The sequence below is a fragment of the Spermophilus citellus genome (assembly GCF_964194105.1).
Source record: "Spermophilus citellus genome assembly, chromosome: 2".
NCBI classification, from domain to species: Eukaryota; Metazoa; Chordata; class Mammalia; order Rodentia; family Sciuridae; genus Spermophilus; species Spermophilus citellus.
Genome location: NC_138183.1, coordinates 196989187 through 197061275, shown reverse-complemented (window position 1 = coordinate 197061275; position 72089 = coordinate 196989187). Strand labels below are relative to the sequence as shown.

The 72089-nt window shown below is 35.9% G+C and overlaps 4 protein-coding genes across 4 annotated transcripts; all 4 read left to right on the top strand.

Annotated features, from left to right (window-relative positions):
• Positions 1-592: 592 nt before the first annotated feature.
• LOC308641724 (olfactory receptor 52P1-like) lies at positions 593-1537 on the top strand (the record flags this gene model as incomplete). The annotated part of the gene is made up of 1 exon (XM_081280338.1): positions 593-1537. One exon carries the CDS (start codon positions 593-595, stop codon positions 1535-1537), a length of 945 nt encoding a protein of 314 aa, XP_081136464.1.
• A 10057-nt stretch (positions 1538-11594) lies between these two features.
• On the top strand, positions 11595-12539 carry LOC308642101 (olfactory receptor 52K1-like; the record flags this gene model as incomplete). Its single annotated transcript, XM_081280700.1, has 1 exon — positions 11595-12539. The coding sequence occupies one exon, from the start codon at positions 11595-11597 to the stop codon at positions 12537-12539; it is 945 nt and encodes a 314-aa protein (XP_081136826.1).
• A 2488-nt stretch (positions 12540-15027) lies between these two features.
• On the top strand, positions 15028-26133 carry LOC308641723 (olfactory receptor 52M1-like; the record flags this gene model as incomplete). Its single annotated transcript, XM_081280337.1, has 2 exons — positions 15028-15109; positions 25166-26133. The coding sequence occupies 2 exons, from the start codon at positions 15028-15030 to the stop codon at positions 26131-26133; spliced, it is 1050 nt and encodes a 349-aa protein (XP_081136463.1).
• A 13466-nt stretch (positions 26134-39599) lies between these two features.
• On the top strand, positions 39600-70961 carry LOC308641722 (uncharacterized protein; the record flags this gene model as incomplete). Its single annotated transcript, XM_081280336.1, has 5 exons — positions 39600-40529; positions 43353-43399; positions 46727-46849; positions 47270-47444; positions 69990-70961. The coding sequence occupies 5 exons, from the start codon at positions 39600-39602 to the stop codon at positions 70959-70961; spliced, it is 2247 nt and encodes a 748-aa protein (XP_081136462.1).
• Positions 70962-72089: the final 1128 nt, after the last annotated feature.

Below are 72089 nucleotides of genomic sequence, written 5' to 3'. Positions count from 1 at the left end.
GAGTTGGGAAATTATTCATTTGAAAAAGTGAAAAATTGATAAAAATGTGATATATGTTAACATTCCAGAGCTCCAAGAGCTAAGGGGCCAATACCATCTCAAGTGTCCTGGGTATAGATTCTGGGAAGTACTAAGAAATAATAAAAGTGCAATGGACCCTCTACAAAATGCATACCCTTAGCAGAGAGTACTCAGATGTCAGCTAAAAAGTTGTCCTTCAGGTTGACATGAGAAGGAACTCAGGATAGATGAATTTGAAGATTTTCCACTTATAAAATTTAATCTTTCTAACAAAAGCTAATATAGCTTATCATTTAAAAATGTGAATTAATTTTTTATTTTATTGCTCACAGATAATTAGGTTTTAAAACAACTGAAGAAGCTCTTGACTTTGTGTCCGGTGCATAGTTTGTGTTCAGTGTCACTGTTTTTTTTTTTTTTTTCCACTCTAAATTCAGAAAGCTTTCTAATGTAATGCTTCTGATCTTCCAGATGCATTTTTCATTTTTCAGATTTGTTGTAATGACCCTGGCAGAATACTTTTGCTCTAACTGGAAAGACTCCTCCAGAGAAGACAGAGGGCAGCTGCACCATGGAACCAGCCAATAAATCCGAAATATCTCCAAGCAGCTTCTTGCTGATGGGCATCCCAGGGCTAGAGCACTTGCACGTCTGGATTGGGATTCCTTTCTGCTCCATGTATGTGGTGGCTGTGGTGGGGAACGTGACCATCCTGGCTGTGGTGAAGGCAGAGCGAAGTCTCCACGAGCCCATGTTCCTGTTCCTGTGCATGCTCTCAGTGACTGACCTGGTGCTGTCCACCTCCACGCTGCCGCGCATGCTCTGTCTCTTCTGGCTGGGAGCTCACCACATTGCCTTTGATGCTTGCCTGGCTCAAATGTTCTTCATCCACAGCTTTACTGCCATGGAATCAGGCTTCTTCTTGGCCATGGCCATTGACCGGTACGTGGCCATCTGTGAACCACTGCGCCATGCCACAATTCTCACCCACAATCGCATTGCCCAAATGGGAGCTGCTGTGCTGGTGAGGGGAGTAGCCTTCTTTTCCCCACACCCCATCCTGCTCAAGCAGCTCCCCTACTGCAGGACTCGAATCATCGCACACACCTACTGCGAGTTCATGGCTGTGGTGAAGCTGGCGTGTGTAGACACAGGAGCCACCAAGCGTTACAGCCTCAGTGTGGCTTCTGTGATCGGCTCCTGTGATGGCTTTTTCATTGTCTTCTCTTATGTTCTAATCCTCCGTGCAGTTTTTCGTCTTCCCTCCAGAGAAGCCCGTCTTAAAGCTCTGGGCACATGTGGCTCCCACGTCTGTGTCATCCTTGTTTTTTATTCCACGGCTGTTTTTACTTTTTTGACCCACCGCTTTGGACACAATGTGCCCCCCCAAGTTCACATCTTCATTGCAAATATGTATCTTCTCGTACCCCCCTTTCTGAACCCCATTGTTTATGGTGTTAGGACGAAGAAAATTCGGGAGCATGTTCTTAGTTCTCTAAGGGCAAAGGTTGTCTGATCATACTGTAATTGCAGTGGTAGTAACAGAATAGGGAGAGAAGAGGGTAAATAATTGATACCTTTCTCATACCTTACTGATGGGCATCCCAGTGCTAGAGCACATGAACGTCTGGATTGGAATTCCCCATATTTAAGGGTTTGTTTGTTTGTTTGTTTTTATTTTTCTTTTTTTCCTCCAAGGAAATTTATGATTTATTTATGCTATTTATCCTGGAAGAATAAGTACATAAGAAATTCCCCAATCCTAATGAAACAATGGGCATCATATTTTTTGTGTGCACCTGAGTTTTAGGAACCTAGTTGGAATTGGATGAGTAGTAGATGAGTCTTCATCTGTCCTTGTTGTTTCTAACCTGTAGTATAATTGGGATAATAGCCAACTTTCAAACAAGGAGGATTCAAAAAGGACAGAAAGTCATGAAAATGTCAAAAACTTCCCCATGAGGAATCAATTGAAAAACAGTTAACGATCACTGTCAATATTTTACAGAAGGGGCAACATAACTGTTTTTTAGTGTTCCTGAATGCATTAAACAATTTTGTACATATTCAAGGGATTGTTGGAAAGGACAAGCTTGGTTAACATGGAATGGTTCAGCATTACAATAATCAAGTCAGCAAACATTTAAAACCTCTTTTGCTTTCAGACTGCAAACATTCTTTCCACCAATAGCAACTTGTGCCTGGTGTTAGTTACGTGAGTTCACATGTAACCTCTTTAGACCTTTATTACAGAATCCCTTAAAAGAAAACCATCTTCATGCCTGACAATACCTATTTGTAACTATGCCCAGAGCTGACTTCAGGTCACTGAGTGTGATTCATGCGTGCAGCTCTTTAACTTTTACATGTTAATACCTTTTATTGAAGGAAATATCTATGATTTTAAATAACTGATTTTATATTTGGGGGTAACCATGCCACAAGAAATATTGAAATTATTAAAAAGAATATAAGTATTTTTACAAAATAATTTGAGCATTTACTCCCTAAGTGTGATTCCTTTCTTCATTCCTTGGCTCATTCCAGAGGCACTCAATAAATGCATGTTGAATTTCATTGAACTGATCTTATGTTCACAGTAGTTTGCTATTTGAAGAGTATTATTTGCATCTTTCTTTTCTCACCATTTGCTTTCTATTCAATCTAGGAGGTTCCTAAAGGTAGTGGTCTGGGCTTCTTTCTGTCTCCTTTTCCCTGAGGCTCTCTTATATACTATTGTTCCAGATTTTATTTCCTATGAGAATCACTTCAGCAATTTCCATTGAAGCTTTTACAGTATTAGATTTCACTTACTATGTCTATCTCATCCTCTATATTGGAATTACAGTTATATTCCCAATATATATAGAGAGAGCAGGAACCCTTGATTATGTCAGATTTATGCAAAATCCAGTATAACAAACCAGAATTTTAAGAAATCCTTTTTTAAAAAAAATGTCTCTCTTTCTGTTCTTGCATATACTTTTCACATTTCATCCTATCCATGAATACTCATACCTGTTTTCAAGCAACATATCTCTTCATATGTTTATGTCTATGCTAAAATTCTCCTCTCTGCCCTTCTTTTCTTTCCTGTGAAGAATTAATTGTTCTTCCAGATACAACTCCTGTTTAAACTCTTCCATTTTTACTGAAATATTAATGTCTTCAAGTTGTACTGACAAAAACTCTATCAGTATTGTAAAACAACAACAACGAAAAAAAATTGTTGTAATTAACTCTTCATATGCCTTTTTGTCAATTTGAGTTTTAGCACAGTTGAGAGGTTAAATTAAAGGTCTCTGAAGACAAAGTGCCGAAGTTCTTCATTCATCTATCTGTGTATACTCATACAAGTTGTTGAAATGTTCTAGGACATACCGTCACAATCAATAAAATTGGGGTCAAGGAATTTCATTCTCCATGGACTTTTAAGGATTAAATGAGTGAAAGCATATAAGACACAGATAATAGTAAGTGCTTGAAATTTTACTGAAAAACCTGAAATGATGGATTATTATTACAAATATACTTGTGTATACAAATTATATACCAAATGTTGACATAAGCTCTAAAGCATATATCACATTTATACATTTAATAATATATGATTTAGACTTAGTGTATATATATATGTATATATGATATACATAATATTTTAATTACATAATTATTACAGCAATCATCAAAGTAGAAACTATTCTGATTTCATAGATGAGGAATTAAGTTTTATAGAGATTAAATAGTTTGCCCAAGGTTGCACATAATTTAAGTTTTTTACTCTGGATTTGAGTCAACACAAAAATACTTAATCCCATGTTTAGGGACTATTCTTTTACCTTTTATACCTAACACTTTTCAGATTCTATGTAAGCATATGTTTAGTGAATGTGTAACTGAAAGCTCAAGCTCAGTCCCTGTCCTTGTCTCCAAAAGTGAATCAATGCCAATTTAATAATGAGGAGAGGGGGTGCTGGGATTGTGGCTTAGCAGTGGAGTGCTCCTCTAGCACATTCAAGGCCCTGGGTTTGATCCTCAGCACCACATAAAAATAAATAAATGAAATAAAAGTATTGTGTCCAACTACAACTAAAACATAAATAATAATAATAATAATAATAATAATAATAATAATAATAATAATAATAATAAACATGGTTTGAGAAAAAGGAAAAAGAAGGTTTATTGCTTTGCTAGCAAGTGAGAAAAACAGGGAACTCTGGTCCCAAAGTCTGTGATTCTGTTCATCAAGAGGGACTGGAGCCTTTTAAAGGAACTTCAAGTGTTACATTCCAGGTGTGTTCTGGTAGGGGACCCCAGGGCAACCATCCTGAAGGTATGTAAGGATTCAATTGTTAATTTGAGAGATATTCACTTCCCAGATCCTCAGCAGGCATCTCCTTCCTGTAGTGGGTAATTAATTGTTCAATGACAATTAACCAGGGGGTGGGGAAGCATTTTTTTTAAATAAAATAAATCTTAGAGCAATGGAGGTTATATTCTGAAGGTGAAGCTACCATTGTATTAATTTTAAGTGAATTAATAAAGCCAGAAGATATTTGGATATATTTATATTTTAGAACTCCTATTCAAGTGATAGTTATAATTTATCTTAATTAAAATTATAAAGGACCAGACACAGTGCTGCACACCTGTAATCCCAGTGTCTCCACAGATTGAGGCAGGAGGATTGCAAGTTCCCAGCCATCCTCAGTAATTTAGCAAGAATCTGTCTCAAAATTTTTAAAAATAAATAAAAAGGACTGGGGATGGAATTCAGTGGCACAGCTACTCTGAGTTCAATCTTCAGTATCAAAAGAAAAAAAAGAAAAAAAAGCATAAAGATATCTTTTAATGACATTTATTAAGATAGTGGAAAAAAATAATAAGAGAGTGAGGACAAATCTCTCCCAGGCAAAAAGAGGATTTCCTAGGGAAATATAGAACTAGGAACTATTGTATTTTGTTAACTGTTTCCTGATGATGATTGGACAATTCTCCAATCTTGTACTATATACTTGTACTACAATCTTGTACCTACCATTAATACTGAAGATTAATTTGGTTCTAATATATTTAGCTATAAATATAAGCTACAGTGTTAGCACTTACCAGTTATCTACCAACTACTGTAAATTGGAAATATTTAATGAAAGCAACAATAAAACCAAATCCTCAAAAAAAATCACCATTAAATTCTAGCTGACAGAGAAAATATGCAGACTCTTTATGTCATCATAAAACAAATATTTGTGTGTCATGTTGTGCTAGATTCTTACAAAAAGTGGATAAAATAAATGTGTATGCTTCAGGGAACACACATTCTGATGGAGGTGACATAACTTAATCAGATGATACTTTAATGCATGATTATAGTGGATCTTAAGTACTAGTAAGGGCAGATTAATAAGGAGTTTCTATGAGGACACACAACATGGAGTTTTGATCTAGTCTGGGGAATCAAGAAAAGATGTTTTTAAGTGATATTAATTGAGTGAAAATGGGAGTTAACTAGATGAAGAAAAATAGAGTGGCCATGGAAACAGGGTGGCAATGTTTAGGGGAGAGAAAGCAGTATGTTTGAACAAGTGTGGATCTTTGGATAGACTACCTACCTTCAAAGGACTGAAGTAGTCTGACTAGTATGTTAGAGTTAAAAAAGTGATGGGAAAGCCATTGAGAAAGACTGGGCAGTAGCATGCAGGGGTGGGCAGTGCATGCTGGATATACTCAGTTTCATTCCAAAAACAAGAGGAGGACAATGAAAGTTTGATTAGGTATTGGGAGCTGCCACATGAGAAGTAAGAGTGCCCCTTAGCTTTGAGCAATGATAGTGTGGAGATGTGGCAAGCCAGCCGTGTGCTATGTGTGTGTGAACTATGAGCATTCAGCGCACAGGGTGGACTGAACCCACATAGCCCCTCTGTTTGGGCCGGCAACTTCTGTGTCTTTTTGCTGGCTTTGTCTGTTTCCCATACAGCACAAGAGATGGGCATGGCCTTCCTAGATGTCAGTCAACCTGCTGACAGCAAGACTTCTGGAAGCTAGACTCAATCTCCTGAAACCTGACCCCTTTCTTCATTTGAATGGCTTCTCCCCAGTGAAAGGGTTCAGCACATGTTCTTTGCTCCCTTTCGTGCCTGCCTTGCTCCCCTTGTGGAGCTGTGGCTGAGGAGTGGTAACTGAACCCAAAGTAAAGGTACTTTCTGTGTCTGTGTTTTTATTTCTGTGTCCAAATTCACTTGGAGTGACCCTGACTGGTTTAGTTGTGTGATGCAACAATTAGGTTTGTGTTTTTAAAAGATTGCATTCAACCTTAAAATAAAGGATTCTGCCTTTGTAACAATAAGGACAGACTTGGAGAACATTATGCCAACTTGAATATGACAAACACAAAAAGTCGCATAATTGCATGACATTATATGTGAAATCAAGAGTGTGTGTGTGTGTGTATGCATGTGTGGTGCATGCATGTGTCTCAAACACAATAGAAATAGAGTAGAAAGGTAGTTATCAGGCATGGAAAGAGGGATGGACAGATATGAGTTAAACAGTGCATATTTGCAGTTATTTAGAAATGTCTGGAGATCTAATGCATAGAATGAGGAATATAGTTAATAATATGGTATCATATGTTGAAAAATTAAAATTTCTTAGTGAAGTTTAGGTACTCTTACCACCAAACAAGTTAACTATGTGGCATGATACTTATGCTATTTGCTTGCACATAGTAACCATTTCACTATGTGAATCAAAACATCATCTTGAATTGCTTAACCAAACAAAATAAAAATATGTGGTATATCCAAAAAGAAAGAGCATCATGGCTGCAAGGAGATAACTAGCACTGAGGAAAAGAATGCCGAAAATCTTTTAAAGAGATTTTTTACTAGACCACTATAATAAATTAATCCAGGTTGTCAGTAACTACTGTGGGAAAAGTTAGATTTATTTGAGTGTCCTGAATATACTGTAGGCTGTAGGATATGGTTTAATGAAGACTCTGATAAGCTCTGATAAGTCACTTATCCTTGGCAATATCATTCTCAGCCTACGGTCCAGGCCTATTCGTGATTGATGAAAAAGCATAGTGAGTGTGTAAACGCACAAAGATGTGTACATGCATATTTGCTCATAGAAAAATATTTGAAGATCTACAATCTACCAGGCACTGGGGACATAAAAATGAACATAGCTCTGGTGATTATCTTCAGTTTCTCTAGCAAAACAGTTGTCTGTACTTGCTCTCCCTCCTTTAAATCTATTCACAAGTTCAGCTTCTTATTTCTGCCAAGAGTCATTCCAAACTCATTTTCTCCTAAACTTAATTTTGCACAATATTTGTTGTCTAGAGTTCCTTTTTTCTCTTATTTCCACTCTCTTTATGTTTCTTTTTGCATATCTTCTTTACCCCCAAGTACTATATGATCTTTCCCCAACACTTTTGTGGGTTTTAATCCCATCTAAGAAACCAAGATTCTTGATTCCAGGTAAGGTTTTACTGATGAAATCCTCAAGATCATTAGAAATAAAAACATCTCAGTGATGCAAGCCTGTAATCCCAGCAGCTCAGGAGGCTGAGGCCAGAGGATCTTGAGTTCAAAGTCAGCCTCAGCAAAAGCAAGGCGCTAAGCAACTCAGTAAGACCCGGTCTCTAAAGAAAGTATAGAATAGGGATGGGAATGTGTCTCAGTGGTTGAGTGTCTCTTAGTTCAATCCTTGGTACAAAAAAAAAAAAAAGTCAACAAGTGATTTAGACAAATTGCTAGAGAAATTTGTATATAATTATAGCTGTGAGCAACACTGTCTTGACTATAATCTTTCTGTTGCTCCAGCATTCTGATTTCCATTCTAAATGATTCCCTACTCCCTCCTCTCTTGGGTCTGTAAGCCACACCACCCTGCTCCCACACCACACCAGCAATTAGCTTTGCATACTCCTGTCACATGTGGTATCCTTAGAATATCCAAACTAAGAACAGTATTCACTTGGGCAAAGAACTCTGCTTAAATCTCCCTCATACTCAGTCATTCCACCTTCTTCTGAAGATAAGCAGGTCTTCCGCATACCTCAAGTGCACTTTGCAGGTCTCAAGTTCACTGTGACCAGACTCACAACTCTCTGCAGGTACTACTCTAGGGAAAGGGGAAAAAGAGGGAAGGGAAAAGCCAGAAAATCCTGAGACACAAAAAATATGTAGGAAAAAAAATATTCTTGAATCTTCAATCAAATACCACTACCAATAACATTGGTAAGACCATGTCAGGTTCTGTAATTTTTAGTGTAACCAGTGACATTTTTAAGGAATAGGGGAAAGGGAATAGAGGATGGGAGGAAGGGAGAGACTTGGAAGTACTGGGGACTGAATTAGAACAAATTATATTCCATACCTTTATAAGCATATCAAAATGAATTCTATTCTCATGTATAATTAAAAAGAACCCATAAGAAAAGAGATAAGTAAATAATCTAATAACTCATAGCTATTGAGTGTTGTAGCAAAGTTTAGCATGATCTTGTGACTCAAAACATGATTCCATTATCTATAATGAAATTTTGCTTTCTAATGTAAATGGAGTTGGTCTTCTTTCCTGAAATGAACTACCAGTTACTTTTATTGTATTATAATCTTGCCATCAGTTTTCTAGGAAATCCTCATATTTTTGCTAATTCATTTCTCTACAAATCTTTATAAAACATATTTATAAAGAAAAAAACTATATAAATGATAAATATCCTTCAAATTTTTATGCCTGAATTGATGATGCCTTTACTTTTAGTTAATGTTGATGGAGTTGTTGATAGTAATGCTCCTGATAGATAAATTCTTGGTATATTGCTTGAAATTCTGATAATGTCCTAAGGCCATTACCACATGAAAAATTTTCAAAAACAGCATTCCCCAAAAGTGATTATTCAGTTTCTACTGAAAACAGATAGTGAGCTTCTGGAATCACAGTGTTGTCTTTTCTGTCCAGAAGCAACTCTTAGGATAGGATCCTTTCCTTGACTGAACCAAAATGCCCATTTTACTTTTTATCACACTTTATTTCCTCAGATATCTAATTATTATAACATGAAATATTTCTCCCTTAAGCATATAATGAATCTAAAAATATCAGAGAACAAAATCACTAGGATCATCAAATAGTTCTTCCCATGGCATCCTAGGTACCCTTCTTTTCAAGAAACAAATGAACAAAAACAAAGCTAACATTACTTTGCTCATGTCTCACTTAAACTTTGCATTTTATATAAAAGAAGAAAATTTGCATTTCTAGAGTACCAAAACTTTAAAGAATTATGTTAGTAACAAGAATGTATTGTATACTTGGGATTTAATGGACAATTTAATCCTTTCTACAAGCGTTGCAATGTATGCTTCATCTAATTTCTTGATGCTCAAAGTCTTAAATGACTTGGTCAAGTTATACAGAATAAGTAACAGGGCAGAGATTCAACCCTGGAAATGTAATATTCCAAAAGCCTTATTTTTACTACACCACGTTGACCTTCCAGGAGAGTTGCCTATCAGTAAACTGTGTTGTGCCTTTAGAAATGAAGTTGAAATATAAAATACTTATATCTGAGTAACACAGTTTTTGATATGTAAATTGTTACAGAAGATTTTAGCAGATATGCCTTCCAATTTTGAACTCTTAACATATTTAGAATGAATTAAATTAGCAAAAATGTCATTCACAGTTTATGTTGTTTAAACTTAACTTTGTTGTTGTTTTCTTAATTTTTGTCTTAAAGATTTGGCTAACAGCTAAAATAAAAACAATTATTTATAAGAAACTTAAAAATAATGCACTTCTATTGGAAACATACTAAATTAGAATGTGAATTAAATTGATGCAATATAAATAACAGACTAAGTTGATAAACAACTAAAGCAATATTAATATTGTAATATTTTTAACTTTGTGAGACTCTTTTACATTCTCCACTTTAAACTTATTAAAAGAGTAGAGGAAGAGGATTGAGAGAGATGGAGGAGGAGAGTGCATGGGAAATTAAAAATTTTTCTTTTTCTATGATAGTTGTACTGTTTTTAACCAATATAATCTCTAAGTCTTATTAGTTAAATGTAATTACAATCATAGAATTTTATAAAAGTCTTGCTTTCATATGCTTATTTTTACATATATCATATTTTATGGTTTATATTTTTAATGGATCAAATATATTTATGACTTGTATTATATAATTTTTAAATTTGTAAATACGTATTTCTATTCAAAATACTTAACATAAATTAAAATGTTTAATAAATATAATAATGCCTTATATCTATAGAAATATTTGTTACTATTAATCCCCAATTATGCTACCCATACAAAAACACACAAAAAAAAAATACACAAAACTATTAAGTTCTCTTTCCCTTTACCCACTCCCCAATTAGACTTTATCAAATATTCTGGAAATTCAATACTTAATTATTACTTATTGAGGTACTTTTGGATTTCACTTTTGTCATAAAATAATCCATTATTCCTCCATAGTACTGATACCACCAGTTAACAGTGATGAGTTCTGCTCCCTCACAGGTTGAATTATAATATTAGAGAAGCATGCCAAGGCAAGCATATAAAGCAGGGTTTATTTAAAAGGGGTAACATAGACTTCTCCCAGGAGGGAGAAATGAGCCATAGCTAGTATCCTGGTATCCCCAGAAGTGAGATGTTCCACCTTTTTTATATTGTCCTTCCTTTGTTCTCCTATTCTCTTTCCCTTATCTCTCTCCTTCCTGAGTAAGTGACTAGGCCCAGGAGATGCTCTAGTGGGATGGCCAAAAGGTGAGAAGCAGATGAGATGGAGGGCCTAAAACAGAGTGATTTGTGCAGGATGTGGGGCACTTTTATACCTTCCTTTAGGGAGGAGAAATTCCTGAGACAGGTTACCTTAGAAACAGGTTGGAGCAAGAGCAGGTAATCTTGATAGGATGGAGGAAGAGCTCTGAAGAATTTTAACATTTCAGTTCCTCCATTCTCTGGATTCTACCCTTGCCTATCTGCCAGTCTAATTCTGGCATCAGTACCATCATGCTTTCACATAAAATATCAACAGGGCTCCTAAGTCCTTTGTCAGAATCAACAATTTGCATCTAAACATTCTAAGGAAGAACCACAAAACAACAAGTCCAATCCCAGAAACCAAGGACCTGGGTATGGTTAAATTCAGCTTTCTTTTCTTAAGCAAAATCTCTGCTTTCTGGCTTGTTCATCCTCTCAACTCTGCCTACAATGTTGAAAATCTTATCCTGCTGGTCCTGCTATCTCAGAAATAATCCTACAGGATATCAAATGCTTTATATTAAATGAAATAGAAGACTCTGAACTCTTGATGTGGTTTGTTATTGAGAGTTTTCCCTGAGAATGCTTCTCCCTCTTCTACCCAAGTAGCTGAAGCATTCATTCAATCATTACTGTCCATAATATAATCATGATTATTACTATTAACTACTGCTAATGACCAGCATTCTGTAGGTATAAATGATGCAGTGAATTAAAAATGCTCATTTCTTTCTCCATAGGAATCGGACCTTGAGAAGTTCAGATTAGGGATGCCCTCTTGTAACAACTCTCTCCCCCAGCCCTTGATATTTATTCTGGCTGGAATTCCTGGCCTGGATTCTTCCCATGGTTTCTTCTCTGTACCTTTTTTCTTGATATTTGTTATTACAGTCGTGGGCAATGTCACCATCTTATGTATCATCCGAATGGAGAAGAGTCTTCATGAGCCCATGTTTCTTCTCTTAGCCATGCTCTCAGGTGTTGACCTATGCCTGGTCAGTGTCACTGTGCCCCGCATGCTGGGCATCTTCTGGATGGATGCCAAGGAAATCAGCTTTGATGCCTGCCTCACACAAATGTTTTTTATTCCTTCTTTTTATGTCATGGAGTCTGGGATCCTCCTGGCCATGGCTTTTGACAGATTCGTGGCTATCTGGTGCCCTCTGAGATATACAACCATCCTTGATGACAGCATGCTTGTGAAGATGGCACTAACTGTCCTAGCAAGGGCAGTGGCAGTGCTAACCCCAGCACCCATCCTGGCAAAAAGACTGGAAAGCTTCCAAACCCACATCATTGGTTACTCCTACTGTGCTTATATGGCTGTGGTGATGATAGCCTGTGGAGACATCTCTAACCACATTATCTATGGCCTCATGGTCATTGTGGCATCTGTGGGATTTGATTTGTTTTTCATCCTTCTGTCGTATGGACTTATCCTTCATGCTGTCTTTCAGATACCATCTTGGGAAGCAAGAGGCAAAGCTCTTAGTACATGTGGCTCTCATCTTTGTGTCATTGGTCTTTTTTATTCTCCTGTTGTTTTCTCTGTTCTGGCCCAGATTTTAGGCTACCATATGGCTCCTCATCTACAGATCATCATCGATAATCTCTACTTCCTGGTGCCTCCCATGGTCAACCCCTTGATTTATGGAGCACGTACCAAACAAATGAGGGAGTGGGTATTGCGAATATTCCACTGTCAAAGAGACTGAGGCTGATCGATGCCTTTGACAGACAGGAGGCCTGGTTATGTGGAGCGGGAAGTCCTATTGGATTGGAGGTAGAGATGATCCCTTAAAGGTTTGGGGCTTCATGAGGAAATAACCAATGCAAGAAAGAAAACTCATTTAGTGTGGGAATGTGATGGAAGAATGTCCTTTCTACCAGGATGCAGTTGAGAACAAAATTCTTATAATGAGAATTCTCCCAAATACGCACACATGCAATAATATGGGAGAATATTCTATTGTTAATTTGACTTTATTGAATCACAGCTTTTCCTATAAACTAGAAATACAATTTTCAAATAAGAAACCTTCAATTTAGGTATATAATATTAAGATATAGGGACAAAAATAATTATCAAAAACAGTGACAATTTAACATTTTCTCTTTTGCATTCATGGTTTAGCTATTGTGTAGAAATAATACTGATGGAAATAGATACACATTTATATTCATAGCTCATAAATAATTGATTATATCCTTTCCTCTGTATAGAGGACTTCAAGAGAAAATGAATTCATTTTTAGTAATATATAGTAGATTTCACCTGAAGATAGGCATTTGACATACAAAGAACCTTACAAAGCCATTTTTTCCTTCTAACTTCATCTACATCATTTCATATATTTTTACAAATTTAAGATACCCAAATATATGCCTTAAATCATTTTGTCTGTTTCCCAGAAGATGAGATGCAAAAGACTCGTGAACCCTTTTTCATAGGCACCTTAAACTTAATGTTCTGAAATTAGAATCCTAAAAAATTTATTTTATGTGGTAAAAGCATCTGAGATGTACCCACATAAAAGATACTTATGCTATATAATACAGTACATGTGCATAGCAATACTGTACTGCATACAAACTAAGCCCCTCATCTCCTTTCCAACCATAGGGTATTCTGTCTTCACCATATTTGTTCATTTGACTTGAGCCAAATTCAATTTGCAACCTTGAAATTATGTAATTATTTTTATTTCTGTTTCTTAGTCCAACCGATCACCAAGGTTTCTCTGCACATTTACACTAACATTTTTCGACCTCACTATTATCTGACTTGTATGCATCTCTAAATATAAAATCCATGTACTTAACCTGTCTATCTTTAGTGGTTTTCTTATTCAAAGTTGTTAACATTGGAATTGAAGATGTGTTTCTCAAACACCTCATTTCATCTACTTAAAAGTCTTCAGCATCCTGTTCCTCAAGGTAGAGGAGACATGCATGACTAGACTCCAGTATGAATAGAACCAGGAGTTCTCTTCTAAAGAAATTATAGAACAGGCATAAATCCAGCCCAACATAACTGCTTTGCTTCTAAAAACACTCACATTGCTTACTATTCTAGCTGTTGTGATATTTAGAAGCCATTTCTCTCAGTCTTTCTTAGTTAAAATTCTTCCCACCTCAAGAGGCACTTCTTCCAATGGGCTATCCTTAACATTTATTTGTAAATGATGTCAACCATTCCTTTTCTTGACTTTAGCTATCTTTGAGATTCATCCAGTATCTGCCCTGTACCTCAGTTGTTTATTTTCCAACCCTGCCATTGTTCCTCCAGTGACATTTTGTTCAGGGCCAGAGACATATCCAGAAAATCAGTTTTTCACAGACTTTAAATCTATGTCATATTTTTTAAAGTTAAAACTTACTTGCTCTTGTAAAGAACAAATTCTTGTAAAGAAAGGGTCTAGACATGTAAATAATACTCATCTTCCCATCTCTGATGCTACAGGTTGAGATATCCCCAGGTCTACCTGAATGAACAGAATTATGGATGAATATATATAAATATACACACTTTTTAAATACATTTTTTTCAATAATTTTATCTACAAACAGCATCTTGGCTCTGTCTCTCATGCTTACATAATTATATTTCTAAACCTCACCTGAAGTATGCATACATACACAGGAATGTGTCCTTGTACATAACCTAAATATACATATTAAATTTCATTTTAAAATATGCAAAACCAGTATTAATTCTCTCAGTTTTCATGTGTCAGTTTTCAAATGCATAGATTTGCTCAAAGAAATTGACAACCTTTCACATGCCTTTATTCAACTTTTAGGAATCATATCCTATACATACTTGCTTCTTTCAGCCTTTCTTTTCCTCACTCCTCCTTTACCTTCACTCAACATTGTTTTCCTTTTCTGTGGTCTCTAATACCACCCATGTCTCTAATATCACCTCATTCATGACCCAAATCATGCAATATGAAATATTCTTTTTGCATGATCATGTTCTATACTAAAATGAGTGCTTTCTATTCTTGTTCTTAAAGAATCTAGAATTTCCATGACATATAAGATAAATTTTATTAGTGGAGCAAGTAAGTCTTATCTTAAAATAGCTTTGCTCATGAAACTAGAAGATCACAAATAATGCACAGACTTCCACATTCAGTTTATCCACCAAAATAAAAGAACAAAACAGTTGAGGAAAAGGAAGGAATTAAATAGGAAGAGATGGAGAAAAGAAGAAGTGGAGTGAGGGAGGACAGGGGCCATTATATGTTACAGTTGACTTTCCTGTTTTCTTTTGAACAAGGTGAGACTTAAATAGATTGTTGGTATAAGGTACCCCCATGGATTCTCTAAATCACTTTGATTTGATTTCAATCATCTTCCTTGAAAGGAAATTATATACTCTATGCTCATATTTCTGATTATATACACTCATTTTTATCAGATCCTATTTGACATTGTTGTGTTTAGACTAATATATATAACACTTTGTTATGGAAAGAACATAGCTGTGTTAAGACAGAATCTACACAGCAGCACTTAAGAGGAAAGATGCCTGTGGCTTATGGTCTCACTTGCATTATAAATTTCTCCTCATGTGAATTTTAGATAATATTAAAGAAGTATAAGTGTTTTCATATCGATGACAACATAACAAGCCCTTATCTGATAGACTCATTCAGTGAATATATACTCAACTCCTACTATGACCCAGTCTTGGCAAGGGTAATGTGAATCACAAGTTCATATAAAGATAGATAGATAGACAGATAAACTAATATATATACATATATATTAGAATATATATAATTTTAAAAGTGGCAGTAAAAGGAAGATTTGAAGACCACTCCTTCTCAAGACATACTGCTCAGTTTTGAAAATCAAAATGAACATCCACTAATTCTGTTGATATTTATCAAGACAAATCTCAGTGACTGAATTTCCTGCATAGTAAATGAAGATAATATTTCAGAAAATAATTTAAACTTTAAATATTATTCCTTCTAAATTTTGCTGTTTCCATAGACAATACTTGGTTAAGGAAAGAACATAAAATGTTAATGTATTCTCAGAATACTGTCTTTCACATACCAATCAACATAATTAAAGATAATGAGAACTTTGTATGTGTGATTTGATTCCATTGGAGTTAAGTTACCATGATCTTGCTAGCACCTGCAATTTAAAAACAATCATTCAGGAGTAATGTTTAAATTGGAACTAAAGGTGTAAACGTAAGGTAATTTCATCACCGGGCAGGCATTTTCATTAATTCTGATGACAAATGGTGGACATTTGCCAGTGAAAACAAAAAAGAGAATAATACAAGAAAGAGGATAATTATGTTGGAATGGATTGTACTGTCATGTACAACTAAAAACAACCAATTAAAAGAGAAAGAAAGGAAGAAAGAAAGACACCCTTTAGTCTTTCAAGCTGAAATAAAAGAACTCTAGAAATAATTCAAATTCATATGAAAAATAAAGAGCACCATTAATTGTAATAAAATGCATAAAAATAAAAGTGTAAACATGAAAAAGAAAGAAAAAAAAGAGCATATTAATCTACTTAGAAAACCTGGATTAGCCAGGCATGGTGACACAATGCCTGTAATCCCAGGGGCTCTGGAACTGAGGCAGGAGAATCTCGAGTTCAAAGCCAGCCTCAGCAACTCAGAGACCCATCTCTAAATAAAATACAATATAGGACTGGGGATGTGGCTTAGGGGTTGAGTTCTGCTGATTTCAATCCCCAGTACAAAAAAAAAAAAGAACTGGATTGATGGGTTTTTCAGGATCAACTCCATAACTGTGTTAAGACAGAATCTACACCGCACTATTTAAGAGGAAAGATGCCTGTGGCCTGTGGCTCATGATCTCACTTTCATTATAAATTTCTCCTCATGTGAATTTTGGTTAATATTAGAGAAGTATAAATATTTTCACTTATTTTTATAGCAATGACAACACATATCATGGAGTAGTCAGAAACTAAGGGCTACAAATCACAGAAATGTTCCAACAAGCCATTACCTGATAGAATCATTCGGTGAATATATACTGAATACTGAACTCCTACTATGACCCAGTCTTGGCAAGGGTCATGCGAATCACATGGAACCCATGCTTCATGTAATGTGTATCTGATGTGGAGGGCATATCTGGGAAGCTGCATAAGACAAACTAACATACATATTTAGCAAATAACTTCACATTCTAGAAACATGGAATATTCTGTCAAACATGATGTATTAGGCAACATTGGACAGAGGGTCATATTTTCTCTGAGTATAGATCTGAAATACAATGGATAAGTTTTTTAAAAGCTAGAGCAAGAAAAGTCCATGCAGAAAAATTAGTAAGAAATATCTTAGGCAAGGCAGTCAAGAAAAGCTCATGTTGTTTAAGGACATATAGTCAAATAGTACACCAGGAATGAAACAGACATTTGAAAGATTGGTGCTATTGTGCCTGAGCAAGGACATTTGTGGAGTTCAAGGGACCACTAATGTCCTTGTTTAACTGCTCCTGTGATTGTGCAGAAAGATTTCAGATGCATGACAGAGAGTAGCAGGTATGAGTTAGAAGAGATAGGAAATGGGGAAAAGGGGACACTCTCAAGGGAGAGCAGTGAATCCTTTCAGAGAGGAGAGGTGGCACACACCTCTTGCCCTCTAGTTGTGGACCCCAGGGAAGTTGACAAAGAGTCTTGCCCAGCTGTACTTTAGACTGTTGACAGACAGCAGAATTTTGATCCAGGCTTCCAGGTCCCCACTGCACATGGTCTTACCCCATAGAGGGGAGTATTTACTACTGTAATGGCATGTTAAAGATCCAAGGCAACTCTGGGTCACAATGGCCCATCCTGACCAGCTCTAATTTGAAAAGGTTCTTTCAAATTTTTAGGTGAGGTGTTTTTGAGTCTAGTTATCCTGTCTCCCTGAGTTCTAGAATCTATTCTGCATAAAGCTCCCCAAATTCCCCTCACTTGGGATAAGCTGTGTTCTTATCAACACGGATGAGCTTTGGGGGCCTGTATTTCTCCTGCAGATAACAGGATGTTGCTGAGGAATGTGACTTAATCCAGGTAGAGCTGCAAGTAAATTACTTTTAAAAGAAAGCATTTGGAGGATCAGCAGAAGAGGCCCAGTTTATAGAATTATCCCCTTAACCTCATGTTCCCACCCCTCATGTCTGTCTGTTGTTTATCTCTGTGGCCTCTGTATATTAACCCTTAAAGTTAATTTTTCAACACAATGAACTGAGGTAGATTAAAATTAAGGGGGCTTGTGTCAAATTCAATTTTTTAGCATAAAATCTTGAAACATAGCTCAAACAAGAATATTTTAAGCTATTTATGGTCTACCTGCAATGCATATCCAGTAAAATTGTACCCAACATCTGTAGCCATAAATAAAATAAATAAGGAAGTATAAAGATGAAAGACTTACAGGGCCCTTCACAGTGCCTTAACCACAAGACTCCCCCGTAATGCAGCTTTAGCCATATTACCTAGACATACCAGCTTTCCTTTCGCCTTGAATTCCCTGGTCTCCCCTCCTTATTCTCCAAGTTGACTATAGCTTCTAGATGGTCCCATGCAGAAGAATGTCCTCCCATTCCTCATCAACATTCAAATCTGTCAATGTGTAATCCAAATAAGTCTTATGCATGCCAATGTGACTTCAAATCTGTCAAATCCTTCTGACTCTCTACAATGTCACATGATGTTACATTAAATCTGTAGGCATTTGTTAATTACATTGCTCTGATATGAAAGTTTAATAGATCTTCTCTATTATCATTGAGATGCCAAAAAGATATAGTCAAAAATAGATCACTAAATTAATTTTCCAAAGTGGAAAGATGGACTTCAATTTTTTTGTGTATTTATATTTTTAAGATTAATATTACCTAATAACTTAGAGTCATTCTAGGTCTTTAAATTTAAAACAGGTTAGCAATGTGGCTCCTGGAGAGACTGTACTAACGTTCCTAAGAGGTGGACAAGAAGAATCTCCTTTTGGTTTGCATAAAGGAGTGGATGAGGAGGGAATTGTCTCCTTTACTTTTGTAAGCAGAAAAAAACCATTTCCTCCTACATATTCTGCCTATAGGACTGTCCAGAATTTGAGTAGGAAAGTAATCTGAATTTCACACTAGTTAGATCAGCCACTATGGTAAAGGGAATCTGATGTTCTCATGGTTTCAGTGAGTAAATTAATATAAATCTAACCTTAATCTGTCTACATTGCATAACACCTGCTATTCACACTCAGAGTAAAATTCATAAAAGCTAGAATATCCAAGAGGTTATAATCACTTGAGAATGGAAAAGATAGTTTAGGCACAGGAAAGAATCTGATGTTGTATCTATTGCTGGCTGAGGCAGAGAAGATGAGGAATGGATTGCTGAAGATGCAGTACAGAAAAAAACAAGCTGGAAAGATATGAAACAGCAGGTAGGGAACTTTCTGACCTAAACAAGAGATTATGGAAGAGTTTAAGTTAGTGATTGAATCTAGGGAAAAGATGTGAGAAGTTACTAGTAATTAAATAGTGAACAGGATCTTTGGGGGTGGTAGAGAAACAATTATTTTGTGGCATTGGATATTGAACCCAAGGCATTATGCATGCTAGGCAAGCACTCTGCCACTGAGCTACACCTCCTGCACTTTTCATTTTTATTTTGATACAGGGTCTTGCTAAGTTGCCCAAACTCATCTCAAACTTACAATTCTCTTGAGTCAGCCTCCTGAGTTGACTGGGTTACATGCATGCACCCCGCTGCTTACCTGGAGAGAAAAAAAAAAATTAAAGAACTAAACCATTGAAAATCTGAAGAATTTAGATAAGAACTATTTTGGAGAAGTTGAAAGGGTCCAGCAACAGATATGTACAATGAAGGGGCAATGTTTCATAATTCAGATTTGGAAGACAGTCAGTGGCAAATCATGAAAACACAGGCAACTTCTTCCTAATTCTTTCTTGAAGAAGTGACATCCATCTATAACCTCAAAATGAGTAGGGAACTGAGAAGGCATGGGCAAGGGAGATGGGAAGAGCATCAGCAGCAGAAGCAAAAACATGAATTAGTCCCAAACAGGAGCAAAACATGAATTGCAATTTGGTTAAGACTCAAGGAAAATTGAGGATGAGCTGAATAGTAGAAAGTGATGCCAGAGAGGTAAGAGGACCCAGACTGTAAAGGCATTGCTCATCATTTTGGATAGTGTCACTGTAATCCATAGTTTTAAACATTTTGCACCAGAAGAAGTATATACTTTAACTCTGGAACACATCATTTTTTGAATCTTAGTGATATAGTCATTTTAACGATTGAAGTTTGAAGCCAGAGATATCTGGATTCAGTTTCTGGCTTTGCCTTTATTAGCTGTAATGTTCTTCATAAATTTTTAAGTCTATTGTTCTTTTTTCTAAGCATTTATTGCAATTTGTATTCCAAAGACTTCTGAAGATGAAGTGACAGAAAGAATTTTAAGCACTAATCCTAGAGTTTAATAAATAATGGTCTCAGTACATAAATTAGACCCATTTTTTTCTTTGTATGTGTGGGGGGGGGGCGTCTAAAGTGTTATATATTTTCTGATACATTGAACAAACACATCCCATATCAAACCACACAGCAGATCATTGGAAATAATGCCTTCATTAATTATCTTAAGGGATAGTTCATGATAATTACTCCACCTCAAAGTAATTTAGATCTTGTAGTTTGGGGAAAGGACCTTTATCCCCAGAAGGCCATCAATTTCCCGACCATGTACATCCTTTAACCAAGTGGAATCTGTAGTCAGCCATAACTCTAGCTCTTGCTCACTGAGGATGCTTTGCATCTGCTCCTTATAGAGGTAACTCTCTGGAGGACTGCCAGTTTGGGGTTTGGTTTTGGTGAGTGAAGACAGAGATACAGAACAGGAAAAGAGAGAAGAGAGCTGTATTCAAGTATGTGCACTTACAGAATTATGAGATCCTCAAAAAAGGTAATTTCCAACTTTTTGAAAAGCTAAAGTTAAGGATAAAGATTACTGATGCATAATAATAAATATTAGGAAAAAGGAGGTAGGGAAAGGAAAGGTAATGGAAATGAGATTGATCAAAATATGTTATGAGCATATGCAAATAGCCTAATGAATCCCACTAATATGCATAATTATAATAAAATCAATAATTTTTAATTTATTTCAAAACAAAGTTGTACACTCTTATTACTGACATGCTTATTTTTACCTGTTGATTTGTTTTTAAGTATGGAGTCATAAATACTATTCATTTGAATGAAAATAACATTATAATGCCATTATAATTATTTGTCCTGGGTAATCCACACAGCAGAAATAGCTGTGAACAAAAATATTTGTTTCCTCCCAATCAGGGTTAGAAGTAATTCATCACGGTGACTCCCATAGGAGGAAGAATATTTAGGAAGAAGCAAGAGGTGTTTAATAAGTTGAGGTTCATAGTTGAACATGTATGTACAAGCCAAAGCCAATATTTTCTTTCTACATTCTTTCTGTCCAAAACATCTACATCACTACACTCCCTTAGTTACAATAACTATTATTTTAAAAAGAAAAAAAATTAAACACAGTTATATTAATATTGTCAATTTTTAAGCTATTTAATCTATTGAGACTAAGGTGAGAGACTAAGAATTAGAAAATATACTACAAACTGAAACTTTTGTGACATGCAGTTTTATCTAGAGTGGATGTTTTAACAAAGGCTATTCACATCTCCCTGTTCACTCCTTCTCCACCCAATCTTGATTTCTGGGGTAAAAGACAAGAAACACTAATGATTCCGAGGTAAAAATCAGAGAATATCTTAATTGGTAAGACAGAAGTTTTTCAAATGTTTTAAAATATGATTTTGTTTAAATAAATATATATAGAGAAAATAAATTTGTCAGAATACAAATTGAAGACACCTTTACATGCTACTAGAAAAATTAAAGAATTATTTTGTGCTTGGATCTCTGGATATACAATATAAATTTTTTTGATTCCATGTTAAAAAAAATCAGATTTATAAAACTCTTGTTTGTTTCCCTCTCTAGGCATACGGGAGTAGAGATGTTTATATCTTCTCTGGATTAATGGATCTTTTTAAATTTTTTTTTGTTAAGTTTGAGAGTCAATAAAATATTGTAAAGAACTTAGTTTCTTTGCAAGTGGGCATATGGGTAATCAAGATCCTCCAGCTCTCAATTAGCAGTAACTGGTTTGGAATCCAGCATCAATTAGATCCCTTTTTTGTTTCTGGATTCTTTGCTTATAAATGTGACAGAACAAAGCAGATAAAAGAACAAATCTTTTTATATCACTATAAGAAGAGGTGGTAAGGACAATTCTCTTTTCTTAATTCATTTATATCTATCTTGTATTAATTGAAGTGAATATTAGAAATGTAATTCCATTTAGTTAAGCGTCAGGAAGCAGCATAAAATGGCACTTAGACACATGACTTTGGAGTCAGACAAAACATGCAGTTGTAGATTTTCCTAATAATAATAACCCTGCACTGGTCTTTGGGCCTGATCATGATATTTCCTAGTTTTGCTAGAGTTTCTACCCTAAAAGCAATTTTATCCACAAGGGAGATACTTGTTAGGGTAATAATATATTAATGAGTATTGTGCTCTGCAATTTGATAAGACTATCAAAAATGTAAAAGTAAAAGAGTGAACATATTAATAACAAATTTCTACTTAAGGTAATCCAGCAAAAAATCATAGATGAGATTCCAATTGAACTGGATATTAAAAATAAGCAGTTGTTTGTAAAGGGAAATGAAAGGGGTTAGAGGCATGACCATCGAAAGAATATGAGAAAAAGGCACAATATTTCAATGCAGCATGGTATGTTCAGAGAATAATTAGAAATTCATTATTAACTAGTGAAAGTAAAGAAAGAGTAGTTGTTTGAAAGGTTGGAAAAATTGCTTATTTTGTTATTAATGTACAGCTCTGAGTTTGTTGAGTCTTTTCTCAGACACCTTAGTGGAATCACATTACATACGGAATAATGAAGACATGAACTCTTTCCAGTGCTTGATTAATTAAATTCATCTTTGTGTTGGGTGATATTCTAAGTTGTTGGCATGCTTTATTTAGTTAATTCTCCCAGAAACTTTTGCTTTTCCCACTATACATACTGGGAAGCTGAGGAATGAGATATAATTAACATGTAGAGAGCAAACTAAACTTCATGATGGAGATAAATGCATTTAGTAAGAACATAGGAAGAACATATGCTGGGAACTAAAACAATTAAAAGGAGGAAAAGGAGAAAATTGAAGATACAGCATTTCTGGTGTGGTTTGATACATTTTAAGGTTTAATGAACTTTATAGCTTATAAGCTATATATCATAATAATTGAATAGAATTGTTTAAATAATCATTTTATAAAGCCCAGGACAGACTAGGATAATTCCTAAATAACATAATCAAGCATGCAATTGGTTTAACATTCTCCATATTTACTCAAAAATATTGGCTCATATGAGCATATTTATAATTGTAGTATACCTGGCCAGACATTGCAAGCTACAGTGGGGTAAAAAGAATTCATCATGTATAACTTCATTATTATTAAACTCAAAATATTATTACCTAATCAGTAGAATATAGAGTATGCTGATAAGATAAACCTAATTTTTAGAAGGATATAAAGGAGTCTGCAACTTACCTAAACATATTTCAAATTTATATTTTAGTAATTTTTTTTTCCTGGATGACTAGGGATTAAACTTAAGAGCACTCAACCTCTGAGCCACATTTCAGTTCTTTATTGTATTTTATTTATAGACAGGGTCTCTCTGTGTTGCTTAATATCTTGTTTTTGCTAAGACTGGCTTTGAAATCATGATCCTCCTGCCTCAGCCTCCTGAGCCACTGGCATTACAGGACTGCGCCACTGTGGCTGATGTATATCAATAATTTTTATACATAGGTACAAAATCAGCAGGCGATTCTGATGGAATTAAAGGTCTGAACAGTGATAAATGCACAAAAATTAATTTCAAGTAGTTACCTAAAATAATATAATTCATTAAGTTGAAGAGCAAACCCTAGTTGTTGTTTTTTTCCCCCTGTTTTCGGTTAATGCACATTAACTACACAGAATATGGGGTTCATTGTGTTATATTCACATATTCAAGCAAAATAAAGGCAATATCTAAATATTTGCTTAAATCGTGTTCTGAAAAGTGACTTAAAGTAATGTAAACTACTGAAAGTTTAAAGGTGACTATATATTTATTGTCTGCCACAGAAAATATTGTGTTTGGCAAAACATAAAAAACATGAGCCCTGAAAGCATGAATTGTGTTAGAGTTCTTGTTTCTCAGTCACTCTGTGATGCTCTCCATTTTCTGTAACTTTCTGGGCTGCTATTTGAATTGGTACAATTGGAAAACAATATACAGCTTATATATTATTCCCAAGTTAAAATTGAAACATGCAAAGGTCCAGGAACAGTGTCCTTTTCATGTTAGGAACAACTAAATATCATTTTTCTTCCTCATTTTGCATGTGAATGATATGAACTGTGATCATACATATAGTACAATTATCAAAAGGAGTACTAGGTGAGTAGTCTCTGATGTGACTAACATGTTCAGATACACATGATGAAAGTTAAGAGGTATAGGGCACATGGGAGAGTGTATAGAAAAGTGTAGGAAGGAAACAGATTTCTGAGAATTAAACATAAAATAAATGGGTATTTTCACTTGAAAAAAGAATTTTGTAGAAACATGCATGTTACTCTCAACTGTCACCACACAGAAAGTCCATTTAGCTTGTGGAGCTCTAGAGGTTTAGGGTCAATGTGTCTCAAGGTTCCTGAGTATAGCTTTTGGGAAGTACTAGGAAAAACAAATATGCAGTGGACTCCCTATAACTGAACAACCTTACCTGAGAGTATTCAGATATCAGCTAGAAAATTGCTTTTCAGGATAATAAAAACTAAAAAAAATGGGATTGAGGATTTCTAAGACCCTTTTCATTTATAAAATCTTATATCAAAAGTTAATTTGGCTTATGAGTAAGAAAAACTGAATTCAGAGAGCACTATTCAATTTTTATTTTATTGTTCATAGATAATTAGATATATATTTTAGAAAATTCATTAGATTCTTGAATTGCAGCTGGTGCTTTGTGTCTGGCTAATGCTTAGGGCCAATTGGTGTGTACCTAGTGCTTAGTGTCACTAAGGGTTTTTACTCTAAATTACAAACCAGAAAGTTTTCTAAAGTGAGCCTTTGGATCTTTCAGCATTTGTTTTCAGATTTGTGGTAATGACATTGGCAAAACACTTTTGCTCTAACCTGCAGAGAAAACAGAAGGCATCTGCACCACAGAAACAGCCAATAAGTCTGAAATACCTCCAAACAGCTTCTTGCTGATGGGCATCCCAGGGCTAGAGCACTTGCACGTCTGGATTGGGATTCCCTTCTGCTCCATGTATGTGGTGGCTGTGGTGGGGAACGTGACCATCCTGGCTGTGGTGAGGGCAGAGCGAAGTCTCCACGAGCCCATGTTCCTGTTCCTGTGCATGCTCTCAGTGACTGACCTGGTGCTGTCCACCTCCACGCTGCCGCGCATGCTCTGTCTCTTCTGGCTGGGAGCTCACCACATTGCCTTTGATGCTTGCCTGGCTCAAATGTTCTTCATCCACAGCTTTACTGCCATGGAATCAGGCTTCTTCTTGGCCATGGCCATTGACCGGTACGTGGCCATCTGTGACCCACTGCATCATGCCACAGTTCTCACCCACAGTCGCATTGCCCAAATGGGAGCTGCTGTGCTGGTGAGGGGAGTAGCCTTCTTTTCCCCACACCCCATCCTGCTCAAGCAGCTCCCCTACTGCAGGACTCGAATCATCGCACATACCTACTGTGAGTTCATGGCTGTGGTGAAGCTGGCGTGTGTGGACATAGGAGCCACCAAGAGTTACAGCCTCAGTGTAGCATTTGTGATTGGTTCCTGTGATTGTCTCTTCATTGCTTTTTCTTATGCTCTAATCCTCTGTGCAGTCTTTCGTCTTCCCTCCAGAGAAGCCTGTCTGAAAGCTCTGGGCACATGTTGCTCCCATGTCCATGTCATCGTTGTTTTCTACTCTACTGCTGGCTTCACTTTCCTGACTCATCGCTTTGGACACAATGTGCCCCCCCAGGTTCACATCTTCATTGCAAATATATACCTTGTGGTACCCCCCTTCCTGAACCCCATTGTTTATGGTATTAAGACAAAGAAAATTCGAGAGTATGTTTTTAGTTCTCTAAGGGTAAAACTTTCCTGATTACACTGAACTATTTGCAGAGATAGTAAGAGATCAAGAAGGAAACACAATAAATAACCAATCACTTTCTCATATCTGACATTAAATATTTTTTTAGTGGATATCAGATACTTCATTAGATTTTACTGGGAAACAATGAGAACATGTTATATAAGTTCTCTTATATTATGAAACTAACAGGTATGATATTTCTTATGTGCTCCTGAACTTTTTTAGAGCTTAATGTACAATGAGAAAATCTCTTGTTCATTGGTGGTACCAACTGAATGAGATAGTACAGTTAATGCGGTCCATCTAGGGTTTTTTTTTTTTTTTTTTTTTTTTTTTTTTTGTAATGCAATAGGTCACCAGTTAAGGTTTTTTCCAAATTTAAGGACCACTTCATAAAAATGAAGTGTAAAACATTCCAAACACCTCATTGATCTATCCTGGAGACAAAACATGGAAATGGTATTTCCTTTCTATCTCCTTCTTATGAACTACTTTTTATAAGCATCTTTAATGTTTTTTTTTTAAAGAGAGAGTGAGAGATGAGAGAGAGAGAGAGAGAGAGAGAGAGAATTTTTAAATATTTATTATTTTTTTTTTTTAGTTCCCGGCAGACACAACATCTTTGTTGGTATGCGGTGCTGAGGATCGAACCCGGGCCGCACGCATGCCAGGCGAGCGCGCTACCGCTTGAGCAACATCCCCAGCCCATCTTTAATGTTTTAATCAAACTCTCTACGAATGGTTGTTTTATTGTAGTAAAAATATTTTATATGAGGTTTGCCCTTTAACAGACATATGCTATATAATACATTACACAAAGTATATAGTTCTCAGGAAGATGAGGATAATTCCTCTTAACCATAAAATCTGTAAGAATTTATTGTTAAGAATCCAGTTATAACTTGTCAGCACGTACCAGTATGACCTAGAGCTTAATGTATAATGGCGTAATGTACAGGGCATAATGGCCCTTCTTCAGCAGCTGATGTACTCGGCCTACAGGAAACTGGAGACCAGCACAGGAAGAGCTCAACTTGGCCTTAGTGCCAGTCTTGCCGTGGCTGGACATAGTGGGCTAGGTAGAACAGTTATGGAAGTAGGACTTGAAAATCTGATGCCATCTTGCCATAGTATACACTATACAGTTCACCTTGTTGCCAACCCTAAATGGCGCTCAGTACTCCCCACATTTATCATTTTGATAGGGGACAATTAGAACATGAGGTTAAGGGACTACTTTTATTAAATGGGCGCAATTCGCTGAACCCCACATGCTTTCTTTTCCAAGAAACAATTTATAGGCATCCTTGCCTGGCTTAAGTGGACAGTCTAGATCACATTTCTCAGCAAACCACCTGTTATCTACAGGAGAAATGAAGACCTGAAAGAATAAGAAATAAGAAGAACCCATGTTACCCTAGAAGAGGAGATTTTGTGACCCTTTTCATTAATCAGATCCTAAAATTCAGGGAGATAAGGATAATTCCTGCTAACCATGAAATCTATAAGAATGTATGGTTAATGATCCAATTAGAACTTGTCAACATGAGTCAGTGTGACCTAGAGTTGTCATGGCAGTGGGCCTTGAAAGTCTGATACCATTTTTCCATTAGTCATAAGTCAGGCGGTGGATTTGGGTAGGACTCTTGGGAAAAATTTCTTGGATCCCCCATAAAACTGGAGTGAAGGTAAGGCATGTTGTCCCTCTCTTCTCTAAGAGGACCCACTCTCTCCATTCAGAGTATCCTCTTTCCCTTTTCCTGTCCCTTCAATAGACTCATTCCTGTTTATCTGAACAGCATGTCTGAAATATTTCTGACTTAATTGCAAGAATTGGAGTTTTGTTTGGGTGGGAGAGTCTTTGAGCTGTTTCAGTTTCCCATAAGGCCCCAGCCCTCTAACAATTTGACTTAAGCTAAATTCAATCTGCAGCCTTGAAATTACATAATTATTTTTATTTCTGTTTCTTCATCCAACTGATCACCAACATGTCCCTGTACATTCCCTCGACCTTTTTTTCTACCATACACTTGTATGTATGCATTTCTAACAGTTTAAACCTTTTTAGCTTTAGCTTCTCTCATTTTCAAATTAATAGTAATGAAACTGAAGTCATTTTCTCAAACACCGTCTTTCATCCACTTAAAATCTTCAGCATCCTGTTCCCCAAGGTAGAGGATCAACTCCATAGAAGAGCCATTGCATGACTGGACTCCAGTCTGAATAGAACCAGAAGTTCTCTTCTCAAGAAATCATAGAACAGGCATCAATCCAGCCCAACATGACTGCTTTGCTTCTGAAGAGCCTCACATTGCTTACTATTCTAGCTGTTGTGATATTTAGAAGCCATTTTCCCTCAGTCCTCTTAGTTAAAATCCTTCCCACCTCAAGAGGCACTTCTTCCAATGGGCTGTCCTTAATGTTTATTTGTAAATGATGTTAACCATTCATCTTCTTGACTTTAGCTTTAAGATTCATCTAGTATCTGTCCTGTACCTCAGTTGTTTGTCCCCCTTACCACCCTTCACCACCATTGTTCCTCCAGTGACATCTTGTTAAGGGCAAGGGAAATGTTCAGAAAATCAGATTTTCACAGACTTTAAATCTATGTCACAGTTTTTTTTAATTAAATTTTTGTAAAGAAAGAGACTAGATATGTAAATAATACTCATCTTGCCATCTCTGATGCTCCAGGTTTAGATATCCCCAGGTCTACCTGAAGGAACATAAATATGGATGACATTTACCCTCATGAATATATATAAATATACACACTCTTAAAAATATTTTTTTCAATAATTTTATCTACAAACAGAGTCTTGGTTTTGTCTCTCATGCTAGCATATTTATATTTCTAAACCTCATCTGAAATATGCATATATACACAAGAATGTGTACTTGTACATAACCTGAATATGCATATTCAATTTCATTTTAAAATATGCAAACCACTATTAATTATCTCAGTTTTCATGTGTTTATTTTCAAATACATAGATTTGCTCAAAGAAATTGACAACTTATTTCACAAGGGACTACCACATCAATAAAAGCCTTTATTCAACTTTTAGGAATCATATCCTAGCATACTTACATCTTTCAGTCTTTCTTTTCCTCACCTCTCTTCTTTACCTTCACTCAACATTGTTTTCCTTTTCTTTGGTCTCTAATACCACCCATTTCTTCCTCATTCATGACCCAAACGGGGTTCAATATGAAATATTCTTTTTGCATGATCATGTTTTACACTAAAATGAGTGTTTTGTATTCTTGTTCTTAAAGAATCTAGAATTTTCATGACATATAAGATAAATTTTATAAGTAGAGCAAGTAAGTCTTACCTTAAAGTAGCTTTGCTCTTGAATCTAGAAGATCACAAAATATGCCAGACTTCCACATTCAGTCCATCCACTGAAATAAAAGAATAGGAGAACAAAACTGTTGAGGAAAAGGAAGGAATTAAATAGAAAGAGAGGAGAAAGGAAGAAGTATAGTGAGGGAGGGCAGGGGGCATTATATGTTCCCAGTTGACTTTCTTCTCCCCTTCTGAATGAAGTGGGACTATGTGGGTTATACCTTTGAGGTACCCCCATGGATCTAACTCACTTTGATTTGATTCTACACCCCCTTTCTTGAAAGGAAAGCATATATTCTATGCTCATATTTCTGGTTGTATACACTCATTTTTATCACACCCCATTTGACATTTTAGTGATTAGGTTGGAATATTTATATGTGTGTATATATATTTAAAATGCTAATATATATTCTAATATATATATATATATATATATATATATATACATATATATGTAAAATTCTAAAAGTGGAAGTAATAGGAAGAATTGAAGACTATTGCTTCACAAGACATATTGCTCAGTTTGGAATTTCAAAACAACAATTCACTAGCTCTGGTGATCTTTATCAAGACAAATCTCAGTAACTGAATTTCTTAAATAATTATACATGCAGATAATATTATTTCAGAAAATAATTTAAAATTTAAATATTTTTCTTTCTAAATTATGCTTTATTTATAGTTAACGCTGAGAGAAATAATGTATTAATTACAGACAGAATACTCTTTGTTACATACCAATCAACATACTTAAAAGCAATAAGAACTTTAAAATTCTACATGAGTTTTGATTCCATTGGAGTTCATTTATCATGATCTTGCTAAAATCAGAAATTTAAAAAGAATGTTTCAAGAGCAATGTATAAATTGGAACCTAGAGTGGTAAACTTAAGGTAACTTCATCATGAGGAGGAGATTTTCATTAATTCTGATGACAAATGGTGGAGATTTGCCAATGAACAAAGAGAAGAGAATGATTCCAGAAAGAGGATAATTATATCAGAATGCACTCTCCTATCATTTATAATTAAAGAACCAATTAAAAATAAACAAAGGAAGAAAGGAAGAGAGGGAGGGAGGGAGGAAGAGAGGAAAAAAGACAGGCTTAAGGGGGTCTTTCAAGCTGAAATAAAAGGACTCAAAAATAATACAAATTCACATGAAAAATGAAAAGCACCATTAAATGTAATGAAATAGATAAAAATAAAAGTGTAAAAATATGCAAAAAAAAGGCAATTTAAATGCTTAGAAAAAACTGAGCTGGTGGATTTTCACTATCAACTTTATAGCTGTGTTTATGCAGCATCTTCACAGTGGTATACAAGAAGAAAAATGCCTTATAAGTTTATCTTCATGTGAATTTTAGTTAATATTAAAGAAACATACATATCTTCACTTATTTTTTTAATCAATGGCAACACATATCTTAGAGGAGTCAGGAACTAAAGCTACCAATCACATAAATGTTCCAGTAAGTCTTTACCCAATAAACTCATTCAATGAAAGTACACTAAACTCCTACTATGATCTAGTCTTAGCAAAGAACATGTAAATCACATGGAAACCATGCTTCATGCAGTATATATCTGATGGGAAGGCCATATCTAGGAAGCTGCATAAGACAAACTAAATTATATATTTAGCAAATAACTTCACATTGTGGAAACATGACATATTCTGTCAAACATGATGCATTAACAGAGAACATGAAATGGGGGCAACATTGGACAGAGGGTCATATTTTCTCTGAGTATAGATCTGAAATATAATGGATAAGTTTTTTAAAAGCTCGAATAAGAAAAGTCCATGCAGAAAAATTAGTAAGAAATATCTTAGGCATGAAAGTCAAGAAAAGCTCAAGTTATTTAAGGACATGTGGTCAACTAGTACACCAGGAACAAAACAGACATTTGAAAGAATGGTGCTATTGTGGCTGAGCAAGGACATTTGTGGAGTTCAAGGGACCACCAATGTCCTTGTTTAACTGCTCCTGTGATTGTGCAGAAAGATTTCAGATGCATGGCAGAGAATAGCAGGCATAAGTTAGAAGAGATAGGAAATGGGGAAAAGGGGACACTCTCAAGGGAGAGCAGTGAATCCTTTCAGAGAGAAGAGGTGGCACATACCTCCTTCTCTCTAGTTGTGGACCCCAGGGAAGTTGACAAAGAGTCTTGCCCAATTGTAATTTCGACTGTTGAAGGACAGCAGAATTTTGATCCAGGCTTCCAAGTCCTCACTGCACATGGTCTTACCCCATAGAGGGGAGTATTTATTACTGTAATGACATGTTAAAGATCCAAGGCAACTCTGGGTCACAGTGGCCCTTGCTGACCAGTTCTAATTTGAAAAGGTTCTTTCAAATTTTTAGGTGAGGTGTTTTTGAGTCTTGTTATCCTATCTCCCTGAGTTCTAGAATCTATTCTGTATAAAGATCCCCAAATTTCCCTCACATCAGGGTAAGCTGTGTTCTTATCAACACAGAAGAGCTTTGGGGGCCTGTATTTCTCCTGTAGATAACAGGATGTTTGCTGAGGAATATGACTTAATCCAGGTAGAGCTGCAAGTAAATTACTTTTAAAAGAAAGCATTAGAGGATCAGCAGAGGAAGCCCAGTTTATGGAATTATAAGCTTAACCTTATATTCCTACCACCCACATCTGTCTGTTACCTATCACTGTGGCCTCTGTATATTAACCCTTAAATTGTTATTTCACCACAATGGGCTGAGATAGGTTAAAATAAAGTTGGCATGTGTAAAACTCAAGTTTTTAGCATAAAATCTTTACACATAGCTCAACCAAGAATATTTTGAGTCATTTATGGTCTACCTGTGATGCATATCCAGTAAAATTGTACCCATATCTGCAGCCATCAGTAAAACAAATCTGAAACTATAAAGACCAAGGACTTAAAGGACTCTCAGAGTGCTACAACCAAAACATTCCTTCACAATGTGGCTAAGCCATTACCTACACATACAAGCCTCCTTTTTGTCCTAGAGTTCTTGGCCTTTCTTCTTTATATTCCCAGTTGGCTATAACTTCTAGATGGTCCAATGCAAAGAAACTTCCTCCCCTTACTCATCAACATGCAAACCTGTCAATGTATAACCCAAATAAATCCTGTCTATGCCAAAGTCACCTGAAGGTAAAATAGTTTTGCTTGATCACCCCCCCCAAATTTCTCTGACCCTCTACAATGTCACATGCTATTAGGTTAAATCTGTAGGCATTTGTTAATTACATTGGTCTGATATAAAAGTTAAATAGACCTTCTCTATTATAATTTAGATGCCAAAAAGTTATTATCAAAAGTAGATCTCTTAATTCAGTTTCCAAAGTGGAAAGATGGGCTTCAATTGCCTTATATATTTATATTTTTAAGAGTAATATTACCTAGTAACTTGGAGTCATTCTAGATCTTTAAACTGAAAGCAGTTTAGCTCCATGGCTCCTGGAGAGACTGTACTAACATTCCTAAGAAGTGGATGAGAATAATCCCCTTTTGGTTTGCATAAAGGGGTGGATGAGGAGGGAATGGTCTCCTTTACTTTTGTAAGCAGAGAAAAACCATTTCCTCCTACATATTCTGCCTATTGACTGTCTAGATGTTTGAGTAGGAAAGTAATCTGAATTTCACACCACTTAGATCAGCAACTATGGTAAAGGGAAACTGATTTTCTTATGGTTGCAATGAGTAAATTAATATAAATCTAACCATAGTCTGTCTACATTGCATAACACCTGCTATTCACACTCGGAGTAAAATTTAGTAAAGGTGAGAATACCCACAAGGTTATAATCACTTGAGAATGGAAAAGATAGTTTAGGCACATGCAAGAATCTGATGTTGTATCTCTTGCTGGCTGAGGCAGAGAAGATGAGGAATGGATTGCTGAAGATGCAGTACAGAAAAGAACAAGCTTGGAAAGATATGAAACAGCAGGTAGGGAACTTTCTGACCTAAACACGAAAGAGTTTAAGTTAGAGATGGAATCTAGGGAAAAGATGTGAGAAGTTACCAGCAATTAAACAGTGAATAGGATCTTTGGGGGTGGTAGAGAGATAATTATTTTGTGGTATTGGATATTGAACCCAGGGCATTATGTATGCTAGGCAAGCACTCTGCCACTGAGCTACACCTCTAGCTCTTTTTATTTTTTATTTTGAGGTAGGGAATTGATAAATTATCCAAATTCATCTCAAACAATTCTCCTGAGCCAATCTCCTGAGGTGGTAAGATGACATGTATGCATACCCATGCCCAGCTAAAGAGAAAAAGTAAATAAAAGAACTAAGTAGTTGAAAATCTGAGGAATTCATATAAGAACAATTTTTGAGAAGATTAAATGGGCCAGCAGCAGATATGTACAAAAGGGGAATTGTTTCTTAATTCATATCTGGAAGACAGATTGTTGGTGACAAATCATGAAAACACAGGCAGTGACAGTCCATCTGTAACCTTAAAATGAGTAAGGAGCTGAGAAAGCATGGGCAAGGGAGATGGGAAGAGCATCAGCAGCAGAAGCACAGGCAAACCGTACAAAAATGCAGATTCACTGAGACTCGAGGAAAATAAAGGATGAAGTGGACAGCTGAAAGTTTTGCAAGAGCGGTTGGTTTACCCAGATTGTAAAGGCATTCCTTTCACTTGGATGGTATCACTGTAAATGTGGATTTAAGCATTTTGTATCAGATGGAGTATAGACCTTATTTCAGGCATACAATATTCTTTGAATCTTTCTGAAATATTTGCATTGGTTACTGGCATTACCTTTATTAGCTATAGCATTCTCAACAAATTTTAAGTCAATTGTTCTTCCTTTTTTCTCATCCATTTAATTTTAATTTGTATTCCAAAGCCAGGTAAAGATTAAGTGAGGGAAAAAAATTTAAATACTAATCCTAAGGTCTAGCAAATGGTGGTCTCAGAACATAAATAGGACCCCTTTTTTGTGTATGTGGGGGGTTCTAAAGTATTATATATTTTCTGATACATTCAACAAATATATTCCATATTAAAGCATTCAGCTGACCCTTGGAAATAATGCTTTCATTAATTATCTTAAGGGACAATTCAGAATTACTCCACCTCAAAGTAATTTAGGTCTTGTAGTTTGGGAAAAGGACCTTTATCCCCAGAAGGCCATCAATCATATATATCCTTTAACTAAGTGGAATCTATAGTCAGCCATAACTCCAGCTCCTGTTATCTGAGCATGCTTTGCATTTGCTCCTTATAGGGGTGGCTCTCTGTAGGACTGTCAACTTTGGGTTTGGTTTGGGTGAGTGAAGGCAGAGACCCCAAACACAAAAAGAGAGAAGGGAGCTGTATTCAAGTATGTGCACTGACAAAATTATGAGATTCTCAAAAAGGTAATTTCCAACTTTTTGAACATCCATGGTAAAGTTAAGGATAAATATCACAGATACATGATAATAAATATTAGGAAAAAAAGAGGTAGGGAAAGGGAAGTTAATGAAAATGAGTTTTTTATCAAATTATGTTATGTGTATATGCAAATATGACCTAATGAATGCCACTAATATGCATAATTATAATATAATGGCCATCAACAGAGTATGAGAGCAAAGGTACAATGTTTCAAAGAAGCACAGTATGTTCAGAGAATAGTTAGAAATTCAGTATTATCCAGTGGAAGGTAAAGAAAGAGTAGTTGTCTAGAAGGTTGGAAAATGGCTTATTTTGTTTTTTAATGTGCAGCTCCAAGTTTGTTGTGTCTTTTCTCAGTCACCTTAGTGGAATCACATTACCTTCAGAATAATGAAGACATGAACTCTTTCCAGTGCTTGATTAATTAAATTCATCTTTGTGTCAGGTGATATTCTAATTTGTTGGCATGCTTTAGTTAATTAATTTTCCCAGAAACTTTTGCTTTTCCCACTGCACAGACTGGGAAGCTAAGGAATGAGATATAATTAACATGTAGAGAGCAACATGAAGGAGATAAATGCATTTAGTAAGCACATAGGAAGAACATATTCTGGGAATAAAAACAATTATAAGGAAGAAAAGGAAAAAACTGAAGAGACAGCATTGCTGGTATGATTTGATACATTTTAAGGTTTAATGAACTTTATAGCTTATAAGCAATATATCATAGTAATTGAATAGAATTGTGTAAATAATCATTTTAAAAAACCCAGAACAGACTAGGATAATTCCTAAATAACATTGGCAGTATTTCTAATCAAGCATGCAATTGGTTTAACATTCTCCATATTTACTCAAAAATATTGGCTAATGTGAACATATTTGCAATTGTGGTATAACTGGCCAGACCTTGCAAGCTACACTGGGGTAAAAAGAATTCATCATGTAAAACTCCATTATTATTAAACTCAAAATATTCCTTGTTACCTAGTCAGTAGCATATAGAGTATGATGATAAGACTAAACCTAATTTTTAGAAGGACATAAAGGAGCCTGCAACTTACCTAAACATATTTCAAAATTATATTCTAATAACTTTTTTTTCTGGGTGACCAGGGATTGGACTCAGTGGCACTCAATCTCTGAGCCACATTTCAGTCCTTTATTCTATTTTATTTAGAGACAGGGTCTCACTGAGTTGCTTAATGTCTTGTTGTTGCTGAGACTGGCTTTGAAATCATGATCCTCCTTCCTCAGTCTCCTGAGCCACTGGCATTACAGGACTGCACCACTGTGCCTGATGTATTTTAGTAATTTTTATACATAGTACAAAATTAGAGATAATGCTGATGGAATTAAAGGTCTAAACAGTGATAAATGCAAAAAATTAATTTCAAATTGTTACTTAAAATAATATAATTTGTCAAGTTGAAGAGCCAAGCCAAGTATTTTTTTTTCCTTCTTTTTAACTACACAGAGTAATGGGGTTCATTGTGTTATATTCACATATGCAAGCAAAATAAAGGCGATGTTTAAATATTTGCTTAAATCATGTTCTGAAAAGTGACTTAAAGTAATGTAAACTACTGAAAGTTTAAAGGTGACTATATATTTAATGTTCGCCACAGAAAATATTGTATTCAGAAAAGCAAAAACAACATGAGTTCTGAAGGTATGAATTGTGTTAGAGTTCTTATTTCTCAGTCACTCTGTGATGCTATTCCTTTTCTGTAACATTGTAGGCTGTTATTTGAATTGGTACAATTTTTTAAAATTAATTAATTTATTTTTTACAATTTGTTATTCATGACAGCAGAATGCATTTCAGTTCATAGCACACAAATGGAGCACAATTTTACATTTCTCTGGTTGTACACAAAGTAGAATCACCCCATTAGTGTCTTCATACATGTACCTAGGGTAATGATGTCCATCTCATTCCACCATCTTTTCTACCCCCATGCCCCCTCCCTTCCCCTTCCTTCTCTTTGCCCTAACCCTAAAGTTCCTCCATTCCTCCCATACCCCCACCCCCAATATGGATCAGTATCCACTTATCAAAGAAAGCATTCAGGGATTGTCTTACTTCACTTAGCATGATATTCTCCAAATCCATAAATTTACCTGAAAATTCCTTGATTTTATTCTCTTTTAATACTGAGTAATATTCCATTGTGTATATATACCTCAGTTTCTTTATCCACTCATCTATTGAAGGACATCTAGGTTGGTTCCACAATTTAGCTATTGTGAATTGTGCTGCTATAAACATTGATGTGGCTGTGTCACCATAGTATGCTGTTTTTAAGTAGTGTGGATATAATCCAAGGAGTGGGATACTAGAGTCAAATGGTGGTTTCATTCCAAGTTTTCTAAGGAATCTCCATACTGCTTTCCAAATTGGTTGCATCAATTTGCAGTCCCATCAGCAATGTAAGAATGTGCCTTTTTCTACCAGCAAGATAAAAGTATGCCTTTTCCCCACATCCTCACCAAAATTTATTGTTGCTTCCATTCTTAGTAATGGACATTCTGACTGGAGTGAGATAAACTCTTAGAGTGGTTCTTATTTGCATTTCTCTAATTGATAGAGATGTTGAACATTTTTTCATATATTTGTTGATCAATCATATATCTTCTTCTGAAAAGTGTCTGTTCACTTCCATTTATTGATTGGGTTATTTGGTTTTTTTACTGTTAAGTTTTTGAATTCTTTATGTATCCTGGAGATTAGTGCTCTATCTGATGTGCATGTGGTAAAAATTTGCTCCCATTCTGTAGGCTCTCTATTCACCTCACTGATTGTTTATTTTGCTGAGAAGAAGCTTTTCAGTTTGAAACCATCCCATTTATTGATGCTTTATTTTATTTCTTAGACTTTAGAAGTCTTGTTAAGGAAATAAGGGCTTAATCTGACATGATGAAGATTTGGGCATTCTTTTTCTTTTATTAGGCTCAGTGTCTCTGGTTTAATTCCTAGGTCCTTGATCCACTTTGAGTTGAGTTTTGTGCATGGTGAGAGATAGGGGTTTAATCTCATTTTGATGCATATGGATTTCCAGTTTTCCCAGCACAATTGTTGAAGAGACTATCTTTTCTCCAAAATATTTTTGGTGCCTTTATCTAATATGAGATAACTATATTTATGTGTGTTTGTCTCTGTGTCCTCTATTCTGTACATTGGTCTACAAGTCTATTTTGGTGCCAATACCATGCCATTTTTGTAACTATTGCTCTGTAGTATAGTTGAATTTCTGGTATTGTGATGCCTCTTGCTTCACTTTTCTTGCTAAGGATTGCCTTTGGTTATTCTGGAAAACAATATTCAGCTTACCTATTTCTCCAAATTAAAATTGACACATGAAAAGTTGCAAGGACAGTGTCCTTTTCATGTTAGGAACAACTAAATATCATTATCTTTTCTTATTTTGTATATGAATGCAATAAACTGTGATCATACCAATAGTGAAATTATCAAAAGAGTACTAGGTGACTAGAGTAATCTCTATTGTGACTAACATGTTCAGATACTGTTAAGGTGCTATTTCAAAATCCCAAATACAACTTTGGGTCTTTTTGAAGCAAAGACAAAGGATGTATTCTGGCCACGCTCAAGGGAGCAAAGAAGCAGAGAGTTCTGCAGCCCAAGGCATTGAACATTGGTGGGAAGCTACTTAAAAACAGAAAAACCATAAAAAATGGGGGGCATGAGAGGTAAGTAGAATCATAAGACACATTTCATAGAGTCAAAAGCACCAAGTTAAATACATTCTCAGAATTTACACATTTTTATACCAACTCAGGAAGCAAGCTAGAGTAAGCTCCATAGTTTAAAGACATTGTGGTCAGGAATGCAGTTGGTGGAGGTGGAGATGCCAGTTCTATGCAAGTGGCCACATGAGGAAAGGGGAGCCAACTTCACCCAGGGTGACATGTCTGAACAAAATGGGGTCTTCTATGTGCTAATTTTTAAATTAGCATATAACAATACACATGATGTAAGTTAAGAGGTACAAGGCAGATGGGAGAATGTGTAGAAATGTGTAGGAAGGAAACTCAGATTTCTGAAAATTAAACATAAAATAAGTGGGTGTTTTCATTTGAAAAAGAATTTGGTAGAAACATGCATGTTACTCTCAACTGTTGAATCCATTAAGCCTGTGGAGTTCCAAAGGTTTAGGGTCATATTCCCCAAGGGTCCTGTGTATAGTTTCTGAGAAATACTAGGAAAAACAAATATGCAGTGGTCCCTCTACAAAATGAATAACCTTACCTGAGAGTACTCAAATGTCAGCTAGAAAATTGTCTTTCAGGATTATACTAAAAATAAGAAAATGGGATAGAGGATTTCTAAGACCCTTTTCATTTATAAAACCTTATATTAAAAGTTAATTTGGCTTATGATTAAAACAAACTAAAATTCAGAGAGAATTATTCATTTTTTATTTTATTGTTCACAGATAATTAGCAATGATTTTAAAGGAAATTTACCAAATTCTTGACTAGTGCAGCTAGTACTTTTTGTCTGGCTGCATGTTTTTTTGTTAGTGCCATTAAGTCTTTTTTATTTTTTTCCCACTCTAAATTCAGAAAGCTTTCTAATGTGATGGTTTGGAATCTTCCAAACACGTTTTTCATTTGTTTTCAGACTTATGGTAATGACTTTGGCAGAACACTGTTGCCTTTGGAGGACTCTTTCACAGAAGACAGAGGGCAGCTGCACCATGGAACCAGCCAATAAGTCCGAAATATCTCCAAGCAGCTTCTTGCTGATGGGCATCCCAGGGCTAGAGCACTTGCACGTCTGGATTGGGATTCCCTTCTGCTCCATGTATGTGGTGGCTGTGGTGGGGAACGTGACCATCCTGGCTGTGGTGAGGGCAGAGCGAAGTCTCCACGAGCCCATGTTCCTGTTCCTGTGCATGCTCTCAGTGACTGACCTGGTGCTGTCCACGTCCACGCTGCCGCGCATGCTCTGTCTCTTCTGGCTGGGAGCCCACCACATTGCCTTTGATGCTTGCCTGGCTCAAATGTTCTTCATCCACAGCTTTACTGCCATGGAATCAGGCTTCTTCTTGGCCATGGCCATTGACCGGTACGTGGCCATCTGTGACCCACTGCATCACGCCACTGTTCTCACCCACAGTCGCATTGCCAAAATGGGAGCTGCTGTGCTGGTGAGGGGAGTAGCCTTCTTTTCCCCACACCCCATCCTGCTCAAGCAGCTCCCCTACTGCAGGACTCGAATCATCGCACATACCTACTGTGAGTTCATGGCTGTGGTGAAGCTGGCGTGTGTGGACATAGGAGCCACCAAGCGTTACAGCCTCAGTGTAGCATTTGTGATTGGTTCCTGTGATTGTTTCTTCATTGCTTTTTCTTATGCTCTAATCCTCCATGCAGTCTTTCGTCTTCCCTCCAGAGAAGCCTGTCTGAAAGCTCTGGGCACATGTGGCTCCCATGTCTGTGTCATCGTTGTTTTCTACTCTACTGCTGGCTTCACTTTCCTGACTCATCGCTTTGGACACAATGTGCCCCCCCAGGTTCACATCTTCATTGCAAATATATACCTTGTGGTACCCCCCTTCCTGAACCCCATTGTTTATGGTATTAAGACAAAGAAAATTCGAGAGCATGTTCTTAGTTCTCTAAGGGTAAAACTTTCCTGATTACACTGAAACTATTTGCAAACATAGTAACAGATAAAGAAGGAAACAGAATAAATAATTGATCCTTTTATCATATCTGATATTAAATATTCTTTTAGTGGAAATCAGATACTTCATTAGATCATATTTGGAAACAATGAATACATGTTATATAAATTCCTTTATATTATGAAACTAACAGTTTTGCAGTTTTGATATTTGTTGTGTGCTCCTGAACTTATTTAGAGTTTAATGCACATTGAGCAAATATCCGGTTTATTGATGGTACCAATTGAATGAGATAATGTAATTAATGGGCTCCAATTGAGGGGTTTTTCTTTAAAAATATATATATATATATATATATATATATATATATATATATATATATATATATATATATGATGGTTTTCCAATTAAGGTTTTTTTTTTTTCAAATTTGAAAACTATTCCATAAAATTAACCTGTCAAATATTCCCAACATTTCTGTCAATTATTCTGTCCTAAAGACAAAAATGGAAGAAGTGTGGTTTCCTTTCTATCTCCTTCTTCCTTCAGCTCCATTAAATACCACTGTTTGGCCTTCTGCTTCCCAGGAGGACAACTTCAACAATTTCTACTGAAGTTTGCAAAGCAGTAGTTTTTAATTGCTATTTCAAGTCCAAATCTGTGTCATAAACCATGAATTATAACCATGCTCTAGAAAGCAAATTATAATTTATGAAGCACTTTATATAAGCATCTTTACTGTTTTGCAAATTAAACTCTCTTTAGAAGTTTATTTTATGGTGGTAAAAACATTTTATGTGAGGTCTACCCTTTAGATGCATGCTACATAATACAGTACCTGTGGATAGCAGTACTTACTATACAGTTCACCAACTAAACTGTTAACCTCCTTGAAATAACTATTGCTCTTTGTACTCCCCACATTTGTCTTTTTGATAGGAGGTGACTGAAACATGAGGTTAAAAAGACAATTCTATAAATGGGCCCAATGTGCTAACCCCCATATGCTTTCTTTTCCAGGATGCAATTTACATGCATCCCTGCCTGGTTTAAGTGAATAGGCTAGGTCACATTCCTCAGCAAACTACCTGTTATCTGCACGAGAAACTCAGGCCTGAAATAATAAGAAATAAGAGGAACCCACGTTAACCTGGAGAGGGAGAATTTTGTGACTCTTTTCATAGACCTGATCCTAAAACTCAGGGAGATAAGGATAATTCCTCCTGTTAAAAAAAAATCTGTAAGAATTTATAGTTAAGAATCCAATTAGAACTTGTCAACATGGCCAATGTGACCTAGAGTTGTCATGGCAGTGGGCCTTGAAAGTTTGATGCCATCTTGCTGTTAGTCAAAAGTCAGGAGGTGAATCTGGGCAGGATTCTCTAGTAACTTCTCTGCAATCTCCTATAAAACTGTAGCAGAGGAGAGGCACATTGTCCCTTTCCTTTCTGAGAAGACCCACTCTCTCTTTAGATGTCCACTTTCCCTTTTCCTATCCGTTCAATAAACTCATTCCTGTTAATCTGAGTGACATGTCTGATAGCTTTATGACTTGATCCCCAGAATGAGGGTTTGATGGGGGAGAGGATTCTTCATGCTGCTTCCTTTTCTGTAACAATTTGAATTGAGCCAAATTTAATATGCAGCCTTGAAATTACTTAATTATTTCGTTACTGTTTCTTCACCCAACCAATCACCAACATGTCCCTGCACATTCCTACTTCCTTTTTTCCTACCTCACAAGTGTATGCATCTCTAAAAAGTTTTAGCCTTTTTAGTTCTAACTTCTCTGTTTTTCAAATTGCTTGGAAACTGGAACTGAAGTCATCTTTTTCAAACAGACACCTCCTTTCATCCAGTTAAAATCTTCAGCATCCCGTTCCTCAAGGTAGATGTGAACTCCTTATTGTAATCATTGCCCGACTAGATACCAGTGTGAAAAGAGTCAGGAGCTCTCTTCTCAACAAATCACAGGACAGGCATATCAATCCAATCCAACACTATTGCTTTGCTTCCAAAAAACTCACATTACTTAGTAATCTGTCTGTGTTTCTGATATCTGGAAGACATTTCCCTCAGTCTTTCTTAGTTAAAAATTCTTCCCAGCTCAAAAAACACTTCTTTCAATAGCTGTCCTTACTTCCTGCCTTCACATATCAACCAACCCTTTTACATATTCATAGATTCATCTATGACCTATCCCATACCTCAGTTGTTTGTTTCTAGACTTGCCATTGTTCCCATAGTGACATGTTTTAAGGGTAGAGCCATTCCCAGAGATTCTGTTTTTTCAGAGGCTTTAAATCCTGTCATAGTTTTATGTTGTTGTTGTTGTTGTTGTTTGTTTTGTTTTTTGTTTTAAAAGTTTCTAAACAATTCAAACACCATGGATCTACTTACCCACACAAACATGCACAAATACATATTTTTCTTTCCTACACATATTTCTAAGTCATTTTTTATCTATAAACAATCTGTTGGCTCTGTCTCTCTTTCTTTCATGTTTTCCCAGTACATTCATGTTCTTCACCTGAGCTATGCATACATATACACAAATTGCATATGTTTATATATTAGATATGCATATTAAAGTGTTCCAACAAATCTCACAGCCTGTAGATGCCACTTTCCATGTACATAAATTTACTTAAATAAATTGTCAATTGTTGGGTTACAGTGCTAGGCCAGCTATGCCTGACATATGTTATTGTCCATTTCAGTGATTCCCAATGCCACACATTTCTTCCTCATTCATGATTAATATCACATGGTATAAAATATTCTCCTTGAATTATGAATACTTTGTTCTTGTTTTCATAGAATCTAGAATGTGTGGCATGTAAGTTTGATGAATGTTTATACAATGGGTAAGTCTCATTTTAAAATAGCTTCTCTCTCAAAAAACAGAAAGATCATAAAAATACACAGGCTTATACATTCGGCCCATCCACCAAAATAAAAGAATAAGAGAATGAAAGAAGGGAAGAAAAGAAGGGGTGAAATTGAGAGAAATAGAGTGGAACAAGGAGAGAGGGTAGAAAGAAGCACTTTGTTTTAGCTGATTTTTCTCTCCATCTTCTGATAGTGAAGTGTCATCAGCTGTATTTCTAAGTTTTATTTAAAAGATGTTCTTTTACCTTCAGCAGACCAATGTGTTCCTTGAATATAGTCTCCTTCTCAATTATTATGCTTACCTTTTTCAGAAGTATAAACAACTTCAGGGTTTAGAGTTTGGGTTGGCTATAATCAATTGAATATTCTCTTGAGTTTGGTCATATGCCTGCATGATGGGAGGGGGAATGGGGCTGGAATCACTTGAGTGTCTGAGGAGGATAAGTATTCAGTATGACATCCTCACTGATAAGCCTGGGTCCTTTGAATTCCTTGCCATTGTTTCTCCCTCATAATAGCCTTGTTTTCTTACATGGTATTCCAGGACTTCAGTAGGTAAAAGATTCAAGTGCTAGACCAGCTTTGCCCAACATACAAAACCCTTAGCATCATTTCCACAGTATTCTACTGCTCAAAGCAATCAAAGAATCTGCTCATATTCAGAAAATGGGAAGTAGACTCCCTTCTTGATGGTTACATTGCAGAACGATGTGGTTTGAAAAATACTGTTGTGAAAAACAGTGCCATAGATCCCTTTCTGCCTACATGAATTCATGTCCCTTTCATGGGGTGTTCTTTAACAAATATTGAGTTAAGATAATCCATATCAAATAAAATGAATAAATGGTAAATGGCAAAACAGATGTGTCAATTTTGTATATGAGACTATGGCAGGAGGATTGAAACTATCCTCCACTGGTATATTCTATTCTTCAAAGAGAATTACTTTATATTATCGAGAAATCTAACTCTCTTGATCTATTGTTTGTGTATCTTTCTATAAAAGGATATAAATGGAATTCTATTTTGTATACAAAGTATACAAAACAATTTTAATTAAAAATATTTAGTCTAGGATAAGAAGGTGATCCAATATGACTCAGTATTGCAGATAAGATTACAAAAATAAAGGTCCTCTGACCACTATCTTATGTCCCTGGAAAACTAAGGATGACATAATTTTTAGTTTAAAAAAAAATTCTATAACAAAACACCACTTTCCACTGAATCTGGTTACCTGTGGAATCTTTACTGGAAATATGGTGTTTCTCTTACACTTCTAAACAGCTGGCACTTTAATTTAGATTACTTAACGCAAATATTAGACTTCTTAGTATCTAATGCCCAAATATTAATTCTTTTACAAAGATAACTTCACAGGGATTGGGAGTTCTTTGCCACCGTACAATCTATGATGTATCCAACAGATTCCACTACTTTGTTATCTTCCCCATGAAATGATGAAGGAAATTCAGAGAATAAACTCCTGCCTCCATATTTTTGTAGTGTGTTTTCCTAGTAAATACTTTTTTAAAAAAATTTTTTTGGTGCTTTTTAAAAATTGCTCATATTCTCTCAGACTAATTTAGGAGTTGCTTGTAGACAATTCCTGGTCATGCCAATGATTTCCCGTGACTCTGGTATAAGACCTTTCTCTGGTTTGTGGAGTAAGACCTACACAACTGCAATGTTGGGAATATGATATCCTAGGAGGTACCATCTGACAATCAAGAATGGGATCACTGAATAAATATCTCATATTTCTAGCCACTCTGTAGGCCAATGTGGAGTCCTATTTCTTATGTTTTTTTCCAAGTATCCCTAGCAAGAGAGAGCTCTTATAATCCATAGTAGTTACTTATTCAGTAGTAGATATTTATTGGCTTTCCCCCATTACTGTCTTGCTTGCTCCTGCTTCCACAAGATTTTTCTTGAATCCATTTCCAAAATGTACTATTTACACCCAAATTCTTGCTTTGGTTTGCTTTGTGTGGACACTTGATAGGAGACCCTTGTCATTAATCGTCTGTTTTAGATTGAGACCATAAGGTAAACTTTGATTTTCCTTTCTTATTCTAGATTATAATATAAGCCATTAAAATTACCATCAAAAAGGGAGGGAAAAAACCACTATAGTGAGTGGAGAGACCAAATGAGTTGCTATAGTGTTCGTGTGGTGGTAGTCATGGTGGTGTATATGCACTCAAGTAACAGAGGCTCTGGAGAGGAAGGTCTGACATGACATGGAGACTAAGGAGGATAGGGTTAAACTTCAATGTCTTGGGTTTTCTTCACCAGCTTCTAAATCCTTTTGATCCATAAGGATAAGAACATGTGAGGAGACAATGCCACAGGTTCCTCATCACAGTCTTTCATTAATTTAATTGATTGGGTCTTAAAACTCTTGAAATTATCTCCTAATTACCTTTTGGTAAAAAATAAGTTTATTAAGAATTTCAACACAAAGGCAGATAATGGGCTTCATCCAAGGACATCAGAGGCAATTCTGGCCTGAGAAGTTGAATTGTTTGCTCGCCCATAAAATCACTTCATTTTTGCAGGTAAATAAAACAGAATATTAGCTAACTGGAATATTAATACATAATCCCCTGCTGCAGAATGATTTGTATGTTTTGGTCACTGATGGAGAGATGAAACTGTTTTTCTTGATTTGTATATATAAATCATACCTATACATCTATGGGAATTATAATGATAAAAACTGAATTTAAATAATGGTAAATAATATTTCATCATCTGAATAAAATGTTTTTATTCAAATATCACACTTCCCATGACTATGTCTATGAGGTCTTCTACTATTTCTTAAATTTTACATTAGTTGCTCCTCATATGAAATTATTTTTTTTTTACCATAGCCTAACTAAAATTAAAATACGTTTGTACGATATTCTTATATCATCACTATAGAATCAAAGAATATGTTCTTGGGTCACATTCAAAAGATAAATACCTTTAACATTACAGAAATACTCAATAGATATATGAATAGGAAGGAATAAAAAAAAAAGAGGAAATAAGGATGGAAAGAAGAAAGACAAAAAGAAAGATCAGAAAAGAAAAAGGGATAAATGGAGGGATGATAAGAATTTATGAGACACATACAAACTTTTTTGCCAGGTTTATCTCCTGTTCTGACTGTTCATCTTTGTAATATAAATTTTTAGGGGGCATTGTAATGTAAATATTTCACAAATATGGCCACATATAGTTCACCTTAAACAGGCACATTTATAGTTTTCCTCTGACATATTACCTGTTGGCTCATTGCTTGGTGGCAGACTTCAGAACAAACATCTGAGCAACCCTTCTGCGGATCTCCCTGGTCTTCACACCATAGACAATGGGGTTGAGGGCAGGGGGCACAAGCAGATAGATGGTGGACAAGAGGATGTGGACATAGGGTAATACATGACCAAAACGGTGACTGAAGAAGGAAAAAAAGGCAAGGATATAAAACTCCAGGAAGACGATGATATGAGCAGTACACGTGTTGAATGCTTTGATTCGTACCTCTTTCTGGGGAAGATGAAAAACAGCTTGAAAAATCAGAATGTAGGAGATGAAGACAAAGATCATGTCAAAACCTAGAATTGCAAAAGCCACAAAGAGCCCATATGATTTGTTAATATGGACATCTTCTGCAGCCAACTTGACTACAGCCATGTGCTCACAGTAAGAATGGACAATAACCAGAGAGTGGAAAAAATTCAGTCTTTTGAGTAGAATGGGTAAAATACCAACAAGCACTGTTGCCCGAATTGCCACCATCAGCACCACTTGAGTTAGAAAGAAAGGTGTGAGAATGGATGTGTGGCGCAAAGGATTACAGATGGCAACATAGCGGTCAAAGGCCATGGCCAACAGGATGCCAGACTCCATGCCCTGCAAGGCGTGAATGAAGAAGAGCTGGGTGAGGCAAGCATCAAAGGCCATGGAGTAAGAATCAAACCAGAAGATGGCCAACATCTTAGGAGCAATGGCCACACAGAGACCCAGGTCAGTTGCTGACAATACGGCCAGGAAGATGTACATTGGTTGGTGCAGACTGCGTTCTATAGGGATAATGATTAGCAAGAAGGTGTTCCCCAGGAGAGCCACCAGACATACACCAAGGAAAGGAAATCCAATCCCAAACTGCACATGCTGTAGTCCAGGGATACCAATCAGGACCACTGTCTTTGGGTTCAGATATGACATGTTGGTGGATCCCATGGGACTGCTAAGACTTCTAATCATCATTTATTCTCTTACCTATCAGAGAAAAATCATTAATGGGAAGGAAGAAGGTCACTCCTTTATATTTCCTCTAGGAATAGGATAAATATGGATGAAAATGCCACCACATGACTTTAAATCTTTGGGCATTAATTTAGGTCAATATGAGAATAGTGTTCTTGGATATTGTTTTAAAAAGCCAATGTGTATGGTATGCGCATGAATAAATGTATCACACTGAAACCCATTATTCTTCATAATTAATATGCATTAATAAAAAGCCAATGTGATATTTGTGGCTGAGGAATGTGATCCAGTGTTCATCCCCTGGAAAGTGTCTAAATGAAAATTATGATTCAAAAATAATTGATTCTACTAGGCTTTGGAGTCTTCTCAAAATGTCACAAAGGCAATTATAAAATTTTTTCCATATCCATCTCCAAACCCCAGACATATATCATATTAAGTTAAATCCCCTTGCAACCTTTGAAGTTGTAGTATAGATTCTCAGTCTCATAACATTATTCCATCCACTCAAAGCTCAGAATCTTCAGGTAGTCTTAGCCTTGCCCAATTTTCCCATGTTCTCTAGATTAGGGTGAACAATACCTTCTCCCACATTTTAGGAATTGCTCCTCAGATCAGGAAACAGAATATTGTTCTTTCAACAATATTGAATGTTTACCTACATGTATGTTAATTCTCCAGGCTTTTGTAGGCATTATGCAGGAGTTACTCTTTTACTAGTAGCTGTTGAGCATGTTCAAGTCACTGAGTTAATTCCAGTTCATGAATGTAAGCAGAATAGGGTGGGAGGTGAAGTCCATATTCACAGATCTTAGAGGAGATAGCAAGTTGAAGAGATTGATAAGAAATCTATTGAATAAAAAAAGGATCATAAATTAGGATAAGATGTAGCTCACAAAACCTAGCCTGTTGGATAACCTCATAGCTTAAGTATTTTGATATTACTGTGCCTCAGATGAATAAAGAATGGTGCTCTGCTGTTTATAATGGAGCTCAACCTAACTTAGGCTCCTCTTTTCATTGTATTTTTACCAGTTAACAGTGAATATAATTTGTTTGGGTACTGGGGATTGAACTCAGGGGCACTCAACCACTTTGCCACTTTGAATATATTGTCCCACTTCACACCTGCCCAAATATCTGATATTTTATAATTTTCTTGTTCTCTTTCTTTTGAAAATTCCTAACTAAAGTTTATATAACAACCTTATATAACCTCTCATTTAATTTTTTCATTAACCATTTCACAAGCTGAAAAATCATACAAACATCTTATTCCATCTTCCTTATGATTGTATCATAACAAGATATATTGATTGAATAGAGAGTATCACTCTAAATAGGATTTTATGTATTTTTATTAAAAGAAATCTAAAGAGATTACTTATGTAAAATTTTGGAAAATAATAGAACAAGTTACAGTAAGTAGGAATACATACATACATGAGTATAATAACAAACTCCCCAACATTAAAAATATAAAATGTTTTTGTAGTTGATGGAGAGTAGGAGGTCCTGCTAACTGAACTCTGTATTTGTAAACATCAGATATAAAACATTCTAAATTTTGTTAGAAGAAATTTCTGTTGATGCCCATTATGACTGGAGGTTAAGTCTAAGAAGTAGTGAATTCCTAAATGTGATTGTTGATAACAATGAGCACATCTTGTTTAAATGGGATGAGCTGCTAAAAGTAAAGCCTAGTAGAGCTACAGAAAGAAAATATATCTGAAATCATTGTGTATAAGTTGCCTGATAAGCTAGGAATAAAGGTCAAAATTAGCTCCAGGCTTGCCATAACACACAATAATGCAACAATCACATTAATTTTCTTCTGGAAGTGTTATATGTAAAATTATGGGACATGCATTTAGAAATATAAATTACCATTCAATCACAGATCTACATAAATGGGGGGCTAAATCACTTAAATCATGGATTACTGGGAGGACTAAATGAGCTGTTCATGAGAGTCTGAGAACAACGTATGGGAAAGTATAACTTCCAATATCTGACAGGTAATTCTTGCCAAACCTGTGGAGAACTTGTATGAAGACAAACAGGCATTGATATCTTCTTGAAGAAATGTAGAATAAAATGCATAAATGAGGCAATTTTCTCAAGAAAACATTATATAAATTCGATTAGAAGATTAATTTTCTGGAGCTTCAGGTTACTGTGATTGGTCAGTCATATAAACAGAATACACGATTACTTTTGCTTATTTAGTTTTTTTATGTGGTGCTGGGGAAGGAACCCAGTGCCTCAGGCATGCTAGGCAAGTACTCTACCACTGAGCTACTACCCCGGCCCCACATGATTACTTTTTTAACACAAAAATGACATCCCATTTAGATGTATTCCTTGATAAAAATCAATAAATTCCACTTATTTAAACTAGCTTTGGGCACATCACCTGAGAAATATACATTTCCTTTTAAAGTTTTACTAGGTAGATGGGAACTGCATGAATAGGAACACACACTTTAAAAAAATCATTAAAATGTTTATGGGACAGCAAAGGGATTCATGTGTGCCTCTTAGCTTTATGTGATAATGGGATCAGAAAATGTCATTTTCTCTGAATGGAGAAAGGAATATAAAGAAGAAAAGAATAGAAACATTTCTTACATAAGAGAGGGCAAAGCATAGGACACGAGAACACAAGAAACAAAACTAGGAGATTTTAATATCCATGATTCAGAAAAGATTGGCTTTCAGGGGATGGGAGCTGAACTGTGGTCATTGTGGCCCAAGAAACAAAGCTATCAATGACAAAAGGATGCTTCATCTCTTCATATTGTTCGATTTCAAACTACACACACACACATACACACACACACACACACACACACACACACACACACACACACGCACATCCCAAACCGCAGACTGTCTTTTCATATTTGAAAAATATTAGTAAATTTAGAACTACTTAGTAGGTGAAAAATAGAAGAGGATCCTGAAAATCTGATTCTCATCTTACTTTTGCTACTAATTGAGGGGAGCTTGTCCATTTCTTCACATGCAGTTAGAAAGATGTTATTAAATCACCTTCCTATCTCTTCCACCTTTAAATGACAAGAATTTGGTCTGTCTCACCTATTGTTGATAAAACAAACAAGCAAAAAATTGAGGCCAGATAGAGAAAATAATTATGCCAAAGGCAAGTTTGTTACTGAGAGATAGAGGATAAAGATAACCTGGTTTGGTATTTTTTCTTCATCCTCTTAAAATTTGCTACAATTAGAAATCCTCAGCTAAGTATAGGTATAACACGTGGAGAAGAAACTCACCCAGATAAACAGCTTCCTAGCTGGAAAGTAAGAACAATGGATGGAACACATCTTTTCTGACAGGTCATGGATATAGAAAGGTATTAATATCTAAGTATCTTTCATCATCTGCTTTTAACTTTTTTTTTTTTTTTTTTTTTTTTTTTTTTTTTTTTTTTTTTTTTTGCTTTGCTTTGAATCTATTTGATCCCAGGTTAAAGCTGTAGATCTGGCCTCTGGAGGGGTCATTACACTTATGAAAATCATTTGTGCTTTGCAAAAGTATATTTATTACTTGAAAGTAGACAGAAAGTACTGTTACCTCATGAGAAGTTGTTTCCAGGGATAACAAGGAAATATTTACAGTATGATGGATCTGAGATCATTTAACATGTGGAAAAAGAAAATCTGAGAAATGGAGTATTCGTAGACTGGAAAAACAATAACAAAAAAAACAGTCCTACCCCCTCCCCAATTTTTTGACTTATGAATAATTTTATAGTTTAAGGAAACAAAAATAATACCATTTGTGTTTGTAAATATGTTGCTATAACTGTAATTTACACAGCTACAACTACTACTATTGCAATTAATATAACTATTACTAATAAAAATCACCAAAATCATTGTAGTGCTCTTCAAAATTGTAGCATTTCAAATAATGACATTTTCACTCTTTTATCTCTTTAGCAGAATGACACTTTTTCGGTTGCTTAGATCAATTTGAGAATGTACCACTCTCTGCTTTTATTTCATTTTGACATCACTTGGTACCCCATCCCTGGTAATATTTATAAAATCTTACAGAGAAAAGTTATGCAACTCTAACATCAAAATATTCTTCTCAATATCTCTATGTGATGAATTCCATACAATCTTGAATATTTCAAGTGTGATACTGGTATTCCAAATGCAAAATCATTGTAGTACACTTCTTTGCCATTGAATGCCATTAATTTATGCAATATTAAAGCCAGAATTAGACAGGCAATCAGGGTTGATAGGTAAATCGAGTCAGGTCAGATCAAGGAGGCCAATTTTGAGTGAGTCTGGGAAGTTGGAGTCTGTCCCCTGAGGGATTGAAATGTTAATTCCTTCAGGGCCCTTCCTGCACCCTTATCAAGAACCTGGCCCTGCTCCAACCTGTTGCCAAGGTAACCTGTTCCAGGAATTTTCCCTCCCTACAGGGAGTTTTAAGGCTGTTAATGTGTACTTAGCTACTTCATCCTGCCCTTCTCCCTTCAGCCCACCTGTTTCCCACCTTTTGGCCATCCCACCAAGCATTCCTGAGCCTAGTCATGTATGCAGGAAGGAGAAAGATAAGGGGGGAAAGGCAGGAGAACAAAGGAAGCCTAGGACATATAAAAAGGGCAGAACACCTCACTTCTGGGGATGCCAGGGTACCAGCTATGCCCCCCTTTTCCCTCCTGGGAGAAGTCTACGTTACCCCTATTAAAATAAACCCTGCTTTATATACTTGCCTCAGCGTGCTTCTCTAATATTCAGACTTCAACATGTGGGGAAGCAGAAGTTGTCACCCATAACCGGCAGTCTCGCTGGGACAAATAATCTTTTTCAATGTTTCTGTTTTGGCAGCTCTGATTCTGGGATTACCTTTAATTGATATATATAGCAATAAGAACATTTTACATCTAAAGTTTAAAGCATATAGTAATAATACAAAACTATATTTTTGTTGACTTAATAGATTCAGAACCAGAACATCTCAACAGTATTACTTTATTCACTGTGCATTAGTAGATCTTGGCCTAACAGAAGAACCAGCCTCCACCTCACATTCCACCCCTTCTCACCTTTTCAAAGCTGTAAGGTTATGAACTTATTTAAAGACCTCATGATTTAAATTATTTCAAATGCAATAATATATACTATAATGTCAGGTCGGTGGCAGTGACTTAGGAACAAAGCACCAAGCAGCCCGGAACCGCTGGTCAATCCTGGATCTCAGCCAGTTGCCCCATCAACTCCAGTGGGACAAGGGACTCTAAAAACCTCTTTTCCTGTCCCCCACAAGGTTTCTCTCCAGACCCTCTTCCTCTGGGCTCTGCCATTCTGATGGAGTTCACCTGGGAGCCGAATCTCAATAAAGCCTGGTTCAGCAGCCTTTTAAAATCTGCCTCCTGGGCTGGGGATGTGGCTCAAGCGGTAGCGCGCTCGCCTGGCCTGCGTGCGGCCCGGGTTCGATCCTCAGCACCACATACAAACAAAGATGTTGTGTCCGCCGAGAACTAAGGAAAAATAAATAAATATTAAAATTCTCTCTCTCTCTCTCTGTCCCCCTCTCTCTTACTCTCTCTTTAAAAAAAAAAAAATCTGCCTCCTTTTGGTTGCCACCATTGCCTGAACTTGCATATAATAGGAAATATTATGACCTGGTAATCCTCTTATTAGAGTGTTCTTGCCAACTAATGTTTACTCAGTGCCCAACCTGCCCATAGACTCTATCCATATCAAAACCCATCTCTTACTGTGGTTGATATGAAATCAGTTCATTTGGTGTTCAGGATTACTCCTTTTGGACCCAGGCAAACCTAGGTTAATGTTTTCACTCTCCTATTTACTAATGACCTTAGAGAAATCATTCCCTTAGCTTAATTTTATTTATCCACAGAAGTTGAAAAAGTGATAGTATCAACCTGCATCACTCTACTGGTGATAAAAAAAAAAAAAATGTTGCATATCAGGTACCTAAACAATGTCCTAACATCCGATCTCTACTAGCAATTGCTGGAATAATGAGCCATTACTATTATGGGTGTGGTTCTTTGTGCTAATATTTGTTTACTAAATAAAATGTAACATTTTACTAATAGTATAGACAAGAAATCCATTATCCATGAAGGGACAATGTAAATCAAGTCCCCATCATTTAGTCTAAGTTGAAGGTTAGCAAATTCATCCAATTAGATGAGGAGTCTGTTTTAAGGCATATTCAATATATTCTAGGCCCTCATAGCATATTTAGTTAGGTAACAGAAGTAAAAACCTTTAGGATTACTTTAAGGATACCCACTAGGGAAAGTCATTTTTTCTGGGGGAAATTTACAAATAACTTGAATTTTATCCTGAAACATGGAATGTATAGAATGGAATTGGCTTCATCAAACAAAATGGAATTCTGTAACTCAAATTTGCTTTTTTAAAAAATAACTGAGACTATAAAAAACATTGTCATCTTTATAGAATATGAATACTGAACACAGATGCATACACAAGTAGAGCAAGTGTGGCAACTCAGAGTGCAGAGCCAACCCCAAAGCCTTCCAGCTGATTAGAAAAGCAACTGTTTCCAGGAGAACACCTGATGACTACCATACTCATCTGTCAGGTACAGTCCATAGATCTGGACACTTGTCACTCACCAGGGCCCACATCTGCAGTGAAAGTGCACTTCTTGCAGGGCCTCTTTCTGCAGGGTCAGGCTGGCCTTTGTGTCCAGGATCCCTGCTTTTATGCCTCTCAGGAGGATCACTATGACAAGGAGGTAACTCCCTGGAGAAGAACAACCTGGCTCAATCTGTTCAGGAACTGAAAGCATCTGAGAGCTTGGGTCAAGCAATCTGATTCCTGTTGGTTCAAAGCTATATCTAGGGGCTGGGGATGTGGCTCAAGCGGTAGCGCGCTCGCCTGGCATGCGTGCGGCCCGGGTTCGATCCTCAGCACCACATACCAACAAAGATGTTGTGTCCGCCGAAAACTAAAAAATAAATATTTAAAAAAAAAAAAAAAAGCTATATCTAAGGATCCAGGGATCCCTGTTGAGTGTTTTCTCATAGGCACACCAACTTTTTATGTGGTTCATCTTAACATTTTTATCTTCATTAACTCTATTTTAATCATGTTTTCTTCTTTTGCATTTGGAATCTACGTGTTTTTTTTTCAAATATGTCCTTGTCATATTTCATTCACTTTTCTAACAATAGCTATGCTCATTGCTTTTTAAAATTCTATTTTTAATTATATAATAGCATGTAGACTCCTAGAATTGTCTTAACACATAATTGTTTATATTATAGTCTATTTCTACATTTAAGTCATAAGCAGTAGGGATATTAAAGAAATTGCCCCGGAACTCAGTAATTTATTTCAAATTCTGTTACACAACAGGTATATGGCTATGTGTAAGTTGCTTAAATTCTGAAGCTTAACTTACTATGAAATGTGAACTATGTAAAGGACCAAATGTACTTCTTAAATATTGTAGGTGGTTAAGAAATATTAGATGATAATTTTAGCAGTATTATTACTTTTTGTTCTATACTGTTTATATGCTTAAATCGTATGAAACTGAGGTGCTTCTTTTTTTAAAGACTTAAAATATAATTTAATAAGTTGATGCTATATTACTGCTCCATTTCTCAAAAAAACCTTCAAATTTAAGATCTCAAAAACAAATCAAACATGATACATCAATTAAAAAATGCACAGCATAACTACCTAAACTAGGCAAGACTAAGCGCTACTGTCAGAACAACAGCACCTAGCAACTCTATTCCCAAGATTATACTAGGCTTATCAAGAAAAGCTGTGAATAGCAACACCATAGAAACAAAAGGGTCACTTTCAGTTTGTTTTTACCCAAGAAAAAGATGAAGGTAAGTTAACACAAGATTCTTTTAAAAGATACACTAAAATGGAAAGTTCTAAGAGAAAATGTCTTCCTTAGGACATGAAGGGGTAATATATAGGACATAACAGAACTTTCTGTATATTACCATGTCCTTTGTAGACATTTGCCTGAATTCTCACCTGGGAACAAATGAAGCAATAGTCACTGGTGGATGTTTTGTTTTTGTGCAACCTGTGGCAGTATCTCTGTGTTTGAGGATTATAAGGATGAGAAAGCAAATAAAACACGATGGGAAAAAATAAAAAAGAATGGCATGATCAAGATTAATGGGGCTCTAACTGGATCTCTTTTGTTATGGGTCCCCAATTCTTCAACAATCACATTTGAGATTTTAGGCATGTACCACACAGAATCAATTAATCAATATGCCAACCAGAACTGGTTTGTTAAATACCAGCCCCCCAACACACCTACCTCTGCCTCCAGGATACTCCCTAGAGTAGTACAGGCAGGGAAGACCTAACTATAGAGAAGAATCTCTAACACTTTCCAGGGTAGAGTTCTAGCTAGTCCAAAAAGGGTCCTTCTTTTAAGTTTTGGGAAATTACATACTGAAAATTTATCAGTATTGGCAATGTTTATTTGGAGCAAATCAGCTCCGGGAGCTGCATGGTTGAATGGAGGAAGGATCCCACCAATTGCCCTGATTCCTTCTATTTTGGCAGCTTGGCCAAAGCATTCAGTTGTTGGTAGGATCAATCCCAAAGTTCGATCTGGCATCATAGTGGCAGGTTCTGGAAGAGCTGGAAAAGCTGCTGGCACAGGAGCAGGGGACATGGTGCCTCTATAATTTATGCCCATTTCACCTCCCATAGCCATCTGGCACATCCTTAACTCTTGCTTTTTCACATCAAGGAAGGTCACCTTGAATCCTTCCTGGTGTCACCACATCATCTATTCTTGTTGCCACTGCCTTTCTTCCTCAGGGCTGTGCTCCTCCTCCTGCTGGGAGATCTAATTGCTTTCTTTTTTGCACTTCTTGGTTGTACAGCTCTCCCATTCTTCAAAATTCTTCTTGGTGCCTCATCAAATCCTGCCTCATTAGCATGACCTGGTGCTCATGACAAGCAGGCTCCATCTCCATTTCCAGCTTCTCATAAGCCTCCTTGTGGTACCCCTGGTCCTGCGGCTATTTCTCCATCTCAATGAGTGCCTTCCAATGCATAGCATGCTCATGCTTAAAGGAACCAGGCTATGCAAATCTGGGTGGCTGCTCTCGCTCCTTGTGAAATTGCTGGGTTTTTTTTTTATAACAGGCTTCTCGGGAAGCCCTTCTTTATCATCTAACTGGACCATTAGCTCCACAGTCACAGGCTGAAGAAATGTGGTTATCAGGAAAGACCCTTCACTGCATCTGTCCAGAGCTTTCCAAGCAGCTGGCTTTCCTGAGAACTCACAATGCCTTTTTCTGAGGGTCTTCCTTGGTCATCCACAATGACTCCAGCCATCTCCAGCTGGCTAAAAACAGAAAAGCTGCTTCTAGCAGTTGGTTAAACATGTACTGAGAAATATTTTGAACTGTGAGGATGCACTATGGTGGGCAAAGCACACACACAACTGCTTTCCACAGAGTAACATACTGCCCAGCTCTACTTTGGCAATTTCTGCAAGGGTTCATGTTTCCAAGGGGATAAAGCCAAATATTTATCCTTATGAATGAAAACTTTGTTTGCCTTCCCATATTTCTCAAATAGTTTCATCATTTACTCCTTTTCCTCATTTACTCCTCCCTGATGTCACCAGGGAGATTACCCACAAAGAGACACTAAGTTAGGTGAAGACCTTCTCTTCTGGTTTCCTAAAATTATTCAGGTCAATAGTCAAGGCTTCATTTTGGCCGCTGGCCTGATGCCCATTTGCAGGTATTGGTGGTGGCTGTGGCTGCTGCTGTTGCTGCTGGTGGTGATGCTGATGATGTTTCCTTACAGTATGGTTCAGTTTCTCCAAATTAAAGGTTGTATCACTCTACATTTTTGCACTCCTGTACACACAGTCCTCTCCTTAGAGTAAAGGTGATCAAGGTGTTTTTCTTATTCTTACCTTATTTAAAGAGTCAAAATGCTTTACTAGTAGTGCCTTATACCAATTATGTATATGTAAAGTTTATGCACATATTTTTGTTTCATAGTTTTAAAAGTGTGTTCAAGTTGTATATTTTTATTTACTCAGATGGGTAGGCAGTATCTAGACTCATTTTAAAATGGTACTTATCTTGATACAATATTAATGTTAACATACACTATTAGTATAATGTGCGTCAAAATAATTTTCCACAGACCAAGTCTACTAATTCATGGACATATCATAATGTTTGTTTTTTCCTATTTACAGATGTATTAAATGGGTTTTTTTATGAAAATACAGCTAAAATCATGGGGATTCCTCAAACAAATAGGAATGGAACCATCATATGACCCAGCTCTCCCACTCCTTTGTACATATCCCAAAGATCCATAATGAGCCTACTGCGAGGATGCAAGCACATCAATGTTTATAGCAGTACAATTTACAATAGCAAAGCTATGAAACCAGCCCAGGTGCCCATAAGCAGATGAATCGATAAAGAAAATGTGGCACATATATGCACAATGGAGTTTCACTTAGTCATAAAGAAGTATGAAATTATGGCATTTGCTGGTAAATGGATGGAACTAGAGAACATCATACGGAGTGAAGTAAGCCAGACCTAGACAGTAAAGGGTTAAATGTTTTCTCTTATATGCAGAAGATAAAACAGAATAAGGGGGGAAAAAGGAAGAGAGAGGAGGGGGAGAGAGAGAGAGAGAGAGAGAGAGAGAGAGAGAGAGAAAGTAAGCAGGCATGAGAGTGGGGAGATCCCATGAAAACAGAAGAGAGACTACTAGAGTAGAAAAAGGGTATTGGGAGGGAGGCAGGAGGGATGGGAAAAGGGAATGAATCTGATCAAAGTTTTCTTAGTACATATATGAACATACCACCTTGAATCTTACCTTTATTTATATCCACAAGGCATTAACTAAGAAAAAAACTATAAGTAAATGGCAGAAAAATCAGTAAAGAGAACAGGGGTAGGGAGGAGGGAAAGGAAAGAGGAAGTACTGAGGATTCAATTAGAGAAAATTACATCCCATGCTTGTATCATTATCTCAAAAAGAACCTTAATATTATATATATATGTATATGTATATATATATATATATATATATATATATATATATAGTGAAATAATAAAAAAATGAAGAAGAGAAAATGCAGCCAAAGAAAATCTGAGCCCATGTGTCTTTTGTTTCTGTGCTTTTTTGTTTTTCTTTTAGTTAATATTGTCATCTTGTTGATGTTATTCACTAGCTGTAGAAATTAGTTTTATGTTTTTATTTCTTTTCTTTTCCACTGTTCTTACTCACTTTCAGATTCTGTTACCGCAAGCCAACCCATATGGGAAAGATGTTATCCTGAAATGAACTGGAAACTGAAAAACCAGTCTATGCCTTTGTACTTTATACAAAATCTACCTTTGTAAGCTTAGAGTAATAGTGTTCACAGGTGGAAAAAGGAGCTTAAGACCCATTTGTGCAGCCACCTGGCCATATGTAGCTTCTATATTTTCACCTCTTCTATATACTTTATTCTAGGCCATATCGTTGCCTCAGTTTCCTACTGCTGTAAAACATGTTATTAAGTAGTGAGTACTTCTTATTGCAGATGTAAGAATTTAATGATTAGCTATATATTCTATAAATGTGAATATTATTATGCTATTCACTTTTGTCAACTTCATGTGTTTTACATGCAGAAATGATTTTATTTATCATATAGTTGACATGCCTACATTAAATGCTTATTTTTTGAGAATTTTTTCTCACTACTGTAAGTGAAAAAAAAAATGTAAATCTGCATATAGGACACAATCTTCCCCCAGATATCCTAATTTTACAATTTTGAAAATAGAGAATAAGGTCCACATTTCTCCCTACTTAAGCCTCTTAATATTTGAAATACATATGTCAAAATGTATTTCTGAAATTTCAAATTGCCCTCTTCAGATGCTTAGTTTTGATGACATAAATAAAAGAGTTTATAATAATAGTATAACAACATATAATTTTGCAGGAAAAATGTGGATATAAGAGGAACATTTCAGGCCATGAAGGAGAAAAATGCTAGTATAGAGAAAGCTAGTATGATGCAGACCTGGGAGCCACAGGTGCTCAGTGCCTCTGGCTGAGCATCCCTGGAAGGTAGGCAGGAGACAGTATGAGGATCTGGACGTAGGAGAACATAATGGCTTTCTGTTAAAACAGATTAGGAATGGCACATATGCCAAGTTGATGTTAACTTTGATGCTTTCACAGCACAGGTGGGCAATGTCTATGTGCTTATGGTATGTGTGAGCAATGATTTGATGTCCACAGAAGTGAAGTTTTCAAATGAATAGAACAAAGGGGACTTCAATGGATAAGGGCCTCAGGTGAATAACAAGTGATAGAGCTGACACCACCCTGTTTGTCAGCACCAATGTGTAGCGAAGAGTTTTACAGATTGCCTAATAGTGATCATAGGTCATGGCAACAAGCACAGCTGACTTCCTGCCACTGCACAGGTGGAGGAAGAGCATAAGGATGACAGAGCCCTCAAATGTGCTTTCTCTCAGGTTGAACCAGAAGATGCCAAGACCCTTGAGAATGGTGGATGTGAACAAATCCAGATCAATTGATAACAAAATATCCAGAAAGCAGAATATGGGATGGTGGAGAATGTGTTCAGTCCGAATCATAAAAATAATTATAATATTTCCCAGAAGAAGAGTCAAAAACAAAATGGAAAACCAATCCACATATGCTAATCTTCGAGTCCTTCAATTCCCAGAGGATAAAAGTAGAAATGAAACTATGTGCCCTTAGGAGTGACCATGATTCTGTGGCCTTGTATAGCTGCACATGTCACAGACCAGATGTCTCATTCACAAACAGGCTCCAGCTCTTATCCAATATTATTGATTTACTGTAGAATTATAGAAGAACATACTTAATCTTTTCTAATAACCAAGCCCATCATGATGCAATTGCGTATCTCCTAGGAAAACTTAAGTATTTGCTGCTTTGTTTAATTTTAATACAGTTAATCAGATCTATTACATTTATTTTCATTTAAATGTAAAACATAGTTAAATAAATTTTTATCAAGGACCAAAAGAAAATCAGATAAAGACTAGGTATTTGGCATACATACATGTATCATGCCTTGCTGATTCTCTTAAGGAAGTCTATATAGCTTAGAACTTTTAGTAGAATAGATCCTGTGACACAGGCATCTGCTTCCTTTGGCTTCTTTTTCTTCTTGGTGTCTCTATTTCTTCCTTTGTCATCTTTTAAATTCTAACCACTCCTCCCATCTTCATTTTTTCTTCTTCTATACTTTTTCCTTAAACACACACATACACATGAATCCTTAATCATGTGCATATGCATAAATACCACATCTGCTGATTTCCTGTGTGTGTATTGCATGTTGGAAGTAAGTATTTATATGACAGAAAAATATTTCATTTTGTAATTTTTTTCAACATTATGCATGTGTGTGTGTTTACATGTGTGTATCACATACATGTGTTTATGTGTTATGTATGAATTTGTCACATGACAATATGGCCAATCTCAAGATACTAGCAGTTGAACAAACAGATTTAGATTTCCTCAATTTTTGATATTTTATGGTATGCTTTAATAAATAATTTTATTTGCTAAGCTAATAAAAAGATCCCCCCCATTCTTTTGTCCAGTGTGAATACTGACAACAGATATATATATTTTTTTAACAGATAGGACTTTTCTTGCATCAAATAACACTACATGGAAATGTTGGTTTATTGAGGAATAAAAAAATTGAAGTGGAATGAAATAATAAATCTAATTAGTCTCTATAGTCCATGTCTCTCCACTTTCTTTGAAGTCAGTAAATAACTATTTTTTTAACAATGTTTGGTAAGTCCCCATATAATACACAATACAGTGCTAGGTACTATAGTGTTTACAGTGATATATATAATGATTTCAGGACTTTGTTCCCCAGTATATGGGGCATATCACCATAACATTATAAGATGTTCTAAATAAAAATAATGAATGTTATAAGCATATTAAAGGTAAAAGAGGAAGGAGAAAGGTGAGTGCTAAATGGAGGTGAACAAGTAAGAGTGTACATTTGTTAATTTGTTGATTAATTTTATATCCTCCTCTGAGAAGTGTCTGTGTTCAGTTCCTTAGCCCATTTATTGATTGGGTTATTTGGTTTTTGGTGTTAAGATTTTTGAGTTCTTTATATATTCTAGAGAGTGGTGCTCTATCTGAAGTATGGGGTAAGATTTTATTCCCAAAATGCAGGCTCTCTATTGACCTCACTGATTGTTTCTTATGCTGAGAAGAAGCTTTTTAGTTTGAATCCATCCCATTTATTGATTCTTGATTTTAATTCGTGTGCTATAGGTGTCTTATTAAGGAAGTTGGGGCCTAATCCAACATGATAAAGATTGGGGCCTACTTTTTCTTCTATGAGACACAGTGTCTCTGGTTTAACTCCTAGGTCTTTGATCCATTTTGAGTTGAGTTTAGTGCATGGTGATAGATAGGGGTTTAATTTCATTTTGTTGCATATGGATTTCCAATTTTCCCAGCACCATTTTTTGAAGAGGCTATCTTTTCTCCAATGTATTTTTTGGCACCTTTGTCTAATAAAAAATAACTGTAATTATGTGGGTTAGTCTCTGTGTCCTCTATTCTGTAACATTAGTGTATAAGTCTATTTTGGTGCCAATACCATGCTGTTTTTGTTACTACTGCTCTGCAGTATAGTTTAAGGTCTGGTATAGTGATGCCATCTGCTTCACTCTTCTTGCTAAGGATTGCTTTAGCTATTCTGGGTCTCTTATTTTTCCAGATGAATTTCATGACTGCTTTTTCTATTTCTATGAGAAATGTCATTTGATTGTAATGGCTTTAAATCTGTATACTGCTTTTGGTCGTATGGTCATTTTGACAATATTAATTCTGCCTATCCAAGAATAAGGCAAATCTTTCCATCTTCTAAGTTCTTTAATTTCTTTAATTTCTTTTAATTTCTATAACATTCTGTAGTTTTTGTTGCAGAGATCTTTCACCTCTTTTGTTAAGTTTATTCCCAAGTATTTTATTTTTTGATGCTATTGTAAATAGATTAGATTTCCTCATTTCCCTTTCTGAGGATTTGTCACTGATATACAGAAATACCTTTGCTTTATGGGTATTGATTTTGTATCCTGCTACTTTGCTAAATTCATTTACTAGTTCTAGAAGTTTTCTGGTGGAATTTTTTGGGTCTTCTACATGTAGAATCATATTGTTAGCAAATAGTGCCAATTTGAGTTCTTCTTTTCCTATATGTATCCCTTTAATTTCTTTCATCTGTCTAATTGCTCTGGACAGTGTTTCAAGCCCCATGTTAAATAAAAGTGGTGAAAAAGGGCATCCCTGTCTTGTTCCAGTTTTTAGAAGGAATGCCTTCAGTTTTTCTCCATTTAATATGATGTTGGCCTGAGGCTTAGCATAGATAGCTTTTATGATGTTGAGATATCTTCCTGTTATCCCTAGTTTTTCTAGTATTTTGAACATGAAGAGGTGTTTCAAAATCTCTAGCAATTAGAGAAATGCAAATAAAAACTAAAATAATATTTCATCTCACTCTAGTCAGAATGGCAGCTATTAAGAATACAAACAACAATAAGTGTTGGTGAGGATGTTGGGGGAAAGACAGACTCATACATTGCTGGTGGGACTGCAAACTGGTGCAGCCAATATGGAAAGCAATATGGAGATCCCTTGGAAAACTGGGAATGGAACCACCATTTGACCCAGCTATCCCACTCTGCAGTCTATACTCAAAGGACTTAAAAACAGCATACTACAGGGACACAGCCACATCAATGTTTATAGCAGCACAATTCATGATAGCTAAACTATGGAACCATCCTAGATGCCCTTCAGTAGATGAATTGATAAAGAAAATGTGGTATATATACACAAGGGTATATTATTCAGCATTAAAAGGGAATAAAATCATGGCATTTGCAGATAAGTGATGGAGAATATAATGCTAAGTGAAATTAGCCAATCCCAAAAAACCAAATGCTGAATGAATTCTCTGATTCAAGGATGCTGATCCATATTATGCTGGGGGGGTGGGGGCTGGAGGATTAAGTGAACTCTAGATGGGGCAAAGGGGGAAAGGAGAGGGAAGGTAAAGGTGGGAGCATAGGGGTAGGAAAGACAGTGGAATGCGATGGTCATCATTACCTTAAGTACGTGTATGAAAACACACATACACACAAAAAAAAAAAAAAGAAAAGAAAGAAAGAAAGAGCATACAGTTAACCTGTGTAGAAAGAAAAGTTAATTTCTTTAAGCAGAGAATATGAAATATATTCTAGAAAAATAATAAAAAATATTATATGTATTACATTTTTATTTGGCTTATTTCAGTGTATTTACTCTGTGCTTTTATATCAAAATGAAATCATGTATAACTACAAAGAGACGATACATTTAAAAAACCATTATGCTGTTACCAAAAAAAAAAAAGTTTCATTACAATCTGGCAGATGCAATGTGACCTCTTGTGTAATTCTGATTATTTTCTTATTTACAAAAGCCATTCATTCTTTGACTTGATGTTCACTTCATCCCTTCTATTTCTAACTTCTGATTCATTCAGGGATAGTTTTGTTCTGTATTACTGTTGTTTTCAAGGTTTCTCATAAAATAAATCAAGTGTAAAATTCTGAAGGGCACAATTTAATGTTGTCTGGTGATTTTTTGCTCTATAACATTTCTGTTAGATTATTGCATTTTGTGCATAGTGTTGGTTCATTTGTGCTTGCTCTTTTTGTTATTATTTTATTGTGTTTTGTCTTATAGCTTCATATATAGTATTTATGAATTCATTCCTTTAATGAGTAAATAAATATACTTACATGTTTTATTGAAGTAGAATATTTAAGTTAGTATTTTCTTTTTACAAATAAAAGCACTATGGATATTTTTGTAAGTGTAGTTTGTTGAACACAATCACTCATTTATTTTCCTCAGTAATTACTAGTCTATAGGGGACATTTACCTTTAATAGCCTCTTCCTGTTTCTGAACCCAGCAGTGGTTGCTTCATGTCTTTATGAGCAGTTGGGATGAGTGCTCTACATTGCAGTCATGCTGGGTGGGCTAGAGAGTGTCACCCTGTGGTGTGAATTAGCATTTTTCCTGATGAGGAATGGTGATAAAAGTTTTTTATTGTACTCATTGGATATACTTCAAAGTCCTTTAAAGTACTAGACCTTTTTTTTTGTTGTTGTTCTTATTCTTATATTAAATTGCCTGTGATTTATTTAGAGATTTTTACTATTAGTACTTAATGTACAATTTTTTATGTGTGATTCATTCAAGACATTTAATATGTCAATATATTTTTCATGATAATTATATGTCAAGAAAGAAATTATATGATAATGGGCTATGAACATAAGGTATATTTAAAATATAATTAAAACTGGTGTATTTAATGCATATATTATCCCAGTCAGAACCTCTTTGTAATCTTAATAGGAACTTTGGTGAGTAGTGTCCTTGTATTTGATTACAAACAATTTATCAATATTTTAATTTGACATTATTTGTTTTATAACAACTTAAGATGTTTGTCCAAAGGTTGGAGATATTTTACACTGGAGTTCTTTTTTTTGCTATTTTAAATTAATCACATATTTTTAAAGAATAAATAGCAATGTCATTTTCACTGTCATTTGAGCTGTTTTGTATTGTATAACTCAGGGGAGGGGAAAAAAATAGAAACCATGGAGTACAAAATAGAAACTTGGGTTTTGAAATCTTAGCATGGGAACATGTTAAACTATTTTTCTAATATTAGATAAAAGTTTCTTATAAATTTGATGCCATCCAATGGTAACTCCAAGCTGGTCACTTGGAGAAGGGTATTTGGAAAGATCATGAAGAAAATTTAGATTGCAATGTAATCTACATTATTAAAAAATTCTATGTCTTGTCTTTCAGACTATGTCCTTAGGTGGGGGTATATTCTCTTTTATTTTAAGAACTTAGGAAGAAAGGAGATCCAATTTTTATTTCCATAACATTTGGAAAAAGAGTAAAACTCCTCTGTAGGTATGACTGCTTTGTGTGAACACAAGGTGTGAAATAGCTTTACAGAGTTCTTTCTTGTACCTGCATGATAGGACACTAAAGACAACAAAGATTCTGGGGCAATTTGGTATGACAAAAGGAGTGGAATTTGTGAACTTTTGAAGCATTGTAATTACATTCTATGTATTAGATCTCAAATTACTATGGAAAATACATAATATCTAAATGAGTTTAGGATGGGAATAGGAAAGAAATAGATTGAAGTGATCATTTCCATGGGTTCCATAGGTTGGGGAGAGTAGCGGGAAGGAAAGATGGGGAAAGTTTAATTAATGAGAAGTACATTACAGTTAGGAGAAAGAGCTTCTGATATTCTATTGCATAGACTATAGATTATGTAATGTACCATTTGCTTTGTTTTTTCAAGTTTCAAGAAAAGATTTTGAAAGTTTTCACTGTAAAGAAATGATAAATGTTTGAGGGTATAGGTTTACTCTGAATTGAATATTAAACACCATATACCAGTATCAATATATCACATGCTATCATCATATTAATATGTATCATTTTTATGATCTAGTAAAAAATAAAAAAAAGGACTTAAATTTTTTTTTCTTATGAAAATCATCAACAATGTAAAACTACTTTTTCTTAATACTTTAATTTGTTTTAGTAATGCATATTGCTTAAATATATAAGAAAGATTTACACATTTTAAATTTCATAATAGTAGCATCACACAAATGTTAATAGAAAATATCACATTGAAGGGTACAGTGGTAGGAACCTTCCCTGATCCCAATCAGTCTAACCTCCAATTCTAGCCCCTGGAAAATATCTACCCTGAAAATGTCTATATGCATATTCTGACATTTAATTCCACAATACTTGATGATGGTTTCATTTAAATATTTAGTGATTCTTTCTTTTCAGACTGGATTCATTGATTACTTGCTATATAGATAAGGATTTTGATTAATATATTAACTCAGACAACCCTACTCTTCTTCTTCCTCTCTTTAAGTAAATATAAATATAATATATATATATATATATATATATATATATATATATATATGAGTGTGTGTGTGTGTGTGTGTGTGTGTGTGTATACATGTATATGGTATTGCTTAATTTCTGCTTTATTCCTATAAGTAATAGCATTTTATGTTAATTTTAATCAGGACATAGAAATATTTATTGTCTTGTAAGTTTTGATAATCATACACCTTTTCTTTAATTATAAATTTATTTCACATTAATTTAATTTAAAAAATATGCATATGGGAAGTTCTATGGATCAAACCCTAGGCCTCACACATTTTAAGTAAGTTCCCTCTCACTGAGAAACACTGCTAGCCTTAAATTTGTTTTCATTAACTTACATTTGAAGCCAATAGATTGCACACTGCATGGAAAAGATATGAATGACTTTATCTTACTTGACTCCCAGAATATAGTTTGAAAATTTTTAATGAGTACCAAGACATGTGCTGAGGGCCATTACCAAGTAGGAATGACGCATCGAAATTTCCTTGCCAGCGTACCCCATGTTAATTTCGCTGTTGACCTTGCATGTGTGTTTGAGAAAGGTGACCCTGCTCAACGACCAGGGTGGATCCAGGATTAGGGTGTGTCCTGCAGTTTGAGGAAGTATCCCGCTCCTTGGGTTTAGGGCGTTCCCAGTTTAAGACCTTGGGTTTTAGGGAAGTTCGATGTTGAGGATTATTGCTGCTGGAAATAGGGCGTTCCTGCTACCTGAGCTCCCGTTGAGCTCTCGTGAGATTCAGAGAGCATTTTGGGAAAAAAGCTTCGTGGAGTAGGTGAATTGGGTGGCAGAAGAACTGGGATTGCCCCAGAGCGTGTGTGGAGGCCGGTGTGAGTTCGGGAATAAAGAATTGCTGTTTGAATCTACAAAGCTGTGGTGGCTCGTGATTCTGTGCCCAGCCAAGACTGTGGCAGACATGGATATATGTTTTCTTTTTTAGGGATGTGTACTAGGCATTGAATTTAGGAGTACTTTGCTACTGAACCGCACTCCTAGCCTTGTAAATCAACTATGCTGGACTTGTGATCCTCTTGCTTAAGCATCCCAAGTGTCTGGGATTACAGGAATGGCATTCAACCATCCTTGGGTTAACTTTTTTTAATGTTCTAAGTCGGCATTATTATAGTGTCTTAGAAAATCAAGATGCAAAATTTACCCAAGAAGAGATTCTGTTCACCTCATATAAACCTATTTTAGTAGTATTTTAGTATCTTACTTTGTATTGACAATGTGCATATCCAGAGTAAGTGAGTGGTAGGTGTGTCTGTGCATCTCTCCCTGATGCAGAAAATAGCATCTTCCCCAGGAGACTCTGATGTGTAGTCTTGGTTCATAAACAGATTGGAGTTAGCTTTAATTTCAGATAGGCTGCAAGGGTTATAAGTATGTATATTATAAGACTCTCTTCTCTTTAGTAGATATAAGAGGTCTCTACCCCTGGTTCTGGTCAAGGTGAGCTTCCCATTAAATGTGTGGTAAAGATGAATAGTGATCAGAGACTCGTGTTTAACCCTTATAGGTCAGACTACAGCTGAATTTATTAAGTTGACATTGTCTAGCTCACATTTATGTAAATATTTTCTGACTAAAAGAAGTCTTCTTTGAAAAACCTGGAACACTTAATTTTTTCTTTTTTTTTTAATTCGTTCTTTTTAGTTATATATGACAGTAGACTATATTTTGACATATTTACACAAACATGGATTCCTTCTTATTCTAATTAGGATGGATCCCACTCTTGTGGTTGCACATTATGTGGAGATTCACTCTGGTGTTTTCATATATGCATATAGGAAAGATTTGTCAGAATTCATTCACTGTCTTTCCTATTCCTGCAGAGGAAAATTAAAGTTGTGGCATAATGAATAGTTTCCATAATGAAGTTAATAAGTAAGACTATCAGAGGATGAAAGTTAAGTGTGGATTCTTGATTCCAGAGAGGGAGACAGAGAAATAAAGAAGATTGGACATGGACTTCACATACAGTCTCACAGGATTTACTGCCCTGGGAAATCTCTACATTTAAAATATCATTAATAAAATACTTCTTGAAATTTGGACTTTTCTCTGTGACTTTTCTCTGGACTCATTTATACCTGAGACTTCTTCTCCTTCCTTTCTTTCTTTCTTCTCTTCACTGGTTTTCTCTCCTACTTTCCTTTCTTTGTATGCTCCTCTGTCTATTCCTTCTGTTTTATATAGTCCTATCTATCACTTCTTTCTGAAAGAACAAAAGAGAGAGGAACAGAAACAGGTAAAGGAAAGAAGGAAAGAAAGAAGGGGAGAGAGGAAGTAAAGATAACAACAGAAGTGAGGTAAGTCAGTAACACATATTTCTTCCCCTGATGTTGACCACCACTACTGTCTTTATTTCTTTCAAGTGTCCTTTCAACAAAACTTACTTCCTCCATGTGTATTGGCTGCCCCAGGATATTTTGGGGAATTTGGCAACAAGTAGAAATTCTTGGCATCTTTATTAATTTCTACCAGGATATAATTAACAAAGAGATGCATTTCTCTGTTGAAGGTGAGTTCCAACAACAACAATATTCCACATATCTGAGCAATAATTTGCATATATGAGACAAAATGCAGTGTATCTGTGGGGATACATGAGTATTCATGGGCAAGATGAGTTATTGAGGCATTATTCTAAATATAGACCATTTAAAATATTGACACTAAATAAATTAATTTAAGCTACTCTGCTGCATTTTCTGTTAATCCCTGTGTCCAGGAACACTCATATTGTCATATATACTGTTATCTTCTGCACATCCTCAATGCCTTCAGTTTTGATGCATGCAGGTATTAGTTTGCCTTTCTATGATTTTATATGTTGATACAATTAAATAAGATGTGCTTTGTCTCTGAGGAAGACTGTCATCACACCATAAACATCAATATCAGTTTTTTAAATATTTTTCTAGGTTTTACATGAGATTTGAGTGAATGAGTATAAAATATGATTGGACAAAGCCTCAGAGGGAGACCCACTATGCTGTCCATGTCCCTTCTGCCTGAAGTATACTTAGTCTGTCCCTATATCTGACTTTGGACTCAATTATTAGCATTAGCTTTTGTGAAAAAGAAGAATCCAGATACAAATTAAGCTTATTGGAGAAGTTTTGAGCTAAGCATTTCTAAATCTTAATTTTCTTTCTAGGAGTGGTCAACTGCTTCTCTTCTCATTGATGGCAAGATGCCCCACACCAACATTACCATTTTCCACCCAGACACCTTTTTTCTTGTAGGCATCCCAGGACTTGAGGCTTTCCATGCATGGATTTCCCTACCTTTTTGCTCTGTTTACTTAATGGCTCTGCTGGGCAATGCTACAATTCTGCTGATCATCTGGTCTGACCATACTCTGAGGGATCCCATGTTCTACTTTCTAGCCATCTTATCAGCCATAGATCTAGCTCTCTCCACATCTTCAATGCCTCGGATGTTAGGTATCTTCTGGTTTGATGCACATGAAATTGGTTTTGGAGCCTGTGTGGTCCAGATGTTTCTGATACACACCTTCACAGGAATGGAGTCAGCAGTACTTCTGGCCATGGCCTTTGACCGCTATGTAGCCATCTGTGTTCCACTTCACTATACAACCATTCTGACACCTCGGGTGCTGGCAGGCATTACTGTGGGAATCATAATGCGTCCTGTTCTTCTCATGCTGCCCATTCTGTACCTAACCTATCGTCTGCCCTTCTGTGAAGCTCGGATTATTGCCCACTCTTACTGTGAGCATATGGGCATTGCCAAGTTGGCCTGTGCAAGCATTCGCATCAATGCCATCTATGGCCTGTTTGTGGCTTCTTTCCTCGTGTTGGATTTGGCACTGGTTGGCATCTCCTATGCCCACATTCTCCGTGCTGTTTTCCGCCTCCCATCACGAGATGCCCGCCACAAAGCACTGAGTACTTGTGGCTCACATGTTGGGGTCATGTGTGTTTTCTACACCCCATCCCTCTTCTCCTTTCTCACCCACCGATTTGGCAAAAAAATTCCACGTTATGTCCACATCCTTGTTGCCAACCTGTATGTGGTTATCCCACCTGCCCTCAACCCCATTATCTATGGTGTGCGGACCAAGCAGATTCGTGAGCATGTAGTCCATGTTTTCACTTCAAAGTAGAGGCTCTCGTTTTTGTAGTTCTATAGTAGAGTGTGACTATAACCCAAGATGCATATTGTTGGCTTTTTTCTAATGATCCTTAAAGCATACAAGCAAAAAATCCACCAGATACTAAAAAAGCAAACTTTGGAGAATGCTTTTGTGTGTTGAATCTCCATATCCGCATTTGAGTGTTTATTCTTTTGAATGTAGGCTTCCATTACAGTGCATTAATGGAATAGGGATTCCCACTGAAGCACTTTCTGTTTTTAACTATTGAGATAAAGTGAATTCATATGTCTTTCCATTTGAAAATAAGATGATATCCCAGATTGGCACAATTAGTTGATTGCAATTTTCTTGAATTTCTGTGAAGAGAGAAACACATTCCAATGAAAATTAAGAACAATCTTAATACAATTCTTAATTACAAATCTAAATGAATTTGATTTTTCTGAGATTTTAATGGCAATATTGTTTTTAGAAAGTATAATCCTTCTTTTCCATTTTAATGCTTTATTCTTTCCTTTTCATAAAAATCTGTAGGCACCATGTGCCCTCACTGTAAAATACTGAAAAACAGTACTTTTTTAAGGAATGAAAATATTGTTTATAAGAGAAACTTGGATGTACAGAATTCTAACAAGCCAGTTTTCAAGTTAGGGTTAATAATTTTTTTATGTTTGTGTGTGCTCAATATATTTAGCCAACCATCTCTCTATATGGGCAATTCTTCTGCTTTGAAGTCCTTTTATTTGTAGAATGCAACGTATATCCACCCTGTATGGCTTGATATTTTTCTAAAGTAGGTCAGTCCCAGACATGTTCAGGTATAAGATAACATTTTGAAGTCAGGAATTTCCTGATGTTCTTCCAAATATTTTTTGAAGTCTTATCAAGAAACTTTTAGGTTAAAGGCAATTTTTTATTGCTTTCTCTGAATTTGGTACTGGAAAAAAAGAGATATGCATAGAGCAATGAGGAAATATTAGACAAAGATGACTTCTCAGGATATTAGAAACTAATTTTTGAGTGGCACATTCATCATCTGTGGCACAAAAATGACTTTGAGTTTTGTGATATTACTAAATGGACGAATAAAAAGACAAATTAAATGATCAGTAAAAAAAAAAGACTTCAGGGATCAGA